Source organism: Osmerus mordax, chromosome 8 (assembly GCF_038355195.1).
Source record: "Osmerus mordax isolate fOsmMor3 chromosome 8, fOsmMor3.pri, whole genome shotgun sequence".
NCBI classification, from domain to species: domain Eukaryota; kingdom Metazoa; phylum Chordata; class Actinopteri; order Osmeriformes; family Osmeridae; genus Osmerus; species Osmerus mordax.
In genome coordinates this window covers 18,418,874-18,490,962 of record NC_090057.1, presented here as the reverse complement: position 1 = coordinate 18,490,962, position 72,089 = coordinate 18,418,874, and the positions used below count along the sequence as shown (strand labels likewise).

Here is a 72,089-nt window from a genome sequence, read left to right as displayed (position 1 = left end):
ATTTGACAGACTATAAGCCAACTGACTTCTGGTTATGATACACATGCTCTCTAGCTAGCTTCAGTAAAAGTGTTTCTTATGTTAGATACTAGCTAGACCTACAGTCTAGCTCTAACTAAGTTTCGAATCAAACAAGCTATAATCTTACGATACACTTTATCCAAAGCTAGCTATATGAAATACTACTAATAACAATTGATATGTGGTGGTAAAAATATGAAAAAATGAAGGATTTTCATCAATTTACCAGCTAACTTGCTTCGGAGACACTGAAAATGAATCGGGTTTCACGGTGGAAAATGCAATGTTTGGAACTACAGGTCGCATGTGACACGCTTTACTTCCGCATTCCTCGATAACAATGGGAGTCTATGGAAGTGTCGCAACTCTCTTTTTCTATGGCTCTGGGGCCTGTACTACGAATCAAGATTTGGCGTTAGCGAGGTAACTTCAGGTTCAACCCAGGGTTTTCTGTACTACGACGGAGGATCACTTGTTACCGGGGTAGATCGCCATGGTAACACATGCTGAACGGAAAACCTGGTCGGGAGCCGGTTAAGTTCGAGATCAGAGATCAACCGGTATAAAAGCCCCGCCCACTAACTCATTTTTGAGGATAATGCCGTCACCGTTCATATAAGATCCTGTGGAGCTCGGTGCGAGGATAGTGAGAGGTACGCTCAGAAGAGCCAGAACATTTAGAGACCGACAAAACCCTTTCGCATTCCCTGTTAAAGAATATATTGTGCTTATTAAAGTTATGCATTGTGCTTATTAAAGTTATGAACTTAGAAGTGTGCTCAGGCTTAAACATTGGGTCTCACACTGAGTGTGGGAAGCAGGCTGTTCTTTGTGTCTCTGTCTCTTCATTTTCAGAAACAACCTTGAAACTGGGTGGAGATGGCACCCGAGCAGGTGGGACGCACGTAGGCAAGAACAACTCCCTGACGCACGAGAGAACAAGCTCAACCCTTTTTTGATACTTGTGTTTTCAATTGCATTGTATATGATATCAGGGCTCAACATTAACATTTTTTGGCACTGGCCCCATCGGGCCAGTGGGTTTGAAACTTACTGGCCCCAAGACAGTTTTTACTGGCCCCCCCTCCAAAAGTTGTAATTTATCATTGTTACAACAAAACCAAAGACTTATAAGTTGTGTTATTCTGTTAACATGTTTAACCATTTATTAAACAAATCCTGGATATAAATAGAACTCAAATTAAATCACATTTCTAGTGATAAAAAATTAAAAGGTAATAGTCAACAAAACAATTGACTTTTAACCTCAAACATGACGTGCTCTCTTCCCTGCTGACAGCTATCTCTGCACAACTCTGGCTGGCTGAAACTGGTCCCTCAATGCTAATATATAAAAGCTTCCATAGCATTTCATCAGTATGATACTAGGTACCCAAGTCGACACCATTCTTCTGCTGCAGTTCAATAGCCTGGGGGAACGAGACGAACGGCTAGTCCGTCTTAATTACGTGATATGCCGTTGTTATAAGTCGTGCAATAACACGATGGGCATCTACATTTAAATTCCTGACAACTGACCAGCATGGTCAACGGCCTCGAAGATGGATTGTCAACCATCCGCTTAGCTGTCACGCAAACCAGGTGCTGTCTGCTAGAATGGCTGGTCAAGTATTGTTTTCGAAAATTGTCGGTGCCTCTGTAAAAATATCCTTTTGTCTGCTTTAGACGGGAACATACGACAGATGACACAGTGCATCTTCGTTCCATAAAAAAAGTTGCCTCCGTTTGAGCTCGTAGCTCTACTTTGCTGCCATCTTCACTTTATTGTCTCGCGCCAGTCTCACGCCAGTTGTTAAAAAATGTATCGACATTAGAGAATTACAATTTGACAACTAGTCGTCACTCACTACTCAACTCTTGATTTGCCAACTGTTCGCCCCACGAGCTGCAAAGTTATTTATGCATTTAGCAGATAGCAAAACATATGAAGGATGTTAACTTTTACAATGCTAATTTTTTTAAAATAATTTGCAGTGGCCCGATCGGGCCAGTGACTTGCTAGTTTAACTGTCCCAACGTTACTTTTAACTGGCCCCCGGGCCATCGGGCCATCGTTATTGTCGAGCCCTGTGATATGCTGGGGCAGGGAAAGATAGCCAGTTGGACTTCGTGAACCAGCCCAAACTCTGTTGCGGGTAGGGAAACTTAGACAACCCCAGAGCTCTGTACTTGTTGATTTCCAACTGCTGCATTAAAGCTGATATTATCGGACTGCTGCGACTCCAGACCACTCTTTCTAGAACACAGATTTGTGTCATTGAATACCATCATTAAATATTGGAATAGACACATACATTTTAAGTCCTTCAACTGGTGACCCCGACGCTGAAAAGAGGGAGTCCAGAGGGTTCCGGGAGAAAGACCCATACACCGGTACGAGGAGGCAGACGTAATCGTCAGAGGCGCCTCAACATAAAAAAAGGTAAGCAGACACCTGTTAATTCAAAGTACTGCTATTCGGAACTGAGAACCAAATTTAGACGATTACTATGTTTCATCGTATCTAATCAAACCAACAGTGGTGGGAAATCAACCGTGTTTAAGTTTTGTCTTTGTCCAGAGGGAGGTTAGAGTCCTCCCCAAGGGTTAGAGTCCCTGAACACGTTGTCTTTGTCCAGAGGGAGGTTAGAGTCCTCTCCAAGGGTTAGAGTCCCTGAACACGTTGTCTTTGTCCAGAGGGAGGTTAGAGTCCTCTCCAAGGGTTAGAGTCCCTGAACACGTTGTCTTTGTCCAGAGGGAGGTTAGAGTCCTCTCCAAGGGTTAGAGTCCCTGAACACGTTGTCTTAATCCAGAGGGAGGTTAGAGTCCTCTCCAAGGGTTAGAGTCCCTGAACACGTTGTCTTTGTCCAGAGGGAGGTTAGAGTCCTCTCCAAGGGTTAGAGTCCCTGAACACGTTGTCTTTGTCAAGAGGGAGGTTAGAGTCCTCTCCAAGGGTTAGAGTCAGTGAACACGTTGTCTTTGTCAAGAGGGAGGTTAGAGTCCTCTCCAAGGGTTAGAGTCCCTGAACACTGTCTATTTATGTGGAGTCAGATTGAGTTGAATAAAAATAGAGAGGAGTGTGGTGTGTTTTTTCCTTTGACCAAGAAGTTAAAGAAATCCTGAGGAGAGATGGAGAAAGGTGGGGGCTAAAAGAGTCCCGTTACTTGAGATCTTACAAAGGTGATCCCAGAGGGTGTAGTTCTGCATAATTATGTGAGTATTAATGCTGATAGATATGTTCGTTTAGATGAATTCCAAGTTTGGTGGTTAACAAATGCGTGATCAACATTTGTTATAATTCCTAGCCAAACAGGGATTTTTTTTTTTTAAGCCTTTCCGACCAGAACTTGTATTTATAGGCGGAAAATCTGTGATGTGGGATGGTATTCAGTAAAAATGCTGAAATTTAACCCCTGGTTTTTAAATTGGTTCTAATACAATTGGAAGAGTTATACTAGAGCAAAATTAAGTGAATAGACGGTAAACGCTAACCAGCTGTGTTGGTCAAAGAATGGTTTGAGGAAATGTATGTGAAGAATTATGAGGAAGCAATTGGAAAGTTACATAAAAGATTGGTTTAGAGAGGATCATGGAAGGTTATAAAATGAAACATGAGAACGTTTTGTGGATGTGAAGAGATGATTGGTTTAAACACTGATGTTTTGAAGAGGAAACTATGAATATACTTTGAGGGTATATGGGATAACATTTTAAGTCAAAATAGTAAAATCTAGGGTTTTTAAGAGTTTTTATAAAGGTATTAGATATAATTTGGTTAAAAATGAGAAAGAGAAAATAACTAAATGTACTTTTATTTGGAGTTTAATTGTAATTTGGTTTTAAGTTTTATTTGAGAGTTTTATCAGAGCCTGGCATACTGTTTGGGATAAACAGTTAGGCTGTGATAATGTTGTATTAATATATGGTATTATGAAGAGGGTTATTATAACATTCAGTTCTGAAATAATTTGGGAAGACTCATCAAGTCTGATAAATTGTGGTTATGATGGTTTGAGCTAATTGGCTCGTTTTGAACTGCAGCAAAACGAGTTATGAAGTTCTACCTATCTGACCTTTATAGAAAATATAGTTGGGAAAAATGTTTGGTTAATAGCTACATTAAGAACATTATTTAGTCTATATTTCATTTAAGAAGCATACGGATTCTGGTTTGACATAATGAAAATTGATTTGGTAAAATAGAGAATCTAAAACAATATAGGTCTTAAACTTAACTGTTTTAAAAGACAGAAAAGGTTTTTTGGAGTGAAAGAAATTAGACTAACTAAAGAAGGGAACAAAGAAACAGATTGTCATTTCTAGGCATGACTAATAGGAGTTGAATGCGGGGGCTCGTTATTAGATGCTGTTACATGTGTTTGCTCAACAATAAGAAAACTGAAGGGAAAATACTGCCTGGTAATTATAGATACAGTATGTTTACTATGTGAATTGAAGTCTTTCCCAGTCCTATACCACAACTTAAACCTTTCACATAGCATGATGAAGAGGCGAATCAAATGGTTAACCAATTTTATAAAAAATGCTAACTAGAAAAGAGATATCTTCTGCTAAATTCTGTTCCAGGTGAAGCAGTAAACCAGAGAGTGGAGGAGTCAAACGAGGAGATTGGGTATTGATTAAAGTTATCAATGAACGGAGGAATCTTATGAAAACTTTAAAATATCCTGTCTAATTTCTGGTTTTTCTATATGTTTCGAATTTATTTTATTACAATTCTAAAAGCTTGGCTGAAGTTGTATGTATGTGGTGAAGGTTTGTGGTGAATTGTGTTTGTTGTCACACCCTAAAAGGGTGTGAAAGGAGGGATTTATTTGAACTTTAAAAATATCCACTTTAAATCCTCGAATGGGTTCTTGATTTCAATATCTGTGTTTAATCATTGGTGTTCGACTGTTCGCATCTCATTTGACTCAGTTACTGCTTGATCATGGGAGATAAGGTGATGCTGGGACTGTAACTCTTTTCTGCTTCAGGACGAGTCAGACCGGCGGGTCTGACTACCTAACACCTGTTCTAAGGCCCCATTCCCCTGGAGACCATGTCCCCCCCTTTCTCACTGGATGATCTACCCCATCCCCTTGGAGACCCTGCCCCATCTGCCCCTATGCCTCATCAGACCTATGAGTGGTCTGCCCCCCCCCCTTCCCCTTGAAGACCCTGTCCCACCTGCCCCAATACATCATCAGATGTTCGGGGAAGCCTGTTGTACATTTATGGACAGGACCATTCAAGGTCATCGAGAGAACCTTGCACGCCCTAAGGGTGCTGGGGAAAGGAAGTACGTGGTACCACTGGAGCATGTGTTGTGCTGCTCCAGAATCCAGTCATACGTTCCAGGAGTTGGTGGAGAAGGGCCAGGAGGGGCAGTGAACCGTTGGCTATTGCTACGAATGTGAGAGTCCGGAAAAGAGGGTTACGACTAGGTCAAGAGTGATACTGCTTGACCACACTAGAATTGTACTGGACTAAGAAGGTTTCCGCTATTTTACTTAAAAGTGTGCTATATCAATATCAACATGATTGTTGCTGTATCCCATGTATCAGGTCCATGTGCAACCGGATCATTGTCTCGGCTGTGGAGAACCCGACGAAGGGGTTCCAACACTGCAAAAACTGAAATCTAAGTAAGATGAAATATCTTAAATCAAGTTAATACATGCTTATTTTTTTCTGATAAGAAATGTTTACTTACCAGACAAATTTTATGTTAGAGTATTTTACTTGTTTTAAGTGTTAAGGTCCTACATTATCTTAATAAGATATTCTAACTTGGTAGTGAGATTTTATGACTTGTTTTGTGTGACTGCATGCTTAAAACTAGAATGTCCATATTATAATCCTCACTGAAAAGTACAAACTGCTTTTTGTTAAGTCATAATTTCTTATTTTAATCAAGAAATAAGAAATTATGACTTTGTTATAATTTTAACTCTTCCCATATTAAAACCAGAACATCCAAGTGTAATCTTTAGTTTTATTGTCAAACAGACAATATAAATGATGTACTCATAAAAATATAGTAGGTACAGTACTGGAAATTGGCACATGGCACATCTGATATAATGTTTCAACATTTCATACGTAACATTTAAAACATTTAGCTTCTTAACAGAAATAGCTTATCTTTATACAAACATTCACATCATTTTGTGCACTGCAGCAGGTATGTTTTCATCTGCTATGGACTGTTCTTAAGTAGATATTCCAAAGTCAAATTACAAAGCTACGTTAAAAGCAAAAGTCATATCATATTTGGGGAACACACAATGACTAATTTTTCAGCGTTGTACAATTCTATTACATCCCCAAGATGGTATTTGACCTGTACAAAGGTTTGGCTCTTGCTGCTGATTGTGTAATACGAGGTAAAGTCCACCAGCTTTTCAGCATTCACTAACTCAGTGGCCTGTGCAAGATGCGGGACCTCAACTAGATATGCCATCATATTTTTATCAAAGTGTATAGTTTGAAATGGTTGGTATTCTAAACAATAAAGTGTAGAATCAACAAGAAATATGTTTTTGACCAATCCAAGTTCTGGCATATTATCATTTACTACTTTGGCAAGGATCATTGACTTTTGAGTTATGTATTTATTGCCATAAATCACAAGCCATTTGACTGATACAGCATTGTTTACTTCATCATAACCTAGAAAGTATCTTAATTTTCCACGTAAGTATTGTAGATCTTTAACCTCAGATACAGGTCCCATCTCTCTTTCATTTGAAAAGATTTGGTGCTTTGAAGGGTCAGCATTTTGGCAGCCTTCATACATTTGGTTCTGATTAATCAAAGACTTGCTAATATTTTTTAAATTGAGCTTAGAAGCCCATTGTTTAAAGAAACAATGTTTAGACTCAAACCGCATACACATATGTCTAATCATTGGACCCAGTGACTTAATCTGTGAGGGCAAATGTAGCATATAATGCCGCTTAGGTGTGATATTGTTCTCTGGAAAAAGTTCCTTCCATTTTTTCAAATGATTTTCAATTAGTGACTTCAATCTAGAAACTGTTGCAATGGTAAGAACAGGTGCAAACACTATTTGCACAATCTCTATTAGCTCAATGATCAGATGCACAAATGCATTGGTTTTCAAGCTTTCCAAAACAAATGGCAATATCCTTATCAGGACAAGCATTTGACCAGACGACTGTTTTAATTTACCATCATTTGACATTAACGTACTAACTGATATCGGGGATGGCCGATCTCTAACATCCAAAGGGGAATAAGGGAAACCAAGAATAGCAGAATTCACAGAGTCTAGATCTATCTGCCCTGACTGAACAAGATGATTCAAAACATGCTTGATTTCCAAAGGAGCTATTCCTTCCAGAATTACATGCATAATATCTTGCGGAGTCTGTTGAATAATATCAAAGGCAGGGATATCAACTAATTTGCTCCTGCGATTGATCCCATATGTTGTTCTTAGGCTGTTGCGAAGCAAGTCTGTGTTTGCATTTTCTATTTCATTAGTTTGTCTGATATGCTTCTTCAAGGTCCTTTTGGTAAATGAATCCTCGTTGAAGTATGACTGCATGTCCTCAAAAGTACACTCACAGTGTCTGCATTTACTATAGGCAAAGCCCACACCCTCTTTGAACCCTGCAAGTTCATGCTGCGCCAGAGTGTTGCCACAAATAGAGACCATGGCACCATAAACAGTTTTCTGTCCATTAATAGTTTGCATTTTAACACCATTGTACAATGCATCCATATCTTCTTTGATTCTATTCAATATTACATCTACACCACATTGACGGAGGTCTACTGACCTAGCCAGGGCAAGTAGCCTAATAGCAGCAAGTTTAGACCTGTATTTCGGATTTATGTTTGCTAGGGTGTAATACACCATTAATAATGTTTTTTGATGCAAATGATCCTAGTGTATTACAGATCTCTATTTCATCCGTGTATACAACAATCTGTAATGCATTTGGTTTCTCTGAAAATAAGGGATGTGATTTTAGAAGGGCACCATCGACAATGTCTATAAAAAAACCTTCTCTGCACCTCTGTGGTCCCTTGTCAATCATAGACCATATCCTTGGGTGTGATAAGAACTGTTCTAGACTTTTGACTAATGGTACATAATGAAACACTTTGTCTTTGATGAAGAAGTCTTTAGATCCTCCACGTTTCGTCCTGCATATGGTTCGAGCAATTGGAATTTCTTCAGCATCCACAATACTGAATTGCTTCTTAATAACACTGTTCTGTCAAAATGTTGTTGCAACACTTGCAAAAGGGTCAATAAAATTGTCAAATATGCCCATTACTTCTTTTTGAAGGTGTCCTGATGAGCTTCCTGAATGATTCTTTAATACTTGCTCCATCTGCCCCCTGAGGTTGTCCAACAATGATGACTGATACTGCTGCACTCCAGCAACAATGTCAGTCATGCCTTTCTGAAAATTAAAAAAAGATTTTGATACTTGTAATATACAGTTTTGCTTATGACCTATACATTAGCATTAAGAGATCAACAAAAGTGAAGTGAATAAAATGCTACAAAGATTGACCATCAACCATAGCTGGACCATTACAAAAAAGCTATGTGTTATTGTGTACATAAGTAAATATATACTGTGCTATTAGTAAACAAGCATCTTACCTGTGAGAGACGATGTTTGGCCCGGGCATTTATGACAAAGGCAGTGGCCTGTGTTGTCAGATCCTAAAGCAGTACACAATGAATTAAGTGTTGTTGATGTAATGTGATCTCTTTTGATTTGTAACTACAACAGAAGAAATGGTTGTGAAGGCTAACCCTGAAGTTTATCCATAAAACAAAGTACTCAATAAGAATGTAATGAGCAAAGAAGGATACTTTAACATTCAAAAGTGTTAAACACATAAATATTCATTGTACTTTCCTAAAAGTCATTTTCAGTAGACTTTCACTAACAGTAACTTACTGGTTGTACTGCAGCTCCATCTTCTATTTGCCTTTCATCTGTATCAGGTGTCAGTTGTTGATTGGTGATACCAGAGATACCAACTTCCTCTGGAAGTTGATTGGATTGAACGTTGTGCTGTGTGTCACATATAAGAAACTGAAGATATGACATTTCACCAGTAGATTTCTGTTAGATTTAGGTATGTTCATTCATTGTCACATAAATCGAACTGATAATTTTCACATAAACCAAGTTTTAGATGCGCAGCTATTGTTGTTATAGATTAAACACACATAATAAAGGGTCAACATGATTTTTTTAAGGTTCTCAAAATTGTAAATTACTGCTTTTTATCTTCATATTGAAGTGGGTAATCAAAAAATCTGTCAGTGAATATCAACCTGTATTTTTGTACACCCTTCGACCGGTTAGCTCCTGCGATTCCCACACAACACTAGAACAACGGCGCCGAAGACAAGCAATGCATGCTAGCTAACTTTACTTACTTGTTGCTGGTGTGTTCCTTGACTCTCCTCCTGTGGTTGTTGACCTGCATGGTTGCCATCGCCTGCTCTGGTGTTTTCAAGAAGGTGTTGAGAGTGTCTTCTTTTCACATGATGATAGAATGAGTTATACACTCGATATACCTCGGTACATCCGTCAATACCACAGAGCAACCTGAAATCAGGGCTACGGCTGTGCATTCGATTAATATGGCTCAATAACAGTTTTAGTGAAAAACTGAGGAAAACGAGGCAGATAGCGCAGCGCCAAAGCATCTTGAAGTTAACAAAATACTTTACAAAACGAGCGAAACGTTTCCTCTGCAATCCATGAAAAACATCAGCGGGAAAGTAACTGAAAGGATGTTTCTTATGTAATTGTATTCCATTATCTAGCAGCATAGGGGACATCTGTGAATTAAGTTTTATTTATTTATATTTATAATAATATTCAATGGAAGTAACGTGGCGTGTGATGAATCTTTAAACATTTACATTTAGTCATTTTTTTTTAGCAAACGCTCTTATCCAGACATATTATATGAATTTTTAATAATGACATTTAATTAATCACATTCTCCGTTTGTACAACGCTTCTAGTATTAAAGTCACCCCCATTTTATGACATGGTACATTCCAAACGGTAACGCGGTAAAATTGTCAAGGCCGGGTGGTGGTCAGTTGCACTTGTAGCCATTACCGTACATTAGCTTTTCTCTGCTGTGCAGTTATACTCTCGAGCCTTTGCAAGTCGTCTGAACACTTTAAACTATGGATGAAGATGGAAGGGCTTATCCGGGTATGGATCCTACAACAATTTCAGTATTAAAAGGTAATTGTTTTTATTTTATCTAACGTTATTGATTTGTTTAGGCCTGTTTTATCAAACTAATCTAGCTCTAACAGCTAATTGTGAGGCTGGCTAACCAGTCATACCATGCTAATTTTAGAATCGTGTTAATTTTGGCTATAAGCTAACCACACGAAAAGCCATGTCTTGAAAATGTATTAATAGTACTTTATTACTGCACCTGCACATTAACTTTAAGTTAGTCAGTTCGCTAACGAAGTAGCTAGAGCTACCTTAATTTTAGCATTGTTTTAGCTTGGCCTAACGCTAGCTACTGTAGTTGGCGCCCTTTCATTTGTGACTTGACGTTATCAGCAGGCCCAAACGTAGCTAATTAGCAAGCGCTGAATTCCAACGAAAACCCGCGGAATTGGGAATTCCGTTTGGGCCTGGTTATCAGTCAACAGCCTTCTCATAGCCTATTTTTGGGGGTTAATGTCCGAATAGTTGGTGTTTTTAGGATTCATGAATTTAGGTGAAAGGGCAGGCAGACAGTAGGCCTTTACTAGATGCGTGAGTTTCAAAACGGACTCTAGCTACCTTTAGTTAGCTTCCGTTACCTAGCAACCTAGCATAATACTCGTAGCAATGCTACTACCTGGTAGTGTTACTTGTTAGCCTCCTAATTGTACATTTTGAAGTCATACTATAGCGTTTGTCATATAGTTTTTGTCTATGGAAAATAGTCAGTTGCAATGTTCTAAATCGCACATGTGCGAAGTGCTGTGAGACCCGCATTCAAACGACCACATTTGTGCGACGCTACTTCTTAACGGCTTAATAATTAGTTTTATGTTTATGTTATCAGATTATATATTTACAGTGTGGTTGAATGTGTTTTCCAGCTGCTAGTATAAGCGCAGACATGCTTCCTAGTCTCTCCAAGGAGGACTTGCGTGATCTCTTTCCGGGGCCTGAGCAGTTCTTCAGAAGGAAAGACATTTGGAGAATTTCACATGATGAAAATGAGGTAATGTTCAATTTAAACATTGTGGAGATAGCGTTAGATTATCATACTGTGATATCAATCTGATATCAACGTAGCATTTCCTGGCCCTGTTGTGGTTCAATGCTCTTCACTTGAAATGATAATGAAATACATGTTTGCCCTTTTTTAGGGTGAAGAGTCAGGTCAGCTTAGACCAGGCACCTCCTCTGGAACCTGTGATGCCAGCCCTGTTCCCTCAACCCCATTGTCCTCCTCATCCTCCTCCACCCCTCTCCTCTCTTCAAACCCAAGAAACCAACATGGTAACAGCAGAACCGTACAACTTGTAAGCCCACAGTATGTTGTATACACAGACACAGATGGCGCCGATGATGGCTGCCTCGGTCGTTAGGTGCGCTCTGGAAACACCTTGGATCACTGCTACTCTACAATCAGCAAAGCATACCATGCGGTCCCCCGAGCAGCACTGGGTCACTCTGACCACGCCATGGTCCACCTGATTCCTGCATACAGGCAGAAGCTAAAGCGCTGTAAGCCTGCTGTAAGGACATCAAAACAGTGGACCAGTGAAGCTATGGAGGATCTGCGGGCGTGCTTGGACTGCACTGACTGGGACATGTTCACGACTGCTACCAATAGTCTGGATGAGCTCACAGAGGCTGTGACATCATACATCAGCTTCTGTGAGGACTGCTGTATACCAACACGCACCAGGGTAAGCTACAACAACGACAAACCCTGGTTTACAGCTAAACTCAGAAGGTTGAGGTCAGAGAAAGAGGCCGCGTTTAGGAGTGGGGACAAAGACAGTTTCAAGGAGTCGAAGAACAGGTTTAGCAAGGCGGTGAGGGAGGCTAAACGACTGTACTCAGAGAGGCTAAAACACCAATTCTCTGCAAACGACTCTGCTTCTGTCTGGAGAGGGCTCAGGCAAATTACCAACTACAAGCCCAGAGCCCCCCACTCCACTAACGACTCCCGCCTGGCCAACGACCTGAATGAGTTCTACTGCAGATTTGAAAGACAATTGGACAGTCTTGAACTACCCCTTCCCACCCAGGAGGCCTCCCAGCCCCCCCCCCCCCTCTACAGTGACAACTCTCTCCATTCAGGAGGGTGAAGTTAACAGACTTTTCAAGAGGCAGAATCCCCGCAAAGCAGCTGGGCCGGACTCTGTCTCTCCAGCCACCCTCAAGCACTGCGCTGAACAGCTGTCTCCGGTGTTTACCTACATCTTTAACACCTCCCTTGAGACATGCCATGTGCCAGCCTGTCTCAAGTCCTCCACCATCATCCCTGTGCCCAAAAAGCCAAGGCCAACAGGACATAATGACTACAGACCCGTCGCCCTGACCTCTGTGGTAATGAAGTCTTTCGAGCGCCTGGTGCTGGCACACCTTAAACCCATCACTGACCCTCTACTGGACCCCCTGCAGTTTGCCTACAGAGCCAACAGGTCTGTGGACGATGCAGTTAACATGGCCCTCCACTTCACCCTACAGCACCTGGACTCCCCAGCATCCTATGCCAGGATCCTGTTTGTGGACTTCAGCTCTGCCTTCAATACCATCATCCACGCCCTGTTTCAGGACAAGCTCTCCCAGCTGAACGTGCCTGATTCCACCTGCAGGTGGATCACAGACTTCCTGTCTGACAGGAAGCAGTGCGTTAAGCTGGGAACACAAGTCTCTGACTCCCGGTCCATCAGCACCAGATCACCTCAGGGCTGCGTCCTTTCTCCTCTGCTCTTCTCCCTGTACACCAACAGTTGCACCTCCAGTCATCCGTCCGTCAAACTCCTGAAGTTTGCGGACAACACCACCCTTATTGGGCTCATCTCTGGTGGAGACGAGTCTGATTATAGGTGGGAAGCGGCCAACCTGGTGACCTGGTGCAGCCAGAACAACTTAGAGCTCAATGCTCTTAAGACAGTGGAGATGGTTGTGGACTTCAGGAGGAACACAGCCCCACTCACCCCCATCACCCTGTGTGACTCCCCAGTCAACACTGTGGAGTCCTTCCGCTTCCTGGGCACTATCCTCTCCCAGGACCTCAAGTGGGAACTGAACATCAGCTCCCTCACCAAAAAAGCACAACAGAGGATGTACTTCCTTCGGCAGCTGAAGAAGTTCAACCTGCCAAAGACAATGATGGTGCACTTCTACTCAGCCATCATTGAGTCCATCCTCACCTCCTCCATCACCGTCTGGTACGCTGCTGCCACTGCCAAGGACAAGAGCAGGCTGCAGCGTATCATCCGCACTGCTGAGAAGGTGATTGGCTGCAATCTGCCTACCCTCGAGGACCTGCACACCTCGAGGACCCTGAGGCGAGCGAGGAAGATTGTGGCCGACTCCTCCCACCCTGGACACTCCCTGTTTCAGTCACTCCCCTCCGGCAGAAGGCTGCGGTCCATCAGGACCAAAACCTCACGCCATAAGAACAGTTTCTTTCCATCTGCTACTGGCCTCTTCAACAAGGCCAAGGACTCCCATTGACCATTATTCACTTATTTAATATTATAAGTCCATCTAATGGCAATTCAGTATGCATAAGCCACCTGCTCTCAGTATCCGATTGCACTATGTCGACCACTCACGCTGCTCATTCTATTCTTATTTTTATATCTATTTTATTTTATATTTAAATTGTTGTATTCTTAGATTGTTTAGTTCTTAGAAATAGTTAAATCAGGTCCATCAGGACCAATACCTCACGCCACAAAAACAGTTTCTTCCCTTCCGCTGTTGGCCTCTTCAACAAGGCCAAGGGACCACACTGACTCTAATGACTTCTTGCTTAAAACAAACTGCCTTTTGCACTGCATTACAACATGGTATCTTGTACATTTGTATTTTTTGTAACATTTGTATTTTTATATTGTAATTTACGGCAACTTATATTTTATTTTATATTTAATTCTATTCTAATCCCACTTAGTACTGCTAGTTTATGTACCCTTAGTATAGTTAGTCCACATGTTTAAATTTTAGGTATATGTTTATTGTATGCACCTTCCTGCCAAAGCAAATTCCTTGTCTGTGCAAACTTTCATGGCGAATAAATCCCATTCTGATTCTGATTCATGTTGATATGTTATCCCTATTCACTGGGGTGTCTCCCCTTAACCCATTCTGTTGTCCTTGGGTTGCTTTGTGCCTTTTTCTAATCATTTCCATATTCCATAGGGGCCTGTACTACGAATCAAGATCAACATGCTCTGGATCACTTTCAGTTACCCGGCTACACGAAGCGTAACAATCACAATCACGATAAGTGGTATCACGACGGCGGTTATCAACTCTCTAACTCAACCTAGATCTTTCCAATCTAGAGATGTGTGCGTTCACATAAAGGGGCGGTGTTTGCACCGTATGTCCAATCGCAAACATGGACAAAACAAGAGCCGCACATTTCACGCAGGAGGAGCCGACAATAATCTTCCAAACTTTGTCTACTCCTCCTGTGTGAAATATTGTAATACAAACATATCATGAATACAGACATATAATACAGACAAAAATCAACAAAGTCGCTGCTGCCAAGCTGGCAGAAAATAGCAGACGCTGTAAATGCGTAAGCTACATGACTTATTGATATCTTGTGCCCCAGGCACAAGATGTGACCATAATTACACGTGTGCATTCCATAACGTTAAACTTTTGTTGCTGTATTATTTTAGTTGCAACCCTGGCAGTGGCAAACGATCATGGGAGCAACTAAAAAAATAATATATAAAACCATATTTCAAAACGGTAAGTAGCAGTAGGCAATACTTGCACATATTTTAAGGCTAACAAGTACAAGGCTGAATTGCCTGAGTCAGTCCCTTTTGTAGGATATTGGTATAGCTGCAAAGGGCCTATAGAACAATGAAATTGCTTGCAGCCAAGAGGAAGAAAAATAAGGCATGAAAACTGGGGGGGCCCTCCTCCACAGGACTTCACTCCTGCTGAGGAGCTGGCCCTCTCCAGCTATCAGGGTCGCCCCATGATGGAAGGAGTGGAAGGGGGCATTTCTTCAGACCCTGGTGGCAGCAGCTCGGAAACCCAAGCATATGTATGTTTCAAGTATGTGACTATCTATGTGGTCTATGTGACCATGTTCATTCAACAATTATTTATGAATATTGTAGGAGTGAAATGTATTACTGTTCTCTGCAGTGACAGGAAATACAGTGGTGTTGCTGCCACCACCCATTGTTGTCCCACTGTGCCATACAGAGGTAACAGTGAAACTAATAGTCATACGCCAGTATGTATGCCATATGTGGTTGCTGAATATGGATCAAATATGCCATTTACTTTCTCAAGTGGAGGTCCTAGATGATCAGGAAACTGTGTCTGCCTGCTCAGAGAGCATTTTGGGGGTACACTTTTGAGTTTTATTTACCACTTGCAACACAGATGGTGAGTGTGTGAACGTGTGGCTGTGATTGAAGTGTCTGTAATGACTTGCTGATGGTGGTGGTCTGAACATGAGACACAAGTCCTTACAGTGCTCATTTCAAATATGACTCAATTGATTAAATTGCGGTGTTAAAGGAACGTTTTTCTCCCCCTGAGCCTATAGGCCTCCACTTCAAGGCCAAGACAAAGACACAAATTATAAGCAATGAACCTTGAAACACAGTAGTCAAATGGACACCTTCAACTTTCTCCAAGTGTGCCTTGCAAAGGGACAATGTTCTTTTTTTCAGGTTGGAGCAGACAATGTGAGGGCCCTGTATAAAAGAACCCTGGAGCTCGATATAGAGTATAAGAGGCTTTTAATTTAAAAAAACAAGGCTGGCGTTTCTGTGTTCCTAGGGAAGGGAGAACACATAAGGATGTATTTGTTAAACTTTGTTCTACGTTTTGGTCTTTTTATACCTTTTTGTGTCTTTTTTTGTTGTGCATTTTGAGTCTTTTGTGGGGGTTTTCATCATTACTTTCAATGTCCTATTTATTCTTTTTGAAAAATGCTATAAAAGTGAATGAAACATCCAAATTCAATGAAAGTAGTGAAATTATCATTTATTTAACTTGTGAAGAGCATTGTATGGTACCATACACATTGTTCTTTTTGGTTTGAAATGTTTTAGTTGAAAGAAACACACATTTCTGATATGGAAATGATTAGAAAAAGGCTCAAAGCAACCCAAGGACAACAGAACGGGTTAAGGGGAGACACCCCAGTGAATAGGGATAACATATCAACATGAAACCTCCCCAGTTGATAACTAATATTAGGTCAAATATTGTTTTCATTACTAGTTTCCTGTAAATGTATGTTTAAATTAGCAAATGATGCATTAAGTTGTAAAATATGATATAATTTGCATACATTTCCAGAACGGAAATCAGAACATTGCATGAAGACAGAATGAAAATCCTTGTTTCATTTTGTCCAAAGAGTCCAAAGTTTTTACAAAGGGCACTTTGGATATCTCTTTTTCATCACTCTGCAAGGGGCACTTATTATAAGACAAAGTGAAGTGCTGCCTTTCTAAGGAACTTTTCAAAAAGAAGAGAGAAGAACAAATATAGAATAGTTTACTCAGATTATATAGCCGGCATTTATTACGCATCAAATATAAAACAGTATGACCTTGTTTCTCAGTTTCAACCTTCTTTCACATAAGTTGAGAAAATAAAGAAAATACAATGACCTCAGAGCTCTGATGAAATAACCCCAAAATAATAAACCAAAGTGCATCTACCCGGGTAGTGTGTCTTTGTGTGGTGAGATCTCGTGCTTATCTGTACGATGCAATGAAGGAACGGTGAGTAGAAAACAGTCCGTGTTGCAGGCAAGATGACCATGCACGCCCTCTGCTCTTCTGCTGCCCGTGTCCAATGGCGAACTCATCCAATGGAACCAACCCTCAAATCATGCACCCAGAAAAAAACCAACCTGCATAGCAGTACAATATTCAACTAGAGAGGATACAATTTCTGGGGAAATTGTAGGGTGTGCTTGCTTGCGTCGGTTGCACAGGGGTCTGTATATTTTATATAAAAATGCATCGGGCCTACTTATTATTTATAAAGATTACATAGATTTAAAAGCATCTTTTTTTTGCTGCTCATTTACAACTCAAAATACGAGTGAAGTGTAGAATGAAATATGATGTCTTCTCATTTCCCCTGCAAGAGGCAGCTGACAGGCTGAATCAAAACGAATACATTTGGCAGACCGGTGTTAAAATGGACCTAATCTCTATGACTTAAACGTCTTTTTAAGTTGTCCCTTCTCGTGATATTTTCAGGCATTTAGCCTACTCATATTGCATTCATTCATTAATAAAGAACCCCCTTTGAAGATTATTCTACGACTTTACCGGCAGAAGATAGAATCGCGATTCAAACAGTACCATCTGCTAACTGAAAATATGCCCCCAAAAACGTAAATAAGCTTGACATTTATTTAGTGGAAAATCGCTCATTCATAAAAAGCTCACTGGTAGCGATCATTGTCAGTAACAACGCAAAATGCGATATAGCCCTGTGTGGAGAAGCTGCCCCGGTAAATTTTACTACTACAGTACAGTACTAGACTACTGCTGTGTTCGTCTTGTTAGCGATTGCGTTGGTTGAATTCGATTTAACGTTCCGTTGTACGGTTTAGGCTGAAATTAATTATTTTCATGAACAGATTGACAAAGTTTAGGCTGTGGCAATGAAGTTCAGGTTAGTAGTCAGATTGTTTCAACTATTGAAAGACTTTTGAGTAAGGGGAGTGCCGAACATGTTCTGTCGCCGTTTGACTTGAACAGCTGAGGAGTTTTTGTTAGCTACTCACACTAGTGTCTCGGGGAGGCTACAGCGTTGCAGTGAGCTACACTGGTTTGAAACAACAGGTAATGGTAATTTCACCAACAAATCGTTTACTAATGTCAGAATAAATAATACAACGAAAATGTATATGTGAGGAATGTTTATTTTAACGATTGAAAACAGATACATCATAGACCACTGTAGTATGTGTTGCCCGGGCAACACAGGCTAATGTCATGATGCTAATACTTCAGTGAAATAGTAGACTACTGTTTCCGAAAGTAGATGTACTTCCTTAATAATATCAGCTTATATTGTACATTGCACATCACAATTGTGTGTCATATCACAAAGTAAAATGAGTAAATATTTATCACCCTGGCCTCTTTGCTTGTGGCGTTTCTGCAGCTGCCTTGCAGTAAAGCTATAGTTAGCCTAGCTATCCCCCAAGTTAACAGATGTGAAACGAATGTTCTGCCAAAGGTAGTCACGCGTGTTTTCGTGACGTTAGTGACGTAGTGACGTTAGTAACGTCAGTGACTGGGGCTAGCAAATTAGCCACCATTAGCTTCACTTTTCGCCACAAAAACTTAACTGACGCCTAAACCATGCAACGGAACGTAAATTCCAATAGAAGCAACTCAATCGCTACCAAGACGAAACTTTTGACACCTACGTTGTCTATGTAGGCCAAATATTGACTGAGTTTTAGGGGGGCAAAAAGAATAAAAATAATAATAATAAAAATAATAATATATATGTGAGAGAACAAAGGTTGTGCCCTTGCCGAAGGCAAAGCACACCCAATTAATCTCTCAATAACTTTACCAGATCTGGGAATATAACTCTTATTGGGTGTGCTCAAGCCTTCGGCGAGAGCACAACCTTTGTTCTCTCACATATATATATTATTATTTTTTTTTATTTTTTTTATTTTCATCATGAGAAGGGAAAAACTTAAAATGACATTTAAATCATAGAGATTAGGTCAATTTTTACACCGGTCTGCACTAATGTTACGAAAACACGCGTGACTACCTTTGGCAGAACATTCGTTTCGCATCTGTTAACTTGGGGGATAGCTAGGCTAACTATAGCTTTACTGCAAGGCAGCTGCAGAAACGCCACAAGAAAAGAGGCCAGGGTGATAACTATTTACTCATTTTACTTTGTGATATGACACACAATTGTGATGTGTAATGTACAATATAAGCTGATATTATTAAGGAAGTACATCTACTTTCGGAAACAGTAGTCTACTATTTCACTGAAGTATTAGCATCATGACATTAGCCTGTGTTGCCCGAGCAACACATACTACAGTGGTCTATGATGTATCTGTTTTCAATCGTTAAAATAAACATTCCTCACATATACATTTTCGTTATATGATTTATTCTGACATTAGTAAACGATTTGTTGGTGAAATTACCATTACCTGTGGTTTCAAACCAGTGTAGCTCACTGCAACGCTGTAGCCTACCCGAGACACTAGTGTGAGTAGCTAACAAAAACTCCTCAGCTGTTCAAGTCAAACGGCGACAGAACATGTTCGGCACTCCCCTTACTCAAAAGTATTTCAATAGTTGAAACAATCTGACTACTAACCTGAACTTCATTGCCACAGCCTAAACTTTGTCAATCTGTTCATGAAAATAATTAATTTCAGCCTAAACCGTACAACGGAACGTTAAATCGAATTCAACCAACGCAATCGCTACCAAGACGAACACAGCAGTAGTCTAGTACTGTACTGTAGTAGTACAATTTACCGGGGCAGCTTCTCCACACAGGGCTATATCGCATTTTGCGTTGTTACTGACAATGATCGCTACCAGTGAGCTTTTTATGAATGAGCGATTTTCCACTAAATAAATGTCAAGCTTATTTACGTTTTTGGGGGCATATTTTCAGTTAGCAGATGGTACTGTTTGAATCGCGATTCTATCTTCTGCCGGTAAAGTCGTAGAATAATCTTCAAAGGGGGTTCTTTATTAATGAATGAATGCAATATGAGTAGGCTAAATGCCTGAAAATATCACGAGAAGGGACAACTTAAAAGGACGTTTAAGTCATAGAGATTAGGTCCATTTTTACACCGGTCTGCCAAATGTATTCGTTTTGATTCAGCCTGTCAGCTGCCTCTTGCAGGGGAAATGAGAATATATCATATTTCATTCTACACTTCACTCGTATTTTGAGTTGTAAATGAGCAGCAAAAAAAAGATGCTTTTAAATCTATGTAATCTTTATAAATAATAAGTAGGCCCGATGCATTTTTATATAAAATATACAGACCCCTGTGCAACCGACGCAAGCAAGCACACCCTACAATTTCCCCAGAAATTGTATCCTCTCTAGTTAAATCTTTGCATTCACTACATACATGAAACTCAAGCACTAGCATATCACGTAGTAAAATAGCTTCAACATAGCATGGAATGGCTTCAAATCATTAAACTCACGTTCAACTCCGATTGTTTTTTGTTTGTAACTTATGCAGTACACATCATCAATAAATTTTCACACAATGCATTAAACAACTGAATTAACAGCAGAATAGAAATATAGAGAACTTCACGTGCTTGACTAAACACATCTATCATGCTATGTCTGCTAGTAACACAATGACGAACACGTGTAAAACGCTCACCGGAGAAAAAGAATAGTAGAAGAAAGTAAACTCCTTGTCGTAATTTCGACCCGTTGTTCTGCTATTTCTTCCTTAGAAGTAGGTTTGGTGGGAAAACCCTTTTAACTAGCTCTTCAATGTTATCTTTAACTTATCTTATTGGGTGTGCTCAAGCCTTCGGCGAGAGCACAACCTTTGTTCTCTCACATATATATATATTTATTTATTATTTATTTTCGCCCCCCTAAGGATCAGTCAATATTTGGACTACATACACAACGGCGGTGTCAAAAGGTTCGTCTTGGTAGCGATTGCGTTGGTTGTATTTTTATTTAAGTTCCGTTGCATGGTTTAAGTAGAAATTGCGTTTTTGTGGTGAAAAGTGAAGCTAACGGTGGCTAATTTGCTAGCCACAGTCACTGACGTTACTAACGTCTCTACGTCACTAACGTCACGAAAACACGCGTGACTACCTGTAGCAGAACATTCGTTTCACATCTGTTAACTTGGGGGATAGCTAGGCTAACTATAGCTTTACTGCAAGGCAGCTGCAGGAACGCCACAAGCAAAGAGGCCAGGGTGATAACTATTTACTCATTTTACTTTGTGATGTGAAACACAATTATGAAATGTAATGTACAATATTAGCTGATATTATTAAGGAAGTAGGCCCACATCTACTTTTGGAAACGGTAGTCTACTATTTCACTGAAGCATTAGCATCATGACATTAGCCTCTGTTGCCCGGGCAACACATACTACAGTGGTCTATGATGCATCTGTTTTCAATCTTTAAAATAAACATTCCTCACAAATACATTTTCGTTGTAGGATTTATTATGACATTACATTACAAGTAAACGATTTGTGGGTGAAATTATCATTACCTGTGGTTTCAAACCAGTGTTGCTCACTGCAATGCTGTAGCCTACGCGAGACACTACAAAAACATCTACACAGCTGTAGGAAGTCAAACGGCGACAGAACATGTTCGGCACTCCCCTTACTTAATCAAAAGTCTATCTAACTACTAACCTGAACTTCATTGCCACAGCCTAAACGTTGCCAATCTGTTCATGAAAATAATTAATTTCAGCCTAAACCGTACAACGGAACGTTAAATCCAATTCAACCAACGCAATCGCTACCAAGACGAACACAGCAGTAGTCTACTAGTACTGTACCGTAGTAGTACAATTTACCGGGGCAGCTTCTCCACACAGGGCTATATCGCATTTTGCGTTGTTACTGACAATAATCGCTACCAGTGAGCTTTTTATGAATGAGCGATTTTCCTCTAAATAAATGTCAAGCTTATTTACGTTTTGGGGGGCATATTTTCAGTTAGCAGATGGGACTGTCTGAATCGCGATTCCATCTTCTACTGCCGGGTAACGTCGTAGAATAATCTTCAAAGGGGGTTCTTTATTAATGAATGAATGCAATGAGTAGGCTACATGCCTGAAAATATCACGAGAAGAGAAAAACTTAAAATGACGTTTAAGTCATAGAGATTAGGTCAATTTTTACACCGGTCTGCCAAATTTATTCGTTTTGATTCAACGATGAGGCTGCCTCTTGCAGGGGAAATGAGAAGACATCTATTTCATTCTACACTTTCGTATTTTCAGTTGTAAATGAGCAGCAAAAAAAAATGCCGTTAAATCTATTTAATCTTTATAAATAATAAGTATGCATTTTCATATAAAATATACATAAATCAGTTGTAAAAATTTCATTCAAAAACGGACCCCTGTGCAACCGACGCAAGCAAGCACACCCTACAATTTCCCCAGAAATTGTACCCTCTCTAGTTATCTTTAATATCTTTATAGCTTCAGCTCACGATCGTTCTGCTGTAAAACGGTTTTCTTCTTCTTTCTAAAATCAGTGGCAGTTTCCCCTCTATACAGCACCACCACTGCTACTGCCACTTACTGGACAAATATGGTGTGCAGAGGAACATAACTAAGTAGGCTATTTTCGAGTGGGTTATATCCTCCCCTCCTTAATCTGCATGCATCCTTGCATGTTGCACATTACACTATTTCAGATGCTAAGGGTGTTAAGTGACATATGTAAGGTACAGTGTCAAGAGACAGAGTTTGAGAGAAAGCTTGGTCTAACCCAGTTAAAATGGAGTGCATAACTGTGACTAATGGGTTCCCTAAAGTTGGGTAGGTCAGTTTTTTGGGAGCTGTTTTATCCCTGGAGGATCTTCTCAATGCCGCCTCATCTTCGGGGACAACCTCAGTCTGTTCTGACTCTGTGTGTTGTACATTTCCAATTTCCTCTGTCATCTTCAATCCATTTTGTGGTCCATTTCTAGGACTACGATGCTCACACAGATCAGTTGTAGGAACATTAGGAGGACTTCTTTTGACTCGTACAATCTCAGGTGCAGGTGAGTATGGAACTTGATTTGATTCACTATTTCCATCGCCTCCAACTTCCTCAGGTTCAAATGCTGGAGCTGCAGGGTTCAGTGTGGACACATCAAAACTCACATTAGCTTCCTGACTTGCAGAGACAGGCTCATTTTCCATCAGGGTGTCCTCTTCAGTGAATTCTACAGCATGAGACCTTTGCTTGAGTCTGGTGTCTCCTTTTCTTCTTCTTTCTATAATCAGTGGCAGTTTCCCCTCTATACAGCACCACCACTGCTACTGCCACCTACTGGGAAAATATGGTGTGCAGAGGAACATAACTAAGTAGGCTATTTTCGAGTGGGTTACAACTCCATTAATCAGAATATGGTGGCAACAGCCATTGAAGAAAATCCTTTGCAAATTGCGCATCACCCACACTATAAAAGTAGGTAGCGAAATAACGAAACGCTATATATAGTGGGACTGTGAGCGCACGGCTTCGATGTGTCGCATTGGCAACATACGGCTCAAGAAGCTGGCAAAGATACGTAATTCCCTCTGCTGAGAATCTATATCTTTCATAAAGATACTCATGAGGGAATGCGAAAGGGTTTTGTCGGTCTCTAAATGTTCTTGCTCTTCTGAGCGCACCTCTCACTATCCGCGCACCAAGCTCCACAGGATCTTCTATGAACGGTGACGGCATTATCCTCAAGAAGTTGAGGATAATGCCGTAATGAGTTAGTGGGCGGGACTTTTATACCTGATCTCTGATCTCCAACTTAACCTGCTCCCGACCAGGTTAGCCGTTCAGCATGTGTTACCATGGCGACCTACCCCGGTAACAAGTGATCCACCGTCGTAGTACAGAAAACCCTGGGTTGAACCTGAAGTTACCTCACTAACGGCAAATCTTGATTCGTAGTACAGGCCCCTGGTCTTTTGTCAGATGTGTGTATATTGACCAGTTTAGAGCTAAATACTCTTGCCAGAGCCTGGAATCGAACCCGTGTTTTGAGTGACTTTACATGGGTCTCCATCAGGTCAACACATTTGGATTCAAGTTCAAGTAATGCCACTGCATTTCACAGTCAAAACTGTAGTTTATGTCAAGTGTAGATGGAAAAAACTGAACTGACATGGATCCTTTCTTCACTTTTACAGGTCTGGAGGGTCATGCAGAGGCCTGCTCAACACAGATCAATGCAGAGAGCAACAACAGAGAATGCTGAGAGCAACATAGACCCCTTGCTGGACTATCCCTCTCTAGCTGGACAGCTTCATTCAGCTGGCCTGCCCTGCCTGCCTGCAGGCCCTGCTTGCCCCTGCCTGCCAGCCCTCCAGAGACAGTCACCCCACAGACACAGTAGCTCTGCAAACTGCTTCTTTGAGGACATTGATGAAAAAGGACAAACCAGCATTTTTTACTTTGATGAAGTCTAAATGTTTAATCCTTTCCATGTCCCAGTATGCCAAGCTGCTGACTTTGAGTGTCTTAAGTGATGAAACCAGTTCAAGTGATAGACTTTTGACCTGAATCCAATGATTATTCATCTGAATAAACCACTCAAGAGAAGTACTGCTTCTTTATTAATAGTATTTATGTATATATAATTGTGCAGCTCCCCCTGTCAATGATCTAGCACCTCCTCAGCACCTGTATTACAAATTCTCTGGCACCATCCCTGCCCAGGAGTGATTGTAACTAGTGTTGGAAAACATATGTAGTAGGGCAGAATAGAGGGACTGGGCAAAGGGTGCTGGTGTGGAAAGTCCCCAAAAACTGTGCAGAATGGGCAGAAAATATTAGATGACATTGTATCGAGGCCCAATTGGAGAAGAAGCCATAGGATATTTACAATTGTAGTAGGCCTTTAGATCTGTTTTAAAAGTTCAGGGGTGTAATTTGTTGGATATGAAGCCCCCACCCTCCACTCCAGAGACAGTTGGTGACAGAGAGGTGCAGACATTAAGTTAAACATAGTCATGCGTTAGAGTAGAGTAAACAATACACATCCCCCCTTTCTGAATAAAGTTCGACTGATCTGATTTGTTGATTTCTGTTGCTATGAAAACCAGTTTAGCCAAGCTAACTAACATTGTTTTTAGCTAGCTTGCATTACCATTCAATAGCTAACAAAACATTAGTAAAATGTACTAATTGAGCAGAACTTGTTAATGCAGGAGACTCAGAGACCTTAGCACGTCACTAGCATCTCGTCATATCACGCAGTCGGTGCACAGCTAGATAATCAGCTGTCAGCGCTCTTGAGTACCCAGCATGCAGCGCGGCATGAAAATGTGAAATGTGAAAATCTGTGGTTGTCAAGCCATCTTTGAGAAAGTTTTAAAACAATGTTGCGGTTAATATGTATTGATTGTGGGAGGTAATTTTTGGACTTCATCTAAACCTCATGTGGCTGCTGCAGCATTTCTGCTTTGGCATGACCTGCGCTGGGAGAGAGGGAAACAGCATGGATGGGGATAGGGTTGCGTCCAGATGTGTCTTTATATAGGGTGAAATGGAATGAGAAATGCAATACAAAATGTCTGAAAGGGGTGTATTTATGTAAGTGTCCACATTGCCTCAATATCTTTGTGTCAATAAATAAAATATAATTTTGACTGATGGTTTTTCAAACCTTATTGGCTTCAAGGTGACATCATTCTGATGTACCATGCGCAATTTTATGCAATTTTACTTTGAAATGTCAACCGTTTCTTAACCTTTGTCCCAAAGCTGACCAAAGCTCATACTGTGCCCTTTCTACTCATACAGTCTCAACAGTTGGTGTGTAGCAGAGAGGATAGAGAGACTGGCTTGTGACCTTATGCTCATGAGTTCAAATCCCCATTCAGCCTATTGTTGTTGGCCAAACATGAAGTAGTTTTGCTCTCTTGTTGTCCAACTCTCCATCTTCAACAGTGTACATGTTTATAATATTTTGCCATTTTGCGGAGGAACCCGCATCGCTGCTTGCATATTTATATTTTATACAGGTGTCATTTCTGGAGTGGTGGTAGGAGCAGTGTTGGCTATGACTCTAGTAGCATTAATTAAGAAGAAACATGCTGGAGAGTACACCCAGCACCAGCTCACCACTTTAAATGGAGGATTTGACAAACCTACGAGGAAGGAGCAGTTTATAGTGTAGCGGTCCCTCTTAAAGAGGACAGCCATTTATCACCACTATTATTTAGTGGCTATTTTGGAAAGGTAGACATTTTATTGTTGACAAATTTCCGCCCTCTACTGGACGTCACTTTGGATAAGAGTGTCTGCTAAATAGAAACATTAGATCCAGAGGAGGTTCTTTCAGGTTTGATCCCCAGTTTGTTTATAATGTACAATTACAAACCACTTTTGCACCAAAACATCTCACTAATAAGTATGTTTGTTGTATGAGTGACAGAAATTGTTCTACATGTAAAGTGCATCTTTAAAGATGCTGTAAAGCAAATTCCATGATTTGCTTCTCAGTACATTATATACGTGTGAAATGACTTCCTGAAAGCATGTGCAAAGCGCAAAAACTTGCAGTGTTGCACTGAAATGTGGAGTTAGACCATTGAACAGTTTCTTGCCCGTTTTCAGCTCAGATTTTCTATCGGCGGGGCAAAAACCCAACCTATCTACGTCACAGCGACCTATCTATGTCAGATCACAGACGGTTGCATTCTGTTACTCAGCTGGTACGATGCAAAGACAAAACACTCAGAGACTACAGGTAGGTATGGCAAGCCGTTTGATCATTTAACCAATGAATTCTTGATATCCAAAATTCGAATTTTGGATATCCAGAATTGCATTTTGGATATCAACAATTCGAATTTTGGATATCCAGAATTGCATTTTGGATATCAACAATTCGAATTTTGGATATCAACAATTCAATTCTGGATATCAACAATTCGAATTCTTGATATCCAGAATTGAATTCTGGATATCAACAATGTATGCTAATGACTATCATGTGGGCAGGAGTAGGCAGGCTACGTAAATTCTGTTTGCAAAGGCGTAACATTTTCTACGCTAAGAGCGTTGCCCACTGCGGCCATTGCAATCCGTTGGCGTTCGGTTTAGTTCAACATTGATTTTGAAAATTGATTAAGTTGGATGTTTTGAGACCCCAAAAAACGTAATCATTGTCCTAATTTTTATGAATGTATTGTACGTGTAACATATGTGTCAAGGGACAGGATGTGTGTAACTATATAGTTATCTGGGTTCAAATTAAATTCCACTAAATTGGGAGAACTACGCCATCTACTGTTCAAATGTGTACCTGCTCCGAGTAGCTATAGCGTGGCATTGTGGGGAATTTCCAAGAGTATATGGCTACAGCCTCCCACCTCATGCCCTCCCGTCTCATGCCCTCCCGTCTCATGCCCTCCCGTCTCATGCCCTCCCGTCTCATGCTTCTACTTTTCAAAATAAAAGCTCGCCTGGTCCGCTTTTTCTCCTTCCTACTTTGTTGTACGTGTTTTTTTTAAGCTAGACTACAAACTAAAAATCCATTCTACAGCTGCAGCCTGGGAGGCCCGGTTGAGTTTAGGCGTCACAACGACGGTTGAGGTTAGGATTAGTTTATGGCCAGGAGTCGTAGCAGAGGAGAGAGGTTAAGGTCAGCAAGCAGGGTCAAGTAAGAGCACAGAGGTCGAGGTTAAGGTTAGGCACAACCACGACGGTTGGGGGACAATGATGGTCGGTACAGCACACCGCGCATTTTGTCACCTGCGATGTGTTCTTTTTTTTAAAGACACTCATGTAGCCTACCTTAAGGAAAATCACAAAAAGAAACCATCAAAGTCTGCAACCATAAATTTCTCTAGGTAACGTTAATATTCGCTAACAAATGTCAACATAAAACGCTGATGCAGTTTTAAATGAAGGTCATCGCAGGTTTCATCAAATATACGTTAAGATCAGGGACAGAACAATAACATCCAGAAATCAGCAAACTATATGGATAACATTTTTCAATTTCAAGTTTTTCAATTTATTGCAACAAACGTGCTCACGAACTTACCTTTAACTCCATCCGTAAAATAATTTGCGATTTAGTATTTTTGACCCTCACTTACTTACCGTTGGACAGCCTGGGCATGAGATGGGAGGGCATGAGACTGGAGGGCATGAGAGGGGAGGCTGCAGGCTGCAGCCATACCCATCTCCAAGACGGAGCGTGCCTGCTGTTGTCCGTCTACATTCACACGTTTTTCCAATTGTAAATGCAGAAGTAAAACTGGACAACTGACCGGCTCCGAGTGATTTAGAAGACATCTCACATAGGTCACATACGCACGAAAATGTATGAGACTATACCACCCAATACTTCGAAGCATAAAGAATATATTGTGTTTATTAGAATCAGAATCCGGTTTATTCGCCATGTATGTTATACAAACATGAAATTTACTGTGGCAGGGAGGTGCAAAACACTAAACATATACGGATCTTAAATTAAGTAAAAGTACAAAAGTTTAACTATTTCTAAGAACTAAACAATCTAAGAATACAACAATTTAAATATAAAATAAAATTGATATAAAAATAAGAATAGAATGAGCAGCGTGAGTGGTCGACATAGTGCAATCGGATACTGAGAGCAGGTGGCTTATGCATACTGAATTGCCATTAGATGGACTTATAATATTAAATAAGTGAATAATGGTCAATGGGAGTCCTTGGCCTTGTTGAAGAGGCCAGTAGCAGATGGAAAGAAACTGTTCTTATGGCGTGAGGTTTTGGTCCTGATGGACCGCAGCCTTCTGCCGGAGGGGAGTGGCTGGAACAGGGAGTGACCAGGGTGGGAGGGGTCAGCCACAATCTTCCTTGCACGCCTCAGGGTCCTCGAGGTGTGCAGGTCCTCGAGGGTAGGCAGATTGCAGCCGATCACTTTCTCAGCAGTGAGGATGATACGCTGCAGTCTGCTCTTGTCCTTGGTAGTGGCAGCAGCGTACCAGACGGTGATGGAAGAGGTGAGGATGGACTCAATGATGGCTGTGTAGAAGTGCACCATCATTGTCTTTGGCAGGTTGAATTTCTTCAGCTGCCGTAGGAAGTACATCCTCTGTTGTGCTTTTTTGGTGAGGGAGCTGATGTTCAGTTCCCACTTGAGGTCCTGGGAGAGGATGGTGCCCAGGAAGCGGAAGGACTCCACAGTGTTGACTGAGGAGTCGCACAGGGTGATGGGGGTGAGTGGGGCTGTATTCTTCCTGAAGTCCACAACCATCTCCACTGTCTTAAGAGCATTGAGCTCTAAGTTGTTCTGGCTACACCAGGTCACCAGGTTGTCAGCTTCCCACCTATATTCAGTCTCATCCTCGTCAGAGATGAGCCCAATGAGGGTGGTGTCGTCCGCAAAGACTTGTGTTCCCAGCTTAACGCACTGCTTCCTGTCAGACAGGAAGTTTGTGATCCACCTGCAGGTGGAGTCAGGCACGTTCAGCTGGGAGAACTTGTCCTGAAGCAGGGCGGGGATGATGGTGTTGAAGGCAGAGCTGAAGTCCACAAACAGGATCCTGGCATAGGATGCTGGGGAGTCCAGGTGCTGTAGGGTGAAGTGGAGGGCCATGTTAACGGCGTCATCCACAGATCTGTTGGCTCTGTAGGCAAACTGCAGTGGGTCCAGGAAAGGGTCTGTGATGGATTTGAGGTGTGCCAGCACAAGGCGCTCAAAAGACTTCATTACCACAGAGGTCAGGGCGACGGGTCTGTAGTCATTGAGTCCTGTTGGCCTTGGCTTAAAGTTATGCATTGTGCTTATTAAAGTTCTGTCTTATGAACTTAGAAGTGTGCTCAAGCTTAAACATTGTGTCTCACACAGGGCGGGGGGAGTCATGGGTGCGGGCGGAAAGAGGAACAATCCAGACGAGTTTCGACCACAGTGTGGGAAAAAGGCTGTATTTTGTGTCTCTATCTCTTCATTTTCAGAAACAACCTTGAAACCGGGTGGAGACGGCACCCGAGCAGGTGGGACGCGTATAAGAACAACTCCCTGCTGCACAGGAGAACAAGCTCAACCCTCTTCTTGTGTTTTTGTTTTACTGCACTGTATAATATATGCTGGGGCAAGCCAAACTCTGTCGCGGGTAGGAAAACGTAGGCAACCCCAGAGCTCTGTACTTGTTGATTTCCAACTGCTGCATTAAAGCTGATATTATCAGACCTCTGCGACTCCAGACCACTCTTTCTAGAACACAGACCTGTGTCATTGAATACCATCATTACATGTTGGAATAGACACAAAGAATTTCAGTCTTTCAAGCACTACTGGCATACATTAAGCTTTCAATTATTTGTAATAAAACTACTAAACTTTCCTCTTGGAGCTATAGATGCTAAACCGTCCAACACAATCCAAAACCAGCTCATTTTACATAAGTAGGCCTATGTTGTTCATGTGGGAGGAAAAAGGCAGGCATTGTGTTTTATTATTTCACAAATATGTTGAAATGATGCAGTTCATAACAAAAGATGCAGTCATTAATTCCTATGACTTTGGCATTTCCAATGGGTGTTATTAAGCATTCCAATTACAGTCCCAACTTGGACACACATTGCATCACTGTGTCTGTCTCACTGTACATGCATGTACATTATGTACATTCCCATGTACTTAAGTTATTCACTAATCAATAGAACTTTCACAAATAAATAGGAAATGTCATTGGATACTAAGTTAGTATGTAGTATGAGTTTGTTATTGATAAGAGTAGATTGTCTGTAGTCAGGTTGAATAGATGTTCAGGGTCACGAGAAAGTACTGGGTAAACGTCCCTTGTGATGACGGGGAGAGCTCCACCTATGATCTTTCTCTGCCCTAAGTGGTCATGGGCTGGGAGCTGGGAATCTTTCTCTGTGACTGTTGTAACACCATTAATTCCTAACTATCAGCTATGTTGACTTTATTTGGCCCTATAAAACATGATCCTCCGACCTTTGAAGATGGGAGACACGATTGAGACCTAAGCCTGGTGTTGTGTCATCATTTATTGTTAGAGGTCTGTTTTCTCTCCCAATCGGCAGATCAATAATACTTTAGTCACATATAAAAAAACAGAACTGAACTTAGTCTCTGTTAATGAAGACGAACAAGATACTTCAAAGGTGAGTTCTCTGCTGGGGATCATGCTGGACAGCTTGGAGAAAGAGGATGAGAGTAGCTGATGGCCATCATGGACAACCCATCTCATCCACACAGTGATGATGCAATGGAGAACCCGCAGCAACAGAATAGACAGCCAAAATAATTAGAGGGCACAGTACAATCCATTAGCTAGTAAGATAAATGCAGATATGATAAATTTTATTGAATACAATGAAATAAACACGATGGAGATGGTGTATTGCAAACAAACTTTATTAAAAGAAAGCGATTATAATTCGTACAATATAAATGTGACTTTGGATTCATTTAATAGCTTCACATAAAACATTACATTGATACCTGCCCCCTCTAATAACTACTTATCCCTTGCACATGAGATGTAAAGGTAAAAGCTTGTACACAATATGGGCACATTCCTCTGATCTAACGTTGCTGACATATCAAATATCAATCAAATAGTAGTCGGACTACGAGGTGTTGTCTTCTGCTTCTGCTGGTGAGATCAGATTGGATTACCTTTAAAGTCACATTAATATTTTTGCATGTTCAAAAGACCAGCAGCTCAATAAACATAGGTGAACTGTGTCCTTTCTTCAGGCTGAATCCGGGTTGGACACCAGGAGCCGAGTGCACCAGCTGGGCGTAAAAAAGTTGGTCTTAACTCCTACGTCGGTCTTAGTTACGTCCGACTTTGTGATTTGAATTTACACCGAGTGCACCAAGTTTGACAGGCCACGGTCGTAGCTACGCCTGGTTTTAAGATGCGCGTCCTTGTGAAAATGCGAAAGCGTCGATCGTTGCCAAGCAACACATTTAAGAGCCTATCCAAAGCGCACTTAGCTAGCCTATCTCCCTTCAAAACAAGCCATGGATTTAAAAAAGAGAGAAAAGAAAAATACATTTTACTGATAGAGAAATTTGAAAACTTCTAGAGTTGTTTACTCAGAATAGAAGCGTGTTCACGGGGAAATGTAATAATATCAGGACTTCCACCATTACAAACATCTGGCTGAGCCAGCCTGCCACAGGGGACAAACGAATTACTATCGATTAACGTAAAAAGAATGAGCTGTAAAGCAGACGTTTGGTTCAATGCTCCTCAATCCTGCATAACTATTGGTCAATTTGATATGTTTGTCAAAATAAGTAAAGTTCTCGTTTTTTCAAAATCGCGGTATTCATTAAGTGGGCGTTCCCAAATCATCGATGTTGTTGATGGTGAAGAAGATTGTCTTCATCGCGTAGACCTCCCGATGTTTCTCCCCACTTTACAGGACGACATGCATACTTTTAAACCAAGTCGAGACAGGCTCTACACCACAAGATGTTGTGGGTGTTGCCATGTGAGGACGGGAACAATCATTCTTGGGACATGGTACATGGTACGTAAAATGGTCGACTGAGCTACAGTAGCTGTTCGGTGCTAGCAGATTAGCTAGCTGCTTAGCTTTCCTTCCTGTCCTGCCATCTCGGTTCAGGCTACCGAAATCTGGCTCAGTTTTCATCAGACACCACCAAGGATACTGTGTCTAGCCTTTCTACGTGCCGTGCTACTGTAATTTAAGTAAACAAACAAGTTAATAAATGTTTAGTTTTTGCTACCAAATTATTCGTTTATCAATGCTGATGTAGTCTAGTCCATTTCTAGCATATTCGATTTTGGATGAAAGCTAGCCTAGTACTGTACTGTACTGACAGTTGACTGGCAGCTAGCTACTGTAGACTAGCTATATTATAGAGCTAGACTATCTAGCTAATAATCACCGACCATTTATTATTAGTGCTCACTAGTAGCAATGCTATCTGCAACTTGTCTCTAACGTGTACACCAAAAATGCTTTGTTAGCCGGCTATTGTATTTCAGTGTATAGTAGTTGGAGCTGAAGTTAATTAGCTGTCTATCTTCAATATGAGGGGGTCCCTTCCATATTTGTCAGATTTTTTTTTACGGTACAAGGTTGTCTTGAATTAATTTTACGTGAAATACACCCGTGGAAAGGCACTAGCTAGTGGTCGGACTGGAATTTTTATTTAATCCCTAAGGGCATCCTATGTTACGCAACCGCTGTTGGCAATATCTACCCTGCGTTTATGAAACTCGTCTGCAGGCCTTGAAATTAAAGTAACTGCAGAGCCCATATTGTCTTGTGTACCCGTTTGATTCTTGAGCCATGATACGATATCCCACCATAGACAATTTTTAATTTTAGTTGCGAGTCATTTATAGATTTTGAGTTGGTAACACTTTATCAAAACCGTTTCTAACAACACACTCCTATCAAACGATGGCTATTTACCAAGTAGCTACAACATCGTTATGTACGCATATCAGAGGAATCCATAACCCTAGTTAGTCAGAACATAACCTGTAAAAGAGGATTATTCAACCATTTGAAGAGGACCATACAGCTGGAATTACTTATTGAAGTTAATAATATGTGTAAACTGTAACTTCCGTTAATGGTGTTTGCTTCACTACTCTGCTAAAAACTTAATTCAAAGTGTTTGCATATCAAGTGTTGCACTAGGGTTTTTGTCTCCCAACTGAACTGACAAGTTGTATTAACTTGGGTTATTAGGCAGAGATGTAGCCTAACATTTGTAAAAAATCTAGTTATGTAACTCTCTTGCTTAATGTTTCACTGTCTCTCCAGGTGGTGAACCTGTTAATGGGCATCCTTCTAACAGTGGCAGTGACCCACCCGGAGAAAGTGCCCACAGTGGACCTGCAGTATGAGGTCATCGAGCATTACTTTGCCTCGGACAGGGTGTCAGGTAAGTGAAGGCACTACGACACTATACACACTCAAACTGTGTGCCACTACGGTTGGGCGATATGATGAATATATTGGGAATGGACAGTGGGCTGAATCCATCGTTGTGTGCATCTTTTGTATCTTTTATGTCTTAGTGTTGGTTATTTAAATGTGAATATATGTTCTTTGGTAAGTATATATTCTTTAGCAAAGGTATTTAAGATTAATATCTGGGTATACAAGTTACTAACTTGATCTATACAAGTTACTAACTTAAACCCCCCCCCACCCCACCGGAGACGACCTTTCACGGGTGTTCGCGCCTCCGATTTTACAGTTTTCTTGTGCTTGTGCGGCTATATTTCGAAGCGGCTTATAGTCCGGTTATAGAACAAAAAAGTGGCTTCTCTCAAGATCTCTACTGACCGTGCAGCTAATTTTATGCTCAACACTTGAACGGGGGCTTATTACTTGAAAGAGGAATTATTTACTGTTTTCTCAGTAAATAATAATAAATAATAACATTTCTCACTATCAGGGCTTGGAAATACAGTGACTTGCTAAAGTAGGCAAATGGCTAGTAGAACATAACATTTCATAATAATTTCAGTTAATCAAACAGCTGCAAACCCAGTGAAATGTTATAGGCTAGGCTAGCTAGCAAAATAACGCTAGCATCGCTAACAACATTACTAATTCAACTTTGGTAGTCTAACCGAGCTCTTTGTAAGTTCGTTTTAGATATAATTGTATATGATAGTGTGGACAATAAGACACGGACACGGTCTCTTTTCATAACTTGTATTTTACCACTGCTCTTCTTGACATCGCCATTCGAACAGCCGTCACTGATTTCACGTAATGCTTTCAGCATCAAGCCTACGGCAACTCCCGAGGGACAAAACACCCTTGTCCGTTGTCACATAGAAAGGTCTGCTGCAGTAGGCTATCCTCAGGATTTGCAAGCTAGCTAAATGTATAATATATCTAAATCATTTTGTAGACATAACAATGGATTCTGCCACTAAATGAGTGACTTGGATTTATTTCTGGACATACTATCCACAAACGAAGTGTGTTACACAATGCTGTAAGATCGCCTATACTCGTGCATTGCTCTTGGTACCCAGAATGCCCTGCGGCAAGCTGAAAAGCTACTAAGTTAAGGGCATTAGCTTAGTTAAATAAGCATTGCTTGGAGTTCTATTGTTGTGTTTGTTCTGTTTTGATATGTGTAATGCTATGGTCTATAGTTTAGATAATTTGAGTGTTCACCCTGATTGGCAATGTTGTCTAGTTAGATCGCTATCCAAGCTGTCCGCAACCATAGCATGAACGTGCAAGTGATCATATTTCAGCAATGTTCACGCAATGGTAACATTGTTTGCTTATAAAGTGCGGTTCATACTCTGATTTACAAACACAAAGTGCTCATTCTGGGGGGGTGCGGCTTGTACATGATGCAGCTTATTTACCGTAAAATACGGTATGTTGCTTCACTTCGTGTGCCTGCGGCTCGACCATTGCAGTTTACAACTTTAGCAGGACTACTTACTCGGCGTGAGAAATACAAAGTGTGGCGTGAGACCTTGTGAACTGGATGAAATGCGTGTCTCACGGCCAATGCGTGAGAGTTGGCAGCCCTGGGTGCGACAGATTACAACACTCACAGAATCGGTTTTGAGTCACATGGGATCATTCTGCAGAAAAAGGAAGACAACTTTGCTTTCTGTGTATTGGAATATTACTAGTAATAACTTTATGCAACTTAAATTATTTGGAAGGCTTTTCAAGTTCTACCACTCCTCAGATAGCCTGGACTGTGACTGCACTTTTTTTCTCTCACTACTTTCCTTTTACAACGCACGCATCCCAAATCGATTCATTGGGATTCAACATGCCCTGTTCTCAACACGCAATTTAATTTTAACTAGCTCACTCTGTCTGTTGGTGGTCCACAAGAAATGCATGAGTGTACGTGGTCACAGCTATTGTGAAGTTGAGAATTTTCAAATTAGCACATGAGAGTAAAATACACAACACGTCTTGTCTTTATCACTGCAACTCTGCTTTGAGATTTAAGGAATTAGTACTTTAAAAGTAACAGCGGCAGAATTGTATTTCACATGATGGTTAAACTTTGCAATTACTTGATCAACTAGGGGCCATTACACCACTACCTACAAATTGGCCAATACACCTGCAGTCGACGATTGAAGCAGTGACGGTTGTCAAAAAGGACATTTGTACACCCAACCCTACTACAAACAAGCAAGCATGCACATTCAAAAGCCATTTTGGTGTTATTCATTCAGCCCCTTGCTCTTACACTGCTGCACTCAAGAATCAAACTTCTTCTAATGCAGCCCTGATGACTAGAAGTAAATGCCCAGTTCCAAATTTTTTGAATGATTTAGCTATCTAGAGAGTTTGGTTTATGTCTGAACGTGTTTTCCTATTTTTTGGGGGTTGAGTTCAGTTAGCTCGGTTGCAAAAGGCCTGTGACTTTCCTAGAACTTGACTTACTCAGAGTTAAGAGGTTGGTAACTGAACCAGACTTTACCATCATCTGGCCAGAAGCACAGGTGAAGGTTAGCATGCACCCAGTGCTACACAATGTCAGCATTCAGCAATCGAACTCATTGAGTTACTCATTACGAATAGTAACCTTGTCTGTGCCTAGGGTTCCTCAGTACAGCAATCAGTGTCATACTGATGATTATGGGAGTGTATTGTTTACAGGGAAACAAACGGTTATATGAACCTCCAAGGGTCCCTAGCGGGAAAGACAATATGAAAAACAAAACTCAGAGAGTAAAGTGTATGAGAAAAGATATGTTCAAGCCCCCAAAAATGTTTTCTTACACTATCTTTTTCACAACATACAAAATTATAAAATTTGGGACGTCTTGTCCCTAATTATACATTTGGGAGTGTCATAATTTTATCTGTCTTACTTGTAAAAAAAATTTACCCGTCTTTCTCTCCTCTATATTATATTTCACACAGGCATAAAAATGTAAATACAGTTACATCCTGTTGGCATATACTCGTCTCAGGATGTCTAGACATATTTTAGTGAATGGATGGGGCCTACGAAGAGGACAGAGTCGAATATATCTGTGAACCGGCAGGTTTCACCCGCATGCGTCGTTTTAGACGTCTGGATTCACGCTCATTTGTGTGAATACATTTTTGGCTCTGCACCTCTGTGGAGCACACGCTTGTTCTTACTCATTTCCAGCTGTGTGTGAGTTTTGGGAGGTGCTAGGCTGACACGCCCAGGAGGATACAGATTACTTTATCCTCGCTAGGCCCTTGTACATCCTATGTTGACGCTGAGTGAAAGGCTGCAAAACAGTAAGGGCTCCCCAGAGCTGGCCCTTAAAAGACAGTTAGTCAGCAAGTCACGGCCTGAGAGACTATCCAGTTACATAGTGATCAATCCTCCTACATGGCCACTCTAAGGTACACACTGGTCTAAGTGCTCTTTGGTAAATTAAAAGTAAGTACACATCCCCAATTTCAGCTGTAGCACATTTCTTTATATTAAAAGAAAAAATATATGTAAAAGTTGCAGATGGGGGATTTTTCACAAATATTCATTTTCGAGCTTTCTCAAATGCTTAATATATTAACAAACCAATTCACACAACCCCTCCTTGGACCTTTAAAATGTTATCAGCATTTTTGGGTACAGTGCATTCCATGTCTTTGTGCATGTCTTCCCATCTCACTGTCCCCTACATTTGCTGTCTATTCTCTTACTAGCCCAATCAAGCTGAAAAAGGCAACAAACATAATAAAAAATACTTAGCTAAAAATGTATTTGCATTTTAGTTGTTTATTTAGTCAATACGTTATTTGTGACAGCACAACCAATGGTCTCTCTGTCTTGCTTGTAGAGAATGCCTGTGTTGGATTTGCCATCTCTCTTCTGATGCTCACCATCAGTTCCATGATGGTGTATGGAGCCATTACCGTAAGTGTGTGCGTGTGCCACACTTTAGCACAAGTGTGTGCATTTCTTTTTATTAGATTTTTTATTCATCTACATTTTGTCCACATTGGAATTTATGACACCATTTAAAATTCAATTCAGTCACTAATATGTCAGCTTTGGGAGATGAGACTGCAGGATCAGATTATTTGTTCAAAATGGACTCAAATACCTATAAACCATACTGTATGTGAGCTTTGTTCTCATGTCATCTAAAAACAGCTCTGTGATTGTAGCTATTCTAAACTTTGCCCACCCTGGTTTTTGTTATTTTGTGATTTCAAGAATCAAACATATGAAGGTAAATTAGGGTATAAAAGATAACGCACCTGTATATGAACTGTTTATTCCAACCATCCAGATGAAGGTTAAGGAGAGTGAGTTAGTGTCATGTTTATGATATGATCTTTGCTTCCCAAGCCTGCTTGATGACCTCAACACACGACAGGTTGGATGGCTCCAGTATTTGACGTAGAACTCATCCTAATCGCTAGTTAAATTAGCCGGGTGCAGCCAACCAATGACATCTTGTTGCTGGTCTGGGTCAGTGGTCTGTGCTAGCGTTGTGCGTTTTCTGCGTCAGCTACATTCTCTTAGGTAACCCCTGTGGATACCTGTCTTCACTATGACAAGCTCTGTTGCTGTAGAATCAACGGTTCCCTACACAGTTGTGCACTTATAGACAAACTCCTTAAAATAATATCCAATGTAATGCTGTTTCATTCCTTTAACTGCTGCACTTACGTAATGCTCTTTTTAAATATTGCTTTGGATACAAACATCTGCTTAAATATATTATTTCTATTTACTGTATGTATTCTGTTTCTCTCAACTTTCTTTTAATACCCAGTAGCTGCTTCCAATATAATTACGGTAGACTCCAGAATGTGACCTCACACTCAACACTTGCTAGAACCAATTAACAAAGCACTCATGCATATCAATGTGGTACAGCAACATCTGTATACGCCTAGAAACTGACACTGAAAGCATGGTCATATTTATCCCCTTTTTCTTACAACATCTCTTGTGGGTCAGGGATCTTTTTCTCTTTCAAAATACAAATACCCAAACTAGTTTGTTCCCGTTAAGAGTCTGTTAGTTTTGGTGACGTGTTGTACAGTAGGGCCATGGGTGTGTGAAAAGAGGTTGATGGTAAGAAATGTCTCCCTGTTTTCTTCCCCGTCTTCTCAGCATCGTGATGGCTGGCTCATCCCTTTCTTCTGCTATCAGCTGTTTGACTTTGTCCTGAGCTGCCTGGTGGCTGTCAGCTCGCTCACATACCTGCCCCGCATTAAGGACTACCTGGACCAGCTGGTCAGTCTCACCCGGACACACATATGGAGAAATATAGAGTTGGAAAAACGATTTAATTCCACAGCAGTGGTGCTCTTTGACAATGGGAGTCTCTTTTATAGTGCTGTTTAACATGACTCTAACGTAGGAATGGACAGTGCATTCGGAAAGTATTCACAGCGCTTCACTTTTTACACATTTTATGTTACAGACAAAATTGATTAAATTCATTTTTTCCTCAGAATTCTACACACAATACCCCATAATGACAAGATTAAAAGTAGTTTTTGAAATTTCTGCTATTAAAAAAACAACAACTAAAGAATCAAATGTTTCAAGTATTCACAGCCTTTGCCATGGCATTCAAAATTGAGCTCAGGTGCATCCTGCTTCCACTGATCATCCTTGAGATGTTTCTACAACTTGATTGGAGTTCACCTGTGGTAAATTCAGTCGATTGGAAAGGATTTGGAAAGCACACACCTGTCTATATAAGGTCCCACAGTTGACAGTGCACAAACCAAATTCAAGGAATTGTCTGTAGACCTCCGAGACAGGATTGTATCAAGGCACAGATCTTGGGAAGGGCACAGAAATATTTCTGCTGCATTGAAAGTCCCTATGAGCACACTGACCTCCATCATCCAAAAATGGAAGAAATTTGGAACCACCAGGACTCTTCCACTCTTCAGTAAAAGGCACATGACAGCCCGTCTGCAGTTTGCCAAAAGGCACCTGAAGGACGCTCAGACCATGAGAAACAAAATTATCTGGTCTGATGAAACAAAGATTGAACTCTTTGGCCTGAATGCCAAGCATAATGTCTGGAGGAAACCAGGCATCACTCATCACCTGGCCAATACCATCCCTACAGTGAAGCATGGTGGTGGCAGCATCATGCTGTGGGGATGACTTTCAGCGGCAGCAACTGGGAGGCTCGTCAGAATTGAGGGAAAGATGAATGCAGCAATGTACAGAGACATCCTTGATGAAAACCTGCTCCAGAGCGCTCTGGACCTCAGACTGGGGCGAAGGTTCATCTTCCAACAGGACATCAACCCTAAGCACACAGCCAAGATGACAAAGGAGTGGCTTTGGGACAACTCTGTCAATGTCCTTGAGAGGCCCAGCCACAGCCCAGACTTGAACCCGATTGAACATCTTTGGAGAGATCTGAAAATGTATGTGCACCGACGCTCCCCATCCAACCTGATGGAGCTTTAGGTCCTGCAAAGAAGAATGGGAGAAAATGCTGTAAATACTTATGTAACTGTAAAATGTTCGTTCTTAATTTTTTGCAAATCCATTAAATATAAAAAATATTATGGGGTATTTTGTGTAGAATTGAGGAAAACATGTCTTGAATCCATTTACAGAGGCTGTAATAATAACAAAATGTGGAAAAAGTGAAGCGCTGTGAATACTTTCCGGATGCATTGTATAAAGACATATGGCCTATTTCAACAGTCCAAATATTTGGTTGAAATATTTTCTTCTTTTTACGATTGCTTCTCAATTGTCTTTTGTACACATTACCTGCAGTCACCACAAACATGCATAGTGCTAGATTTCAATGTTTTACAAAAGTGTTCGACTTGTGGAACTGAGAGCTTCTGGCTCGTCATGGCAAAAAAGTATTGTATATGCGTTTTTAGTTTTTTGTGGTCATCTTTTGTCTGTTTCCACCTCCTCTCCCCTCCAGCCGGATTTCCCCTACAAGGACAACCTCCTGTCCCTGGACTCCAGCTGTCTCCTGCTCTTTGTTCTAGTCTTCTTCGCTTTCCTCATCATCCTGAAAGTAAGAGTGGGACATCCAAACCCTGACTGAGTCATTTCATCATTAAATCATCTTCAAGTATCTGTTTAATAGTTTGTTCTCAGAGCATGTAGCCTAGACTGGTCACTATACAAAGTCACTCAACATAGCTGTTTTTGATTTTCAGGCTTACCTGATCAACTGCGTGTGGAACTGCTACAAGTATATTAACAACAGGAACATGCCAGAGATTGCCGTATACCCTGCTTTTGAGGCCCCCCCTCAGGTATGTTTCTGAACCCCTCCGGTTCTTTAGAGGGCAGTGCAATGTGTGACGTAGTTTCGATAAGCTGTTTGCGCAAAATAAATAGGCATTTAAATATATAAATGTATTGCCACCATTTTGTGCTGCCTGAGCGTCCAAATGTGCCCTGATGGGCACAGACTCCAATTGAGTTTACACCGAATCAACTCACCGACATCTTAATCACAAGCTGCACAACAACCAGTGCAACAGTAGATCAAATGAGAAGTCTTTAGGCAAATGGCTGTGTTTACATACAATTTACATTTATGCATTTAGCAGATGCTTTTATCCAAAGCGACTTCCAAGAGAGAGCTTTACAAAAGAGGTCACTGATCATAACAACGAGATAGCCCCAAACATTGCGAGCAGCCAAAACATGAAGCATACATTGTGGAAAACCAAATAAGTGCCAAATAACCATAAGAGCATGCAGTTCAACAAGTTACAATTGAACAACATGAAACTCCCCACAAGAGTGCAAGAGTGTACCTGTAGAACAGTAAAAACATTTCACAGCGAGTACAAGAATTTGAAATCGTTACAACTAACCAACAAGAGCAACAAGTCTCTCAATACGAGTCATTTTGATCCTGGAGGAAACTAACATCAGGTCCAGCCAAGCATTCCTAAGTGCCGTTGTACTCCCGGAACAAGTGCGTCTTGAGCCTTTTCTTGAAGGTGGGGAGACAGTCAGTGTCCCTGATGGAGGTGGGGAGTTGATTCCACCATTGGGGGGCCAGACAGGAGAAGAGCTTGTGTTGGGACCGGGCGCTCTTGAGCGGTGGGACCACCAGACGGTTGTCAGAAGAAGACCGTAGGTGGCGGGGGGGGGGGGGGGTGTAAGGCTGGAGGAGAGACTTGATGTAGTCGGGTGCAGTCTCGTTCACCGTTGGGAAGGTCAGTACCAGAGTCTTGAATCTGATACGGGCCGTGATGGGAAGCCAGTGGAGGGAGATGAACATGGGTAACATGGGAGCGTCTGGGTAGAATGAAGACCAGACGGGCCGCCGCGTTCTGAATCCTCTGGAGAGGGCGGGTTGCGCATGCTGGGAGACCGGCGAGCAGCGAGTTGCAGTAGTCCAACTTTGAGAGGACAAGTGCTTGGACTAGCAGCTGGGTGGAATGCTCAGATAGGTATCTCCTGATCTTCCGGATGTTGTAGAGGGTGAATCTACACGACCGGGAGACCGCAGCAATGTGGGCCGTGATGGAGAGCTCGTCATCCATGGTCACCCCGAGGTTCCTGGCAGAGGGTGAAGGGGTCACCGTCGCCGATCCCAGTGTGATTGAGAGATCGTGGGAGATGGAGGGTTTGGCCGGGATGATGAGGAGTTCTGTTTTGGCGAGGTTCAGCTGGAGGTGGTGCTCTGTCATCCAGGCGGAGATGTCTGTGAGGCAGGCCTCGATCCTAGCTGAGATCCCCGGATCAGTCGGGGGGGGAACGACAGGTACAGCTGCGTGTCGTCAGCATAGCAGTGGTAGGAGAAGCCATGGGAGGTGATGATTGGTCCAAGCGAGGTGGTGTAGAGGGAGAAGAGGAGGGGTCCAAGGACAGATCCCTGTGGGACTGCCTGACACTTTGCCTCCCCAGGAGACCTGGTAGGATTTTCCCGACAGGTAGGATGAGATCCACTGAAGTGCAGTGCCAGTGATGCCCATTTCAGAAAGTCTGGCCAGCAGGATTTGATGGTTAACCGTATCAAATGCTGCAGAAAGGTCCAGCAGAATGATGACGGATGACCTCGAAGCCGCTCTGGCAGACTGGAGGGCCGTGGTGACTGACAGGAGGGCAGTTTCTGTGGAGTGGCCAGTCTTGAAGCCCGATTGGTTGGGGTCAAGCAGGTTGTTCTGAGAGAGGAAGTTTGACAGTTGGTTAGATACAGTGCGTTCAATTGTTTTAGAAAAGAAGGTAGTAGTGATACCGGTCTGTAGTTCCAGCTGTCTGTAGAGGACAGCTGGGTTACTGGAGGGTTTTTTGAGTAGAGGGCTAACTCTGGCCTGTTTGAAGGCAGAGGGGAAAGTGCCGGAAGTAAGACAAGAGTTAAGGACATGAAGAAGAAAAGTTATGATGGAGGGAGAGATGGTTTGAAAGAGAGGGGAGGGGACTGGATCAAGGGGACAGGAGGTGGGGCGATGAGAGAGAATGTGGTCAGAGATCTCTGCCTCGGACAGGGGAGAGAAAGCGTTTAGACATTTAGTTGGGTCAGTCATAGAGGGTGAGTGGGTAGGAAAGGTGGGTTCAGGGAACTGACTGCTAATGTCAGCAACTTTTTTCTCAAAGAGTGTGTTCATCCAGTAGGGGGCATTCTTTTCTTATCCTTTTGAGAATAACCGTTGACACGGTCATATGGATTGATGCAGGTCAGCTCTCATGTATAGATTGCTTTAAGGCGATTTGAAAGCTGAAGTTTGGGTCCACTGTGAAGCACGTTGTGTAATCTTAACACATTTGCTAATACTTTTGAATCCCATTTTTTCTTCTGCTCCCTCAGTACATCCTGCCCACCTATGAGATGGCCATGAAGATGCCAGACAAGGAGCCTCCCCCTCCCTACATGCCTGCTTGAGCACCCCGACACACACACACACACACACACCACTTTCTCCACTTAGTGCCCTCCCTCACCCCACTTATCACACCCACCATCTACTGTGTATGTGGCCAACAACTTGTTTTGACCCTGCCAATGCTGTTCTAGAGAAAAGGGTAGTTGACCCCCCCTTCCGTTATTCAATCCTAACCTCACAGTCTTGTTGATATCTGAGAGGGGCAGAAGATGAGTATAGAGTATAAAAAAACAAGCTGTTTTATATTTTCTCCCATGTCTTAGTAAAAGAAAAAAAGGGGGGGGGGGGGTATTGTGAAAGTACCATCACTCGAATGCTTATTGTCAATCAGTAGAAATGCCAAGTTCTCAGATTGATACGAGTGAAACATATGAAAAGAAAACTAGACAATCCACTTATGATAACTTTTGAATCATGCGTTAATTATATGTTAAGATTCTAGGTTTAAACAAGTTTGATGGGGAAGCTTGTAGCACTTTTTCCTTCTCTATCATTATTTAGGCCCATTATGCCAATTTATGTCCCATCAGTCCACCCACTTGTGTGCCATGTTCCTATTCTCTCTTTTGTGATCCTGTGTTGTGTAGCTAAACTAATGAGTAGTGTTTCAGCATTGAGGCCTTACACTGCTGGCTAAGAAGATAAATGTCACTGAAGTTGCTTCCCAGGAACCTGAAGGGGAACAAGTGTCGTGAACATTAGTGGATGCATGCAACTCTTTCTTCCTTTCTTTACTTTTCATGTGTTTTGATCTTTGTGGACAACAAATGGCTTTAATAAACATTTGTACCCATCGTCTGATTTATTGATGGATATTTTGTGTCAACTTGTGTGTAGTATGTGTATAATATGTTACCTTTCAGATGGCACAACCTTATGGCATACAACAAAGTGGTTTGGGACTTCTAAAATACATCTACAAAAAAAGTTTACATAGAATCATGTTTTAGACTTCTGGTAGAGCAGTTTTTTATAAATGACAACCATAATCCTGCATCTTGCACATTTGTGAAAAAGGTTAATTGACTGGTAAGGCATGAGTTAACTAGAATGATTAATTGTTGACTAAATGTTCAGTACAAAAATGTATTGAGCCAAATGTGTAAAACTCGAATACCTACATCCATATGAGATTGTCATGCAGGACTTTGAGTTTTGTATCAACCAGGAAAGTTGACTGGTGCCATCATTTTGTAAATGGGAGGGGGGTTATAATTTTGTGTGACAGGGAAACGTGGATAGCCTTTAGGCACAGTTGACTCAAAAGGCTTGAACATACTTTGCCTTGCAAAATACTAATTATTTTGGTCAATAATAAATGACCAACCTTTTCCAACATTAGTCTAAAAAAAAATTATTACAACAATTTCTGTTCAATGACACACAAGGCTACCCCATATTGATAAAAGTTTTTGCCAATGAGATATTTAGTATTTTATTTTCTACATTTAGAAAATATATTCAATTTAGACAATAGGCTGTAAGATTGAAAGGTGTTTTGCAAGACACAACCCTTAAAATTGGACAAAAGAGCCTATTCTCAAAATGTGTATTGCAATGCCGTTATCAAATAGATTGTCTCTTTGATGTTTAAGTTTGTTATGAAACTACATGGGAGGTCTCAGAATTCTTCTATCCTCTCAAGAGCAAGTGTGCGTCAAAACTTGTAATGCATCTGGATTGGACAAGACTTTCACACGTGCTATGGTCCATGACCTTCAAATTGGCCTCAACGGTACAGCTGGGTACACAGAGGCCTGCGTTTCTTGAAGAGACTAAGCTAGAAGTTGAGGGGACGTGAGAAGAGCGCTGGCACAATGCAGTCCTTGTTCTGGAGCCTCGTCTACTGCTTCTCTGTGTCTTCTGTATCAGCAACGTACAGACTGAATGGATTGGACCCTCTTCAGATTACAGCTCAAAGTCATGCTCAAAGCAGAAATATTGCCCGACCACCGCAGAGGACATTGAACATTGCAAGTAAGTTTTTATAGAAAACTGTCACTCCCGTACAGCTTTCTATTATCATGTGTCACATTAACATCTAAAACTTGATTGTCTGTAGGTCTAGTACTGGATTGTTTAGCCACAAATGTGTCATGAAAGCCATCAGTCATGCGAAGATTTAAACTGTTTAGAAAAAGGAAGTTTGTAAAGCAGTCATTGAGTAACCTTAGCAAATAGCCTAAAGCTGTCCCCTTTTAGTGGGAACCATAGATAGGTTTAAGTGAAATTGAATTATCCTGTAAGAGATGGTGATCAGTCCCTAATGCGCAGACATTTATGGATAAAGAAACATTTTAAATGGACATTGATGTTAAATTGAGAGGATGCTATTTAATTGTTGGCTAAACAATTACACTCAAGTTTAACATACCACACATTTGACAAAAACAAATTGCATGTACGTCATTTTACAAGGAGCGTTTCACAAGTGCCACATTCCCTTGTTCGAAACGAGCCAAGCAGCTACCATCTGATATTTGTACTTACATGTTTGCTTTCTAATAAGTTACCTCTTCTCTTAAATAGAACACAAAACACAACAATGTGATCGTACAAACTCACTTCTGTCCCAATTGCTGACTTCAACTAACGCATTTGCCCTACCACTTCTTCTTTCTGGTGCTGGTCCTTAGTTCCTCACAATGGTTACAACTACAGAGTTTATCACTACCGCCATCAGCCACCACAAATGTCCCCTCCAGTGGTTTACCATCACTCCCTCCCGCTTTCTCCACCCATGACTTACCAAATACCCTCTGCCCCCTTGCCACATGGTCCTTACCATCATAGATTTAAAGGGCCAGCACCACCGCAGGTGTACAACATACACGAATGGCCTTCTTCACCAGTAATCCACCACAGGTTCAAAGGTCCCTTCCTACCGCATAGCCATCACAAATTCAAAGGTCCATTTCCACCGGTGGCTCTCCCAAAGCCTACAGTGCCAACTACACCTGTGGTATACCTATACACCACCCTATCAACTCTGCCAGTGACTACTTTGGGGCCAGTGACGAACACCTTGCAAGTGGTGCCCACCACTCCCCCTCCGCTGATGCTACCGGTCAGTACCCAAAGCGGCATCATCACCAGCGTCAGTGCTGTGGAGACAGGTAGAACCTTTCTAGTCAGGTTTCATTCAATTCAAACAATTCACAGCAAGTTGTACACACACAAGCAAAAGCAACAGGCAATCAAACTATGTAAGGAATAAGACATACTGTACATATATTGATCATACATGGATTTATTTGGATGTGTAAAAATACAAGGGGTTATTGTGGAGTGATCCTACAATGTTGAAGTGTCAAAGTTTGCTAAATTAGAAAGAATATGTTTTGTGAAAATATTTAGCTTCCCGCCACATGGGGCTCAAGATACTGGTAACCTCTGCTTCAGTCTAACCATCATAACCACTGAATCAATGCACAACTCTCCCCACTCCTGTTCTGCTAATCCCCAGGAGTATCCCATCTTGCTGTCTAACAGAATTGTTTTCATGGAACCAATACCCAGTAAATGAATGTACTTTCAAATGTTTCATTCTTACAGTGAACTTAAATACATGCTCATGTCTTAACTTGCTGTGGAAATATTACGGCTTGTAAAGATCTTGTAAACCTTTGACCCTGTAGAAACAGACTCTCAGTGCAGGAGCCGTCCTCTCGACCTGGTCTTCATCATTGACAGCTCTCGCAGCGTGCGCCCTGGCGAGTTTGAGAAGGTAAAAATCTTCCTGGCAGACATGGTGGACACCCTGGACGTGGGCCCTGAGGCTACCAGAGTAGCCGTGGTGAACTACGCCAGCACAGTCAAGATTGAGTTTCTGCTGAAGGCCCACCTCAACAAGCCGGACATGAAGCAGGCCATCTCCCGCATAGAGCCCCTGGCGGCAGGTACCATGACCGGCCTTGCTATCAAGACGGCCATGAACGAGGCCTTCACCGAGCCGTCTGGCGCCCGGCCACGGTCCAAGAACATCTCCAAGGTGGCTATTATAGTGACAGATGGGAGACCCCAGGATCAGGTGGAGGAGGTGTCAGCAGCTGCCCGGGGTTCAGGCATCGAGATCTATGCTGTTGGGGTAGACCGTGCCGACATGCGTTCTCTGCAGCTGATGGCCAGCATCCCTCTGGAGGACCACGTCTTCTACGTGGAGACGTATGGCGTCATCGAGAAGCTCACCTCCAAGTTCCGTGAGACCCTGTGTGGTAAGACTGTGGGGACACGAGATATGTTGTCCTTTTGTTTCCTTTCCTAGTTTGAAGTTTTAGTCGTAGAATGTGTTGAGGGCACCTATAGTCTATGAGGGTTGAGACCTAACAATCAATCATATTAATTTATCCCTGATCATTAAAAAATGCTTTAATTGGTGGACAAAAAAATTCTGACTACAAATATTTAGACGTACAAACAGTATATTAAGAGATAAGACATGCATGTATATTAACATATTTTCGAGCAGACATATTGACACCCTCATGGACTGCAGATGTCTGAACAATGAAGAGCTGACAAGTATCTCATTAAAGTCAATTTTTGAATGTCTTGACTGTTTGTGTAAATAAAATGTAGGCAGCTTTCTCTGAAATAAGCTCTTTAATTTTAGATTGTACTTCCATCAACTGCATGTTGACAGAAGTGAACAACTTCTCAACATTTAAAATAATCGATAAACAGAATATTCTATCGTATCATGTGTAAAATGATGTAATGTAAGTAAAAAGAAATGTAAATGTATTTTGTAAATGTTTAAAAAATGCTAATATTATCTTTACTATTGCAGCATAATGGCTACTTAAACATTCTCAACATTAAGATTGCTCGATCATCTACCCTCATATTCAAACCTTAAAATATTAGAGAAAGCTAGTGGCCCAGGCACCTTCCACTAGCACTGATAAGGAATTTCAACATTAAATATATTGAATATTTCAAGAACCCCAACAGTTTGGAGTGGATTGGATGATTGGAATAGAAAGCTCAATGTTCAGAATGTGTGCCCAAAGATCTGTGAATGTTACAGTCCACTTTTACTTGAGTTTCTTTGTGTTACCAAGGACACCTAGCAGTATGCAAAGGACCTTGGCTGAGTTACACTGAAGGTGTACAATTTCCAGTCACATCATATGACATGCAAAAATGTCAAAAGATTAAATGTGCTTGCATACATCTTGTTAAAGCTTGCCAATATTGCAGTTAACACTCAGACAAAACATGTGTCCATTGCAACTACTATTTCATCAAACATGGCTATGGCAATAATTATTCAACAATATCCTATTCTATTCCGGTCCAATTTGTGATGTTATCAACACATCTATTGAATTGCCACCCAAAGATAAATGTTAGGTACAGAAATGTACTTGATAACAATTAACTACATGAGTTTGAAACAAGATGTTTCAGAGTTTCAGCCCTTACAAAGAATGCTTCCACACAAAAACAAACTGCCAGCCAATGAAATTGTACTCTTGCTGCGTGCTTGACATCTTTCTCCCTAACCCTGGCTTATTCCAGGTCTGGACCCCTGTGCCATTGGACACGACTGCGAGCACATATGTGTCAACAGCAACTCCTCCTTTTACTGCAAGTGCCGGAACGGCTATATCTTGAACCCGGACCAGAAAACATGTTCCTTGAAACGTAAGAGTCTGAAGTCCAGTTATGACTTCAGTTACAGTTAACAGTCAAATGTATTACAAATATATATTCATTATGCATTATAGAGACTTATCAGAAGATTGTGTTTGATGTGAATGTAGATAAAGAATCCCTTCAAACATTTTCTTTTTAACTGGAAGTGAATTAAAAAGCTTCCATCAGCTTTTAAATCCAACTGGTGCACTATCAAAAACACTTTGATTCACCATTGGTTTTCCATTTGCATTACAAATTGTAACACATGCAGAATTGCTTCAACGTTAAGTGCAACATTGTTATAGCAGTGTGTTATTGTCATGGCCATGCAAATGGAGTATGCCTCACTGTGTGGTCCCACCTGTCAGAGAACAAGGGAAGTAGTGGTCAACAAATCCATATGGTTTCCATATTTTTCAGTTAATTACTTTTCCATGTTCCATCTGGTTAAGACACATTTCTCTCTAACCATTATTAAGTGTAACCTCTCTAATAATGCCAGGAATCTGTGTGTGTGTGTCTGGGTATTTTCTTGAATGGGATTTTAGGGCAACGAGTTTCCCATGATTATTTCGAGAACCAGGCACTCTGCAAAGTTCATATTTTGCAGGTGTCCTTTTTATACTCCAATGGAGTTTGACGTTGTTTGGATAAGCATTGACATTTCCCCAAAATAATTTGCAGTCAGTTTCACGATGGATATTTTTCAGCCATGTTGAGCTTACACTATACGCTTCACTAATCACTTGGACTAATGCGCACTACAGGTAGGAGGCTGTATGTATTTTGTTTTGTTAATTAGTTTCGTTTTGTTAATTAATTAATGTGCTTAACAAAGGCATTCTAAATTAAATGAAACAAAGCGCATTAACGCACCAGAGTTCGTAGTATATAGGGGAAAAAGGGACATTATTTATCCCTTGTGTTATCTTCGGGTCATTCTGACCCATCAGTCATTGTGACCCACCGTTGTATTGCGACAACTTTACCGCATACAAAAACAAAGTGAAACATTTTCTTTTAACAGTTGGGCTGTCTCAGACCCCCCACATTGCGAAGGTTAAAAGAAAATATTTTTTATTTGTTTTTGTATTGGGTAAACACAACGATGGTTCGTTATGACCCAAAGGCAGCACAAGGGTTAATTAATGAATTAATTCGACTAGCTCAGAGAATTCTTATTGTGTATGAAAGTTACAAGGTTTATTATCTAAATAGTAAGATAATCAATACGTAATATTGAACTACATCGAAACAGAAACATACCTACAGAGAAATAATTGAAATAATGGCAGTTCAATCAAATTAAGCTTCGGAGTTTGTTGTGAAACAATAGAGACACCAGCCCAGGGGCATCGTTAGACCCTTTTTACTGGGGCACGTGCCCCAGTATAAATCTGCTGTGCCCCAGTAAAATCAAAAGTTTGCGTTTCAACAATTTACTTCATTAGTCAGTGCGTTAATTTAGATTGATAATCCCGGAAAAAAATTAACACAGTATCCCAATTAACGCTTGTGAAAGTGTTCAACCGAAAACACAAACCTATATGCAAGCAGAATTCCATGTAAACGTGCTCTTCTGAGCTTGCCAAATAACCACTGCAGCACGGACACAGAAGTCCTGGGGAGTATTCCAGAAAGCAGGTTATGCAACATAAACGGGTAAATTAATCCACCAGCAATGTTGGTACAACGCAGTGGTAAACGCAGTGGTAAAGCGACCTCCGTTAGCCAGGCTAATTTTGCCCGATCACTTGGTCAGGCTATTTAAAGGTATCGAGGTCAAGAGACTCCAAAGGACAAGTGCCTCAAAAAGTTAATTTCAAGCCCTGCAATCCAGTGGCCAGAGATATATAATTACCTGATCGACACTAAGTGTATAGACCAATTATCACCCTACGTCACACGATTGTCAAGCAGGCTCAACTGCGCATGTCGGAGGCAAAAGATGAACTTCTCCAGGCTATAATAAACTTGGAGTGTCAATCAGGTCATCATATATATCTGGGGCCCGTTCTCCGTACGTCGCTTATTACATCCGAGATCAAATGACACATCCAAGATGACATCATCTTGCTTATCATGATCTGGCTAATTCGGTTCTTCGAACACACTTGTTGTTTATGATTAGTATAGCTGGATTGAGTTATACGTTGGTCTTAAAGGGGGTATGTATCGATAGTAGAAACCTTGATCAGCAACGCTGCTATTGGCTGCTCACATAAGTCTATGGCTGCTCACTGTGGCCAAAATGAGCGCCCTGTTTTTTCCGCAACAGAGCAACAGCTTGCTCGAAGGTTACTCCGAATTTGAAGATTTTATCAGAACGCCAGCCTATCTATCACGCAATGAGCAATTAATTCGGTTTCATGTTAAATTCTGCTAATTATTCTTGCACCTTCTGCAACAGGTTCCTGTAGTAAAAACGGACAAGACGTCTGTGACAGACTTCCTGTATCACCTCTGCTTGTAAAGCCTCAATCTAATCGTGTTTACATAAAATAAACCTGCTCCCGAGCAGGTTTAAGCTTACGGACCTGTTGCTATGACAGCAAGTCCAGGATGAGCTTCAAAGAACCGAACAATCCAAGATAATGACAAATCGTCAACAATCAAATCCAGCTAACTGAGTTAGCGACGTACGGAGAACTGGCCCCAGGGCTTGACATTAACTTTTTGAGGCAACAAGTTTCACATGGTTGCAACAACCAAAACTAGCCTGGCTAACGGAGGTCGCTTACTCAGGCAAATGCCGAATGAAACAGGCTTGGTTAAAGAAATGCTGGCTATCTTCAGCAGGCTCGTATCTACAAAAGGGAGTCCACCCTGACGTGTTTGGTGTAGAATGGAGTGGCACACTGCCAGTGAGCGACCCGAGTCTGACTCTGAGGCTATAACGTCAAAACAGTAGCTACACCTCGGGGGACGCAGTCTCACTCAGATTGCCAGTTTTACTGTACACAAATCACAAAAATAAGTGTACAAGCTGGTTAAAAGCAGAATTCCCATATCTCTTGAAAGCTGCCCTGCTCTACATTTTTGGTGTAGAATTTACCGAACTGTAAAATTATGAACTTTGTGACATGACGCGACCAAGAGAAGAGATATGGCTGCCGCCTGACGCTGCGTTCACACCATAGAGTTAAAATAACTAGAGGAAGCAACTTTTGTCTTCCAAGATGGCGTCCCCATTCATTTCTATGAAAAGTGCTCAGTGGCGCAGTGAGGCAAGCGAGAGTACGAAACTGGACCGCGCGTCTTTCCACTTCCGACTCTTCCGGTCTAGCTTTAAACAGTGGCTCTTTTTTTCCCTAGCTCCGAGACCTTTAAAAAAAAAAAAGTTTTTTATTTTATTTTATTAGCAATTTCAACAATGTCAAATGCATTTGAGTTTACAAGATACATAAAGTAAGAAAAACATCATTTACATTCAGAGTAAACATGTATCAATACAAATTAAAATAAAAAAAATTACGCTAGGGGATATAAACCTTTACATAAATATATTTAAATTACTACAGATTGTTACTGTTTTAATGGCCTTTTGTTTAAGAGAATTTTTTATTGAAAAAATATACTGTCTGAGCTCTCCGTTCAAGGCAATAAAGCAAGGTTTTCTTCCCATGAATTTGCATCTATGAATATGATACTTGGCCATAATAATAATAAGATTAATTATATATACACAGGTGTTTTTCCTGGAACCGTCAAAAAGCCCAAACAATACATCCTTCCAAAATAAACAAAAATCTGCCTCAATATTTTCAGTAATAGACTTGCCAAAATTATTTTACAATTGGACAATACCAGAATAAATGCACAACCGTTTCTTTACATTCATTACAAAAAGTGCAAACAACATCAATGTCTTTCTTAAATCTTTTCTTAACATAGCTTTTTGCTGGATAACATTTATGGATAAGTTTAAATGAAATTTCCTTAACTTTGTTTGTGACTAAATATACATTAGGTAAAAGCCAGACATTCTTCCAAACAATATCATTGACAAAACGATTCCAGTAAGGAATAACATAGGACACCGTAGTTATATCTCTCTGAAACAAAGTTCGAATAGATCTATTATTATTTCTACCAGTATTGGAAAAGCAGGTTTTGCCTATAGGGGGGTCTGTAACAAGATTATGCACAAGGGGACAATTTTGGAGAGTAACCCTTGGCTGAGATTTAAAAAGCATACAAATACCAGAAGGTATTGCACCAAAGACTTTTGCATAATCCCCAGGTGTCACTGAAATCCTGTATTTAGCAAGAAACTCCTCATAAGTGAAAGGACGACCCTTCTCATTAAATAATTGATCTACCAGCAAGATATTATTACAGACCCAATTTTCCAAAAAGAGAGATTTGTTTTTATATAAAATGTTCTTGTTATTCCAGATCAAATAGTTGTGAGGAGAAAAATTGTTTTTGTATATGAGAGACCAAGCCAAAAAAAAATGTTGATGATACGCAGATAATTTCACTGGAATTTTGTCAATGTCATAGTCACAAGCAAGAAAAAGTATTATTTACAATACCAAAATCCAATACATTTAGTCCACCATTTTCATAGGAATCCATAAGAACAGTCTTTCTTATATAATGTGTCTTATTTTTCCAGATGAAATTGAATATCATTTTGTCTATCTCCTTTAGTAGCTTATTATCCAGATGCAGGGCCAAAGCCGCATAAGTCAAACGAGACCCTCTGCCTTAGTAATCAACACTCTACCTCTCAATGATAAATCTCTTAATAGCCATTGATTAAATCTTTTTTTAGATTTTTTAATGACAGGAGAAAAATTGGAAGGACTTCTCTTATGTTGGTCTTTGGGAACTACAATACCCAAATAGAGAACTTCATCTTTAATTGGAATATTGTAAAGAGAAGAGGAAGTGCACTCCTTAATAAACAGAAGTTCACACTTATTAACATTCAAATGTAGACCAGATGCCTCTGAAAATTCTTTAATTGCTTTTATAGCAACAGGAATTTGAAACTGATTCTTCAGAAATAGTGTGGTATCGTCTGCCAGCTGTGTCAATAGTAATTCACTGCCAAGTAGAGAGATACCTTTCACAGCACTAGCTTTAATATGGTCAGCCAACAACTGAGCCACTAAAAGGAAGAGATAGGGGGAGGTAGGGCATCCCTGCCGTATACCTCTAGACACCTCGAATCTAGGGGATGTGCCGCCTGTTAACTGAATAGAACTATTACTATGCATATACAAAGTTTTAATAGCCGTAGAAAAGTAATTACCAAATCCAAACTTTCTCAAAGAATGCAAAATAAACTGATGCTCCACAGTATCAAAAGGCCTTGTAAAAATCCAAAAACAAAATAAAGCCATTATCATCAATCACATCTGAATAATCCAAAATGTCCAAAACCAGCCTAATATTATTTGTAATATGTCTTTTTGCCATGAAACCAGATTGTGTTTCATCAATAATAGAAGTCAACACCATCTTGAGTCTTTTAGCCAAAAGTATCGCTATAATTTTATAATCATGGTTAAGCAAGCAAATTGGGCGCCAATTGTCAATTAGCAGTTTGTCTTTGTTGGGTTTGGGAATTAAAACAGTCACCCCTTGAGTCATAGTATAGTTGGGAGGCAATTTTTCTTTAAGGATTCCGTAAAGACCTCCAATAAAAACGGAGCTAGTTCATCGGCAAATGCCTTGTAAAATTCTGACGTCAGCCCATCAGTACCAGGTGACTTGTTGTTTTTTATCAGATTCAAATTATTCTTAATCTCCTGTAGAGAGATAATCTTATCGCACATCTCCATTTGTCTCTTATCAATAGTTTTAACATTCAGAGAGTCCAGGTAATTATCCACAGTTATATGGCAAAACTTAGAGCTATATAATTTTTTATAAAAATTGCTACAATAATTGGATATCACTTTGAAGTCATCTGTAATAACCCCATCAATATTCAATTTATTAATACTCTGGTTATTGGAATGAGCTCTTTCCAAATTAAAGAAATAGTGTGAATTTTGTTCCCCCTCTTCCAACCATTTAGCTCTCGATCTAATAAAAGCACCCCTTGCCTTCTGATTATACAAGTCATCTAATTTAGCTTGTAGATTAACTAACTCAACTTTTTCCTCGTCTAATAAAGTATTTGGGCTTTTATTTGACAAAAAGGTCATCCTTGTTATTACCCTTAATTCTGCAGATCTTTGAGTTGTGGACTTCATAGAGCCATATTTTCAAAAAAAAAATCCCACCTCAAATTTAAATAGCTCCCAATTACTACTAAATCGTTCTTCTTCTTTAGCTTTTGACCAAAAATAAGAAATCTGATTTAAAACTTCTGTTCTAACATCATCCTCTTGTAATAGTGAGCAATTGAGTTTCCAATGCCTTGACTGAGCAGTCCCACTTTTCAAATGGGATAACTTTAAACAAAAACATATCGCCTTATGATCTGTAAGAGGAGTTGGGCATATATCCACCTCTATAGCATCTTTGTCAAGACTCCCAGAGATTAACCAAAAATCAATTCTAGACTGACTCGAACCTGTACTATTACTCCACGTGAATGATTTATCATCAGGATATTTTTTTCTCCAGATGACTATGAGATCAAATCTATCCATAAAAGCTATGAGACTAGTATTGTTTCTATTTGGCTTACCAGGAGGCCATTTATCCATATGACAATGTAAAATGTTGTTAAAGTCCCCTCCCAATAACAGAATGACGGCTATCTCCGAGACCTCGTGCACGCTTGCAACTAGCTGTACACGTCATACTTTGCGACAACCAGTCGCGAGCATAGATTTATATGGTTGCGAGCGTGTGAGCTAAGGCATTGCAGTGGCAGAATGGGGTACAAGTCCGATAAGAGTCAGAGACATGATGCAAACTTTACGGAACTGTATGCTGTCACTGTATAGTATTCCGTTCACTTGTTTTTTAGAAATAGGCTATAGGGCTAAATATAGGGCTATTCTAGATGGAACTCATCACATGTTGTTTTTTTTCTTCGTGATTTGAGTATGATTTCCAACGCATTGTATCGGATTAAATAAACTGTTAACATGAACACTTAGCTCCGTCGTTGTTCTCGCCAGGCAAAGAAAGCTTAATAGTTATTTTTGTAACAGAAATCTTCCATAATGCAGATTTACCATACCTTACTGTCAACTTTATATTCAAACGAAATGCCACGAAAATCACACTGCCTTCAATTTAACATCAGTGTAGAAATGTGGCTTGTGTTTTATATGTTCAACCTACAAAACCAATTGGTTTTGTAGGGTTAACCCTAACCCAAACGCCTATTTATGGATATAACGTGATCTAACAAGACTTTGTAATAATGTAATAAATTGAGAAGTGTGTCTAAAATATAATCTACTTTATTGAACGTGCCTTTGAAAGGGGCATATTAACAGAACTATATACAAGACGTTTCCATCAGATATTAAGTGGGGGTGAAACATAGAGTCACTGGGGACCTTCATTGTCCCACAAAAGCAGTCTGGCTTTGACACGATCAAAAAAAGAATAATGAGTGTGTTAACAAAAGCTTCCGAAGCCAAGACTAATATTATTTAAATATATATATATATATCATTTCCTATTGTGGTTATCAGTTAAAGGACTATTAATCTTCGTCTTTGCTCCAGATAGACATGTCAACAATCTATGCTCACGCTTAACATAATATAATATTTGCCATCATGTCATGAACGTTTTCACGAAAAATCAAATCTATTTTAAAATAACGGGAATAAACTATATTAACAACATTTCATGTATGTGTGACAACCATTTGCTAAACTTGCTACAATGGCATGCAACTCAAGCCATTTCTTTCAGCTCCAGGTAAATCGGCTATCGGCCAATGTGAAGTTTTGTGCTCGTGCCCTGTTAGTATCCGCGAGCACATTTGCAGGCAACTTTTATTGACGTAAGCAAATAAATGGGGTGCTAGTTTACCCATTTCGGATTGGTTTCAAATTTAGCAAAAATCAGGAAAAATTATTCTATGAAAAAGCTAGTAGTATGAGCCAGGTTCGAGAATCGAACAACATTTTTTGGGGGAGATAGCTTTGCAAATGTTGACTGGAGTTAATAGAATAAAAACGACCGGAAGAGTCGGAAGTCAAACACGAAATGCAATACCACCTACATCCACGGGGGACGTTGCTTCAAGCCGAGGGGCGAGGGGTGGGGGCTTCGTTCACGCTGTAGCGTTTTTTAACGCTCTGCATCGCTTGCCTTCCCACAGCACACCACGCTCGGGGGGCGTGTTAGACAAGTTAATACAGAGTTGTAGTTCTCTAAGGTCACTGTTGTAGTCATGGCCAAGCGTGCAGATTTGGGTTCATGTACACAATTATGTAAGTGCAAGATTTTACTAGTGCAAGATTACAGTAGAATACATGTTACGCCACCGGTCACTCAACCAGTCGTTTGTAGGCTGGTATAGCGAGCTAGCAGTGGCACAGAACAGTCACGTAATGTGACAAGACTGAATTTAAAAGTAGGCTATAAAAACACACTAGGAACAATGACGACATCGGCAACCATGCACCATGCATTATTAGTTTAATGTAATCTTTAAATTCAGGCTCGTCACATTAGTAACTTTGTTCTGAACAAAACTGGGTGTGCAGACACATACGAAAAGTTTCTCCTCCATCTTGAAATTGTGAAACCTAGAAATGTTTATCATGACCAACGGTTGCTACTTTGAAACTTTTTTTTACAAGTACACAAATCTTTTTCTTCTACGGAGACACCAAACTTTTTTTTACAAGTACACAAATCTTTTTTGCAAGTTACAAATCTTTTTTGCAAGTACACAAATCTTGCCTTCTTCTACGGAGACATAAAACTTTTTTTTGCAAGTACACAAATCATTTTCTACAGAGACACAAATCGTTTTTGCAAGTTACAAATCGTTTTTACAAAGCTCGCTCTCCTGGCACTAATTTCACGCCATATTATCCGCTCGCCTTCCCACAATGCCCTACGCGAGCGTCAACGCCTGGTTTAATTGAAAATGAATTGGAAGCCTACGCCGCCCGCTCCGCTGCAGTGTGAACGCACTGTAAGACTGTGGTCTACCGGGCGACATTCTCACTCAAATTTCAAGACTTTCGTGACCCAAATCAAAATTCTGGTGCGACAGATCAATAGAGCTCCCAGCATGCACCGGTCATCGCCATTTTGGCAGGAAAGTGTAGAGCCAAGTGGAGCACCAGTGTACATACATATATACTTACATACATATTATACATAGTTTAATTTGCTTCCTATTTCAATAAACGTTGATTCAACATGGTGGATAGCTGCTGTGCGCCGGGATGCCTGAACCACCGGGGAAAATATTATGGGAGAGCATTTTATAGGATTCCCAAGATCCAAAGAGAAAAACACTATCATCAGAATCAGAATTCGGTTTATTCGCCATGTATGTTATACAAACACGAAATTTACTGTGGCAGGGAGGTGCAAAACACTAAACATATACAGATCTTAAATTAAGTAAAAGTACAAAAGTTTAACTATTTCTAAGAACTAAACAATCTAAGAATACAACAATTTAAATATAAAATAAATATAAAAATAAGAATAATGAACATCGTGAATGGTCAACATAGTGCAATCTGATACTGAGATAAAGTGGCTTATGCATACTGAATTGCCATTAGATGGACTTATAATAGTTAAATAAGTGAATGAATGTCAATGGGAGTCCTTGGCCTTGTTGAAGAGGCCAGTAGCAGATGGAAAGAAACTGTTCATATGGCGTGAGGTTTTGGTCCTGATGGACCGCAGCCTTCTGCCAGAGGGGAGTAGCTGGAACAGGGTGGGAGGGGTCGGCCACAATCTTCCTCGCACGCCTCAGGGTCCTCGAGGTGTGCAGGTCCTTGAGGGTAGGCAGATTGCAGCCGATCACCTTCTCAGCAGTGCGGATGATACGCTGCAGTCTGCTCTTGTCCTTGGCAGTGGCAGCAGCGTACCAGACGGTGATGGAAGAGGTGAGGATGGACTCAATGATGGCTGTGTAGAAGTGCACCATCATTGTCTTTGGCAGGTTGAATTTCTTCAGCTGCCGTAGGAAGTACATCCTCTGTTGTGCTTTTTTGGTGAGGGAGCTAATGTTCAGTTCCCACTTGAGGTCCTGGGAGAGGATGGTGCCCAGGAAGCGGAAGGACTCCACAGTGTTGACTGGGGAGTCGCACAGGGTGATGGGGGTGAGTGGGGCTGTATTCTTCCTGAAGTCCACAACCATCTCCACTGTCTTAAGAGCATTGAGCTCCAAGTTGTTCTGGCTACACCAGGTCACCAGGTTGTCAGCTTCCCACCTATAGTCAGACTCATCCCCATCAGAGATGAGCCCAATGAGGGTGGTGTCGTCCGCAAACTTCAGAAGTTTGACAGACGGATGACTGGAGGTGCAGCTGTTGGTGTACAGGGAGAAGAGCAGAGGGGAAAGGACGCAGCCCTGAGGAGATCCGGTGCTGATGGACCAAAAGTCAGAGACTTGTGTTCCCAGCTTAACGCACTGCTTCCTGTCAGACAGGAAGTCTGTGATCCACCTGCAGGTGGAGTCGGGCACGTTCAGCTGGGAGAGCTTGTCCTGAAGCAGGGCAGGGATGATGGTGTTGAAGGCAGAGCTGAAGTCCACAAACAGGATCCTGGTATAGGATGCTGGGGAGTCCAGGTGCTGTAGGGTGAAGTGGAGGGCCATGTTAACGGCGTCATCCACAGATCTGTTGGCTCTGTAGGCAAACTGCAGTGGGTCCAGGAAAGGGTCTGTGATGGCTTTGAGGTGTGCCAGCACAAGGCGCTCAAAAGACTTCATTACCACAGAGGTCAGGGCGACGGGTCTGTAGTCATTGAGTCCTGTTGGCCTTGGCTTTTTGGGCACAGGGATGATGGTGGAGGACTTGAGACAGGCTGGCACATGGCATGTCTCCAGGGAGGTGTTAAAGATGTAGGTGAACACCGGAGACAGCTGGTCAGCGCAGTGCTTGAGGGTGGCAGGAGAGACAGAGTCCGGCCCAGCTACTTTGCGGGGGTTCTGCCTCTTGAAAAGTCTGTTAACGTCACCCTCCCAATTGTCTTTCAAATCTACAGTAGAACTCATTCAGGTCGTTGGCCAGGCGGGAGTCGTTAGTGGAGTGGGGGGCTCTGGGCTTGTAGTTGGTGATCTGCCTGAGCCCTCTCCAGACAGAAGCAGAGTCGTTAGCAGAGAACTGACGCTTCAGTCTCTCTGAGTACAGTCGTTTAGCCTCTCTCGCCACCTTGCTAAACCTGTTCTTCGACTCCTTGAATCTGTCTCTATCCCCACTCCGAAATGCTTCCTCCTTCTCTGACCTCAACCTTCTGAGCTCTGCTGAGAACCAGGGCTTGTCGTTGTTGAAGTTCACCCTGGTGCGTGTTGGAATACAGCAGTCCTCACAGAAGCTGATGTATGATGTCACAGCCTCTGTGAGTTCATCCAGACTATTGGTAGCAGTCGTGAACATATCCCAGTCAGTACAGTCCAAGCACGCCCGCAGATCCTCCTAGCCTCACTGGTCCACTGTTTTGATGTCCTCACAACAGGTTTACAGAGCTTTAATTTCTGCCTGTATGCAGGAATCAGATGGATCATGGTATGGTCAGAGTGACCCAGTGCTGCACGAGGGACGGCATGGTAGGCTCTACTGACTGTAGTGTAGCAGTGATCCAGAGTATTCTCTTCTCTGGTTGGGCATTTGATGAATTGTCTGTATTTAGGGAGTTTGTGGCTGAGATTACCTTTGTTAAACTCGCCGAGTACGATAACAAGGGAATCCGGGTTTGCTCGGTCCACACTCAGAATCTGGTCGGCGAGCATGCGTTGGGCCTCTTTAACCTGTGGACCCGGTGCCATGTAAACGCCGACCAAAATGAGTGACGCAAATTCTCGTTGCGAGTAAAAAGGTTGACAGTTTATAAAAAATGATTCCAGATCCGGAGAACAATGTTGCAGAATCACTGTCACATCTACACACCAGCCACTGTTGATGTAGAAACAAATACCACCGCCTTTGGTTTTGCCGGAGAGTGCAATGTCCCGGTCAGCTCTCACGAGTTGAAAGCCTGCCAGATGTAATGCAGTGTCCGGGATCAAATCGCACAGCCGTGAAGCACAAAACCGAAGATGAAAGAAAGTCTCTGTTTTTCACCATCAGTAGTTGAAGTTCGTCCATTTTATTGCACAGTGAACGTACGTTGGAGAGGAAAAAAACTTGGAAGCACTGTTCGGATTCCACGTCTGCGAAGCCAAACTAACGCTCCCGCTGAGCAAAGCCTAGCTTGCTAGAATTCCCACTAAATCTGCCACTGGAAGCAGAAAAGTGGGAAACAAATCCACAGGAGTTGTAGTCCTGATGTTTAGAAGTACTTCTCTTGTTAGAGAACCCCGGAAATCTTGGCAGAACACTGAATTAACAGACAAAACAAGACAAAACAGAGCGCACCTAGCAACCGAGGCAGCCATCATCGGCGCCATCTTGGATCGATTATAATTCCTTTAAGTCCTGACAACCACCCATGGCTTCAACTGAGGATCATTCAGTCTCTTGGAATGACTTATTTGTAATAAATATGTAATGGCATTTTTTGTGATGAAAAGTGCACCGATATAATGTAGCTACGTTAGCCAACGTTAGTAGCTAACCGTTAACGAACATTACTAACCCTAGCTAGCTATACAAGTTATAAAACTGACTGCATTAACGTTAGCTACACATAGCAATTTGTAGCCGGTAGACTTCAAAACTGAATATTCATCACTAATCCAGCTGATTGCGTCCATTTATATCCCTCCAGGCTTTTGTAGGCTTTCAAAGACTCCAGAATAGGACGAATGAAAGTTGATAGAGAGTTGTTAATATCTGGATACAGAAGGTCAGGGAAGCCTTCCATTTCACTCGTAAAGGTCGTAAAAATAGCTCTGTGAGCATTATATGGATCACTAATGTTTAATCGAGCAAGTTTTGCTTTATACCCGCCTATGTCTTTTGAATTAAATTGGGCAGTGAACTCGGACAGGTTGAAATCCGTGCTGGCGCCGTTCATTTTAGCCACTACTTTCCTGCCAAAATGGCGACGTAAACAGTAAAGTCACATCCGGAGCTCTATAGGGAATCGCTTTCTCTCTTAAAGGCTGTCCTCCTCTAACTTTTTGGTCTTTTTAAATGTAACTATTTGTATTATCCATGTAATCCTCTAGTCTAGCCGTTATAAAAGCTATAAGTTCCCGGTTTTCTGCCACCATGTTGCACGCGCAACCCGAATGTTTACAAACAAATAATTGGTCTATACCCAGGCCCAAACGTAATTTGCGCCAGCAGAATTCCGACGAAAATCCGCGGAATTCCAAATAGAATGCATTGGTCTGAGGCAAAATGTAAATAAACTTGTCGACTCATATTACATCTCTATTCTTTCGAAATATTTAACTTGTAAACAGAGCCACCAGTGTAGGTCTGTGATACCAATCGAAGGAAGCCTGTCAACCCATAAACTGATACAGTAAAGTTCACGTTAGATAGCTACTGTAGCCAATACTAAAACGTTTGCCAAAAATCCCAAGATTCAACCGTGAAGATAATTGACACGGAAACACTTATCAACCAAAATTACAGCAATAGACAGGGCCAGGGAGTTTTCAGGCGATCTTTCTGAAGATGGTCAATACTTTTTTGCAAAGTCAAACATTCAATCAACCATATTCGGCGTCAAACTGTTGTGGAACATCTGCGATCGCAGAAAATGTGAACAAAATATTTAGGGTTTGCTAATAGGATGACAAGACGCCAAACAACAGGACACATTTCCTCGCCTCCACCTCTGTTGTTAGAACCTCGATCTCACAGCCTGTAAAATATTTATTTTTTGCGTGTTTAGCCATTTTAATTCAGACAAAGAAATGACCTCAGGGACGCATTTATAGGCCATCTGCATATTCATTTATGGGAGGAGGCAAGGCGGGGTCAATGGCTCGTTCACATGCGGTCAATCTCACGTTGATTATGATTTATAAAGGAAAGGTGCGCAGGACCTGGCGTATGACCGGTTTTATACGCATATATGTTGTGAATATTTCTGTGCATAGGTATACTTTTCAAGTTTTGGCCGTACGCCATCTTCTGATAAGCTGTGCAATCTTTTATACATGAGGCCCCTGGACTTCTGTGTGCGCACTGCAGTGGCTATAGCAAGTGCACACGGACATGGAATTCAGTTTGTGTTTTTGATCAAACTGCGATGATGTTACAAGTGTTGATTGGGATTCTGCGTTTCTTTTTCCGGGATTATCAATCGAAATTCCTGAGACAGAACCTTTTTGGGGGGGGGAGGGGGAGAGGGGTGGGGGGTGGAGAGAAACTGCACTCAACATTGAGTGAGAACATGCATTCTTTTGCTTCTCAGACAAAAAAAATTGTAGTGTGATGCCATGGGTGTTAATGTAGGCTAACTCGCATGTTGATTTGAAACCAACGGCTAGTTATTGCTTTTTTGTCTTCTGCTAGTTTTCTACGTAGGGTTACCAGTGGCTGCGAAATTGTGAATGACAAGTCATGTCTCTCTGGATAAGAGCGTCTGCTAAATGACTAAATGTTCAGAAATAAATGTGCACAAACGAGTTGCAGGCACAGTCAGTCATAGACAACGGTGTGTCAGCTGTAACAGTTGCTTCCAGCAACGTTGTGGTAAGTTTGAGTGCACGAGCAGCGGCTCTATGACCGGGGTCTTACCAGACCCCCACCCCTCGCACCTCGGCTTGCAATAAGGTCCAATTGCAGCGGAACTAAACCGGAACTCTCTCCTCAGGCCCCTCTCTCCTCAGGCCCCTCTCTCCTCAGGCACATCTTTTCATGTGTGTCCGATGTATTAGCGCCACTGCTGGTCGGAGGATACTGTAGGCTATTTATATTAATAGGCTAACTTACATTGAACTTCGTTTTAGCATAAGTCAATAGTGTTTAACATAGCGGAAATTAGCATTGCGGCTAGCGTTACGTATGGCAAACATTACGAACATTATCACAAAATATTATTTTAAAATGATTAAATTAGCTGTCTAGAACCACATTTATATCATAAACATACAAATAAAGGCGAGAGAATTTTAGGTTTCATTTAGCAGACTTTTGGATAGAGACGCATATTTCAACTTCCAGTCACAGGCAATGATTGTATGACTGATCCAAACACAGTTGGCCAATAGTCGCAAACAACTTTATCATACCATAAAAAAAACATTGGATATCTATACTGCTAATCCAATGCTGCTTCATCAATCACCACCTAACTCTGAAAAACGTAAAAAATGGTTCTCATCCAACGATCCTGCGTCAGTGTGGAGAGGCCTGCAGGATATCACGAACTACAGGAAACCGTCCCCCCACGCTGCAGAGAACCCTCAACTAGCCAACGATCTGAATGAGTTTTACTGCAGGTTTGATAACCCCACATCCACACCCCGCTCCAACTCAGACTTCACCCAACAAACTGCATCCCCTGCTATAACCTCCCCCCTCCCTCCTAACTCCCCCTTGGTACTGACGGTCTGTGAAGAAGATATGTGTCAGCTCTTTCAGAGACAGAAGATCAGGGAGGCTCCAGGCCCAGACAGTGTGTCACCCTCCTGTCTGAAAGTCTGTGCTGACCAGCTGGCCGCCATCTTCACTGGACTGAATGGCGACGGGCCTGTAGTCATTCAGTCCAGTGATGGAGGGTTTCTTTGGAACCGGGATGATGGTGAAGCAATTGAAGAAGGAGGGGACTTCACACAGCTCCTGACGTCTGTGGTCATGAAGTCCTTTGGGAGACGGGTGTTGTCCCACCTGAAGGTCATCACAGGCCCCCTGCTCAGGGACGTATGCAAGGATGCTGTTTGTGGACTTCAGCTCGGCGTTCAACACCATCATCCCAGAAGTCCTCCTCACCAAACTCACCCAGCTCACTGTGCCTGCCTCCACCTGTCAGTGGATTACAAACTTCCTGACAGACAGGAAGCAGCAGGTGAGGCTGGGAGAAACTACATCCAGCACTCGGACAGTCAGCACTGGTGCCCCCCAGGGATGTGTGCTCTCCCCACTGCTCTTCTCTCTGTACACAAACGACTGCACCTCAGGAGACCCGTCTGTTCAGCTCCTGAAATTTGCAGACGACACCTTCACTGCCCTCCCTCACCATACTGAACAGGGCTGCGTTTCCCGAAAGCGTCGTAAGCCTAAGTTGATCATAGAGTCCATCGTACGATGGATCTTAGTTGTACGGGCCGTTTCCCGAAACCATCGTAGCTAAAGAGGCACTTGAAAATCCTCGTAGATTAACGAGAGCTCCAGACCAGTCGTAGATCGCTAAGTGCATCGTAGCACAGAGACTCAGTGGAGACACACGTAGGCTGACCATGAAAACTACATTAGACTAATGCTGAAAGTTACTTCCAATGGAACTGGGATATTTCTTAGTGAACCATACAAGTTTAAGTGCCGAAAAAATATCAGAATCCGGTTTATTCTCAAGTAAATTTAGGTTACACAAAATAATTTGATTTGGTGGGTTTGGCGCATGCAATGAAGGTATTTAAAAAACAAATGTCAGTCTAAAATTGAAATATGGCTGTTGTAATGTGCAATAGTAACTAGAAACACTTTTACAAGTACAATAACACAACAACAATTGAACATTGAAGATGTTTATTAGAATTATAGGGCTGGTAGCACGCCAAGCCCGGTGGATGAAGAGGCTGGTGGCAGAGCCGAGCCTGATGTTAGGAGATGGTAGCGCCCAGGAAATGGAAAGACTCCACAGGGTTGACTGGGAAGTCACACAGGGTGAAGGGGCTGGGAGGGAGTGAAAACTCGTACAAAAATCATAAAAGCCATTGAAGACATGACATATCTTACACTCATAATGAGTATAATTGATCAACCATCAATTAAAGTAGAGTTGATTATTAATGTCAGAAACAATGATTCCATGTTGAAGACGGGGTATTCATTACTTATGTGTTTGTCATTTGTCACAATGTCATTTGTGGCCAATATGTGAGAATTATGAGATTGCAAACATGGTTTTGGAAAGCTGTTGGCCTATTCAAGATTGTAGATATAGTCAGCAGTAGAAAATAAGACAGTAAATATGTTGAGCCATGTGTGATACCATTTATATGCATGGTTTTTAACCTTGTAGTTCAATCAAATAGTAAATATAGGACTCATATATATATATATTTGCCTATGGAAAGTGGAGTAGCCTACCAAGAAGAGTTAAAAACCAAGGCACAAGTAATTTGAGAAATAGTTGTTTTAGTGGAGTTTGTTCTCCCTGCGCCTCACATGGATCTATAAGGTAAACATGTAAGGATTGGACAGGCAACACTGAATATATGATACAATACACAATTCAGCCTTTACTTAATTTAAATAAACATTGTATGATTAGGCTATAAGGTAACCTAAATTTGACACTACCTTGTTAATTGGGAAGACGAATAGGCACAGAAATGGAGGGCCTTGTGAACTTCATCTCTTCAAACAAGAGCTTCCTCACCTCAATTTGGAGACAAGCCCACTTAATTTCCAAGACCTCCTATTGGTATTTAGCATCCTGTGTCGCTGATTGCAGGGTCCTAACACCGGTGTAAAACTCAGATGCAGCATAGTTTGCACGTTCACTTTATTGTCTTTGCCTTCATGTAGCATCATACAATGTACATTGAAAAGTACTAAAATAAGTAGCCTATAATGAATGTAAAGCGACAGAATTTTTTTTTTGTGTACCGTAATTCGTCAAATATTTTGGTTAACGTTTACATTTTAAAGTCTTAAAGTTGCGCCAGAAGAATCACATTTCAGTACAATGGACAGCGTCTTGTTAAGTGCAACTTAAGAGACACGTACGATGGTTCTCCTTAAGAGCATGTTCAGGAAACGCACGTAAGAAATAACGATGGATCGTTCTTTTGATCGTAGAGAACCCTCGTAACAGCTACGATCCATCGTTATCGGGAAACACAGCCCAGCACTGTGTCTGCTGTGGAATCCTTCAGGTTTCTGGGTTCCTCAATCTCCCAGAACCTGAAGTGGGAGCCAAACATCAAAAAGGCCCAGCAGAGGATGTACTTGCCTGCCTCAGGACCTGCTGATCCAGTTTTACACTGCAGTCATTGAGTCTGTTCTCTGCACATCCATCACTGTCTGGTTTGGATCGGCCACTAAACTGGACAGGAACAGACTACAACGGACAGTCAGGTCTGCAGAAATGATTATCGGTGCCGACCTGCCCACCATCCAGGACCTGTACACCTCCAGAGCCAGGAAACGGGCAGGTAAAATCATTGCAGACCCCTCACACCCTGGACATAATCTGTTCCAACTCCTCCCCTCTGGCAGGCGCTACAGATCTCTGTACACTAAAATCACCAGACACAGGAACAGTTTTTTCCGCCTTGCTGTCACTAATGAACAGTTGACAAATTATTATATTTTATATTTTATATGTTATATTTATTTATTTTATCCTAAACTGTTGTGTTATACTGCATATTTTCAGTTTAAGTTCATTGAGAGTAACCAAACCCAGAAAAAAAATCCTTGTATGTGAAAATGTACTTGGCCAATAAACGTGATTCTGATTCTGATGTTCGCCATACGTAACGCTAGCCGCAATGCTAATTTTCGCTATGTTAAACACTATTGACTTATGCTAAAACCGAAGTTCAATGTAAGTCAGCCTGTTAATATAAATAGCCTACAGTATCCTCCGACCAGCGGTGGCGCTAATTCCTCGGATACACATGTAAAGAGGGGCCTGAGGAGAGAGTTCCGGCTTCAGGGGCCTGAGGAGAGAGTTCCGGTTTAGAGGGGCCTGGAGAGGGAGCGCTGCAATTGGACCCTTCTCTTGGCTTGAGGCAACGGCCCCGGTGGATGTAGGTGGTATTGCATTTCTGATTTGCTACCCGACTCTTCCGGTCGTTTTTATTCTATCAACTCCAGTCAACTTATCCAAAACTATCTCCCCCCAAAAAATGTGTTAGATTCTCGAACCTGGCTCATACTACTAGCTGTTTCATAGAATCATTTTTGAAACCAATCCAAAATGGGTAACCTAGCACCCCATTTATTTGCTTGCGTCAAGAAAAGGTGCCTGGAAATGTGCTTGCGGATACGAACAGGGCACAAGCACAAAAGGGAATGATAGACGATCGCTGATTTACCTGAGCTGAATGAGCACAAGGAGAAAGGGCTTGATAATCTACAGTTCGCCTGCCTTGCTGTAGCCAGTTTTACAAATGGTTGCACACATTACATTTAGTCATTTAGCAGACGCTTTTTACAGGGGCACGTGCCCCAGTAAAAAGGGTCTAGCGACGCCCCTGAAATACTGGCTAGCTAACTAAGAGATATACTATATTTAAAGTGGATGGTTTATTTTAGTATGTATAGCTGGAAAGTTATTAGCTATAATTAGTTAGCAGTGCTGACTGTTAGCATAACATTGAATCAGCTGCTTTCCAAGGGTTCCCTTTATGGATTAAATGCTGGATAGCTAACAGAACGACAATATAAAGTGGATACTTTCAGTAGCCTATAGATCCGTGAATTATGTTACATAAATGAATGTGTTTACTGATATCAAAACTACCTGCACATTGCAAATATGCACAAAACTCTTAACACCAAATCAACTACAACATTATAATCACCAGCGCATATCAGGAACATGGGCACTATTCCTACCACTTGACATGGAATTCTGCTGGCATCGGTTTGTGTTTTCGGTTAAACTGCTTTGATTTTACAAGCGTTGATTGGGATACTGCATAAATTTCCGGGATTATCAATCTAAATGAATGCACTGACTAATAAAGTAAATTGTTAAAACTCAAACTTTACATTTTACTGGGGCACGTGCCCCAGTAAAAAGGGTCTAACAATGCCCCTGATGTGGAGGTTTACGCAATACTTCAGAGATGACAGAGATTTAAAATTGTGATCTGAGAAATATAGGTGGCCTACCAAAGCCACTGAGAAGAACTATCATCACCAGCGGCATCACGGGCACTGCACTATCTATCTATAATTACAGAAATATGTGTGTCACCGACATCATCACGGGCAATGTGCCCTATCTATAATTCCAGGAATCTGTGTGTGTCCCACCAATTTTATCACGGGCACTATCTATAGTTAAACTGTATTTGTGTGTTTCACTGGCCTCTTACCAACTGCATTACGGGCACTGTGCACTAGTTATGTTATATTATGATCGGTAAAGGGAGTGGGTGACCTGTTACATTAATGTAAAATGTGGCCTCTCACTGGTGTAAAGAGGTGAAAGTGGAGGTCGTTGAGGACCCCTGTAAGTGTGAAGCCAGACTGGCCATCCAGAGACAGACGCAGGTTGCCCTCCAAGAACTCAATGCCAGACATATCCTTTCTGTTATTCCACCATAGGTGAAGGTCAAACAAAAACAAACTTTCCCTAGTCTCAGTTTGCTTAAGGCATGGGCTTTTTTTTTTCAATGCTTCAGGGAATATATGCTACTTTTTCAACAACTGATGTTAAAGATCAGACATATTAAGAATAATTGAGTTACATTACAATTATATGGGATTTTGTCAACTACTATAATTATCATGTTCGATGGAATAGTATTGCCTTGACTGTTTTCACTAGCTGACATGACAGGCAGAGTGGAACAGCTGGAGGGGATGATGGGTCGTGCATAGAAGACACAGGGGTAAGTACTCATGATACACGTTTAGAAGGGAAATTCTCCCATATTTGAGACTGACCTCTGCTCTTTTATCTTCAGCTGGGTCAGGAACGCCTGAGACCTTCCTGTTAGCGTCACAGCCATGGACCGTTGCAACACAAGCATTTAACCTCCCACCCCACCCGTCATGTAGAAGTCTTCCCATCTCCTTATGTGTCTTGGGCTCTTGATTCCCACCAGAAAATCTATAATGCTCGTTTGTTAATTATTTACTGTATATGTTTAGCAGTTAACTTGTATTTGTGGTTGTAAAAGATAGAATTTAGTTGATTGTCTAATTGATTTCTATAAGCTACATAGGTGCATAGGGAATTATGTTTGAATGCTGTTTTCGGGAAACCTGAAGTACACACTGTATAAAAAGTAATAAAATATATTGTTTGTTTACATTTTACACATTGTACATCTAAGAGTAAAGAATATACAAGGGAGGTACAGTTTGATCTGCCTTTATAACTGTTTTCATTCATATGTAATAGCAGCATTACTGTGTATTTCAGGACCTACAGTATGCTTCTCTGTCAATATAGAAAGTCAAATATCTTCCTCTAGAAATTATATTTCTGTTAATGCTATGTTAAAATGTACTCTGGATATATGACAACTGTGTATCCTTTCAGAAACCTTTGGCTCTGATTGTAGAAAAGCTAGTCAAATACCATCATCTATGTACATAATATTCACTATTCATTAGCATTTACGACAATCGCATCCTGTTAAATCATGCTTTGCAGGTGTCCACAACTCAGTTAATGTGATATATTAATCTTGGCAGTGTACCAACCAGTGTACCAACCAGCAATACTGAAATGGATAAAAACTCAATGTCCTTTTAACATCTTGGTTGTTGCGAAAAAACATGAGAACGGTTCACATGTTCTCTCCAGAATGAATATTTTCTCATTTGTCAGACACCCACTGGACAGTGGTTATTCTGTCTGTTATGTCTGTGTGAGGTACTAGGTCAATACTCTAACGTTTACCTTAAGTCTGCTTTGGATCCGTCTCAGTCCTCTCACTGACCATCAGATTCCCTTTTGCTCAAAATGTCAGGGGCTTCATATAGTTATATTTTTGTCTTTCACTGTCTCATTATAAATCATTATGTATGTCATACTCCACTGAGACGGAAAAAAAAGTGATAGTTTGACCTTGTAATACAAAGTGTTACTTAGCGTATAAAGTCTAAAGCAATTCAAGTAGGGATTTGGCATCCATCTCTCAAAATTCAAGGGGAACCATGACATAACTGTTATGGTTCACAGGCGAGTCTCACCTTTACTCTTTCCTTCACAACCCCAACACATGCCTCACAACCAAAAACAGATGTTGCATGTCATCTGGTAAAATCTCTACAACAAATAAGGAGAGCAGCAAATCCAAAAATATAAACACATGACCCCAACACAACAATACCAGCTTTAGCGCCTTTTCATTCAATACACTCACATTCTCACACACATTATCACACAAAAACACACAGTAATGCTTAATTTCAATACAAGACAGCATAAAGGACACCAGAGGTTGTAAACAATTTTTAAACAATTTATTAGGCAATTTTTAGATCAATAACAAATCTCAACTGGCTTCAAGACAGACATCCTGGCATCTTCACTACTACATTGTTTTGCAGATTAAAATGATTTTAAATATCTTCATGCTCATCCAAGTTACTTTAGACTCCACATATTTGGCAAACTTTCAGGCAGGTTGACCTCCACACCATAGGCAAGGGTTTGTGTGTCTTGTGAAGGGAGTTTTTTTCAGTACCCCAAATATTGTCGTTTGCTGAGAGAATTAACATAGAGTGTCAATGTCCACTCCT

The 72,089-nt window shown here is 41.2% G+C and overlaps 2 protein-coding genes across 2 annotated transcripts; both read left to right on the top strand.

Annotated features, from left to right (window-relative positions):
- The first annotated feature begins 32,335 nt into the window (after positions 1-32,335).
- On the top strand, positions 32,336-44,609 carry laptm4a (lysosomal protein transmembrane 4 alpha). The gene is made up of 7 exons (XM_067241648.1): positions 32,336-32,514; positions 33,787-33,907; positions 37,794-37,870; positions 39,083-39,205; positions 40,887-40,982; positions 41,128-41,226; positions 43,740-44,609. Exons 1-7 carry the CDS (start codon positions 32,386-32,388, stop codon positions 43,812-43,814), a joined length of 720 nt encoding a protein of 239 aa, XP_067097749.1. The 5' UTR covers positions 32,336-32,385; the 3' UTR covers positions 43,815-44,609.
- Positions 44,610-45,632: 1,023 nt separating this feature from the next.
- matn3a (matrilin 3a) lies at positions 45,633-70,214 on the top strand. The gene is made up of 5 exons (XM_067242471.1): positions 45,633-45,792; positions 47,454-48,029; positions 49,339-49,464; positions 69,814-69,912; positions 70,159-70,214. The coding sequence occupies exons 1-5, from the start codon at positions 45,633-45,635 to the stop codon at positions 70,212-70,214; spliced, it is 1,017 nt and encodes a 338-aa protein (XP_067098572.1).
- The last annotated feature ends 1,875 nt before the right edge of the window (positions 70,215-72,089 follow it).

What these genes read in the sequence shown, in the direction of transcription:
- laptm4a (XM_067241648.1), top strand. Translation starts at nt 32,386, where the DNA reads ATGTTTCTCCCCACTTTACAGGACGACATGCATACTTTTAAACCAAGT. An exon ending in TTCTTGGGACATGGTACATG is followed by an intron (nt 32,515 to 33,786) that starts GTACGTAAAATG and finishes CTGTCTCTCCAG; the next exon opens with GTGGTGAACCTGTTAATGGG. An exon ending in CTTTTGAGGCCCCCCCTCAG is followed by an intron (nt 41,227 to 43,739) that starts GTATGTTTCTGA and finishes CTGCTCCCTCAG; the next exon opens with TACATCCTGCCCACCTATGA.
- matn3a (XM_067242471.1), top strand. Translation starts at nt 45,633, where the DNA reads ATGCAGTCCTTGTTCTGGAGCCTCGTCTACTGCTTCTCTGTGTCTTCT. An exon ending in GAGGACATTGAACATTGCAA is followed by an intron (nt 45,793 to 47,453) that starts GTAAGTTTTTAT and finishes TTGACCCTGTAG; the next exon opens with AAACAGACTCTCAGTGCAGG. An exon ending in GTTCCGTGAGACCCTGTGTG is followed by an intron (nt 48,030 to 49,338) that starts GTAAGACTGTGG and finishes GGCTTATTCCAG; the next exon opens with GTCTGGACCCCTGTGCCATT.